At 40.6% G+C, this 71,000-nt stretch overlaps 4 protein-coding genes across 7 annotated transcripts in view; 1 reads left to right on the forward strand and 3 right to left on the reverse strand.

The window, feature by feature from the left end:
• The first annotated feature begins 1,561 nt into the window (after positions 1-1,561).
• pkn3 (protein kinase N3) lies at positions 1,562-33,769 on the forward strand. The gene is made up of 22 exons (XM_085280578.1): positions 1,562-1,860; positions 4,787-5,063; positions 6,312-6,481; positions 7,196-7,319; positions 8,379-8,530; positions 9,318-9,537; positions 9,721-9,879; positions 11,285-11,394; positions 15,927-16,070; positions 16,258-16,333; positions 20,124-20,274; positions 21,860-21,950; positions 22,478-22,539; positions 22,950-23,019; positions 23,295-23,386; positions 26,084-26,260; positions 26,342-26,404; positions 26,501-26,577; positions 26,832-26,974; positions 29,367-29,474; positions 29,692-29,772; positions 33,065-33,769. The coding sequence occupies exons 1-22, from the start codon at positions 1,840-1,842 to the stop codon at positions 33,263-33,265; spliced, it is 2,769 nt and encodes a 922-aa protein (XP_085136704.1). The 5' UTR covers positions 1,562-1,839; the 3' UTR covers positions 33,266-33,769.
• Positions 33,770-33,773: 4 nt separating this feature from the next.
• On the reverse strand, positions 33,774-46,706 carry zdhhc12b (zDHHC palmitoyltransferase 12b). 2 transcript variants are annotated; one of them, XM_085280580.1, is made up of 5 exons: positions 46,191-46,706; positions 45,951-46,090; positions 43,099-43,191; positions 36,330-36,496; positions 33,774-36,244 (listed from the first exon to the last, which is right to left on the reverse strand). In XM_085280580.1, the coding sequence occupies exons 1-5, from the start codon at positions 46,285-46,287 to the stop codon at positions 35,929-35,931; spliced, it is 813 nt and encodes a 270-aa protein (XP_085136706.1). In that variant the 5' UTR covers positions 46,288-46,706; the 3' UTR covers positions 33,774-35,928. The 2 variants fall into 2 exon arrangements, with proteins under 2 accessions (XP_085136706.1, XP_085136705.1); XM_085280579.1 differs by having other exon boundaries at positions 36,330-36,499.
• A 1,362-nt stretch (positions 46,707-48,068) lies between these two features.
• uap1l1 (UDP-N-acetylglucosamine pyrophosphorylase 1 like 1) lies at positions 48,069-54,656 on the reverse strand. The gene is made up of 9 exons (XM_085280581.1): positions 54,132-54,656; positions 51,951-52,155; positions 51,013-51,188; positions 50,768-50,940; positions 50,236-50,429; positions 49,092-49,232; positions 48,800-48,982; positions 48,545-48,611; positions 48,069-48,391 (listed from the first exon to the last, which is right to left on the reverse strand). The coding sequence occupies exons 1-9, from the start codon at positions 54,409-54,411 to the stop codon at positions 48,305-48,307; spliced, it is 1,506 nt and encodes a 501-aa protein (XP_085136707.1). The 5' UTR covers positions 54,412-54,656; the 3' UTR covers positions 48,069-48,304.
• A 1,502-nt stretch (positions 54,657-56,158) lies between these two features.
• The window catches only part of slc25a25b (solute carrier family 25 member 25b), a 26,718-nt gene continuing 11,876 nt past the window's right edge, over positions 56,159-71,000 (reverse strand). For 2 of the 3 annotated variants that reach the window (XM_085280582.1, XM_085280585.1), the window contains exons 2-11: positions 69,896-70,022; positions 69,187-69,274; positions 66,550-66,585; positions 66,110-66,221; positions 65,602-65,760; positions 65,368-65,520; positions 65,121-65,228; positions 60,980-61,147; positions 60,737-60,887; positions 56,159-60,167 (exon numbers count right to left, since the gene is read on the reverse strand). In XM_085280582.1, coding sequence (XP_085136708.1) covers positions 59,983-60,167; positions 60,737-60,887; positions 60,980-61,147; positions 65,121-65,228; positions 65,368-65,520; positions 65,602-65,760; positions 66,110-66,221; positions 66,550-66,585; positions 69,187-69,274; positions 69,896-70,022 — 1,287 coding nt within the window. In that variant the 3' untranslated portion in view covers positions 56,159-59,982. The remainder of the gene's footprint in view (positions 60,168-60,736; positions 60,888-60,979; positions 61,148-65,120; positions 65,229-65,367; positions 65,521-65,601; positions 65,761-66,109; positions 66,222-66,549; positions 66,586-69,186; positions 69,275-69,895; positions 70,023-71,000) is intronic. The other variant, XM_085280584.1, reaches the window with a different exon arrangement.

Genomic DNA, 71,000 nt, shown 5'->3' on the forward strand with positions numbered 1-71,000 from the left:
TATCAAATTTTACCTGTCTGTAGTGGAGTGGTAGTTATGTTTGGAACTCTTTTGATATCTACATTTTGTTGGATTGCTGGTGCTAGTGGCTTGATAAAATTAACAAAAAGTGAAGGAGAAAGCTGGCAGCTCTGTCTGGTGCCCCTCTGTAGGTTGAAACTATGTACCAATTAATTAAGTCTTGTTCTTTAGGTAATGATGTATTAAATATCCAGCTTCTGATTAGGGGTATGATTCTTTTCTGTGTGAGAAATAGACACCAGTGCATGATCATTGATAGTGACAGGATGAATCTGAGTGTCTGCGTTATCCCTCATAATGGAGCTTCTAACTAAAAAGTGAGATTGTGAGTGGTGTACTGATGAAAAGGTGTAGTCCCCGAGAGTGGGGTGATGTGAACGGCAAACATTGCAAAGACCAAAATCACACATGTATTGTTTGAGAATGTTTGTAGACTGCCAGTTCAAGTTATGAAAGGGTTAATCAACATTTGGCCCATATATACTAGTGATACACAGATCCATATTTTCAATATATAAATAAAGTATTATAAATATACCTTTTGGATCTGTAATAGCTTTGTGAATTTTATGTATTTTTTGTTACGTAATATGGCTACGCCTCTTTGTTTCCAGTTGTTTCTCTGCCATTTAAGTTTAGCTTGGTCTGCGAGTCCTGCTTTTGGGTCCCACCCTTGCCTGCCACACAGAGAACCCTGACAGTGTGTTTACAGATGTTTTGTTCATACAGTATGAATCTCATGTAGAAAGGGAATGTCTGCCTGTAAGTCATTTAACTAGTTAGTAATTTTAAGCCACTTTTCCCTGGAACTAAGTCCACGTACATCCCATGCGACAAACATCAGTGTGGCGATGTTTAAACTAACTGGTGGTGTGGTACATGTTTATTAAAGGTGTGTGTTTGTCGATCTATCTTGTATGGTTGTATGTTTCTGTGCTGTATATTGGTGTTTGTATGGCTGTGTGTTGCTGTGTGTGTATGGCTGTGTATTTGATTAATCTGTATGTTTATGTGGCAAATTGGAGCACTGAGGACAGAGCATACATAATTCTGAGCGCAGAAAGAGAAGGGAAAATAAAAAAAATAGTTTTATAAATTAAATATTTCTAAAAGAAATTAAATACTTTTAAAACTATCTGCAGATGAGTTATATTGCTCTTTTTTCATTCTTTCAGTTATTTGTAAATTGAAGTGTGGCACCTTAGGGTTGAGCAAACTGCAGCATTCATACACTGTAGGTAGAAAACCACCTGAATAAAGCTCAGCTATTACAGTGGTGTTAAATAAATTAAATGCATAAAATAAAATAATTTAAATACATTTGTTAATTTGCTTGAATCTACAGAGAAGTCGCTGTCTCATTGTTTTGTATAATGAAATCTAAAATTCAACAAATGTGGAGTTAATTATGCTATTTCCATTACACCTGTATACATACCTACCTGTAAACTGGGTTTTGCAAGCCTACCTCAGCTGGCGACTGAATAATTAAATGTGATTGGTTCTTGCAGTGTCACTGTCATTACTGACCGCCAACCAATCCGGCCGCCGTCCCGTGACGTCAGGTTCTCCAGGAGTCTCCGTTTAACTCGATTCAAACTTCTACTCAGATTTGTTTCTGTGATGTGCGGCACGGAGAAGTGGCAGGCCAGTCTGTGAGCATATCCAGCAGGCGCTGAAGTTCACATGCCGATGTGAAATTAATTAGAATAGACGTGTCAGTCCTACCTGAGCCATTTCATCTACTTTCTGACCCGAAGAAGAGTGTTGGCGGCCAGAAACGGACAAACGGTGTCCACGACAGACCTGACAGCCATCATGTCAGGTTTACCGCTAAAGGTAACGCTGAGTAACGCTTTTTCATTCTTCACGCTTTAGTTCAGTGATCACGGAGGCAAGAGTGCCAGAGTTAAAGGTAGTTAATACTACTTGTAGCCGACGGTAATTGCTTCAGTGCTTAACAGGTTCACTGGATTTTCCTGTTTGTCTTGTTTGCTTCTCCTCGATAAGTTAGCTAATACCTCAGGCTGGGTAGTTATCACACAAATGCTTCAACATAACCAGCAAAAAACGAGCCGGTTTCACACAGAAAAAGACCACAGCACCAGAGCTGTCTGAACTTCTTCGAGCTTGTTGTTGTGGCTACCTCATAGTTTCCCAGGCTTCAGCTTGGATTTTCTTTCTTTCTTTTTTTAAATTGCGTCCACTGACACTTATTTTAACAGCATTAAACGATTTAGCCATTTGTTAGCCTAGTTATTATAAAATCCTTTATTGAACGTTACTTTATCTTTAAAGCCCAACACCATCGCCTAGGACTTTTGAAAAGTTCTTTTAGTTTTGATTGACATAAGGTGTGGTGTGTCTGTTCACGAGCAAAAAGCCATAGAGCTGAATAGCCTGGTAGTGCCTAACACAAAGGACACATCCTCAGCTTTTTTTTTCTTTTTCTTTTTTGCGACTTGCTACAGCTGAAAGAATGAGTAATGATCAAGTAGTTATTATCGGATTATAATTACGCCGGGTGTTGTTTGGGAATTTGTTTCATATTTTAACTTTTCTGGGCTTTGTTATCACTGGCTATGATATAGCCAGAGACACTGTAAGGATTCTGAATTGAAGTCTATCTAACAAAAAAGAAACAGAACTTCCTAGAAAAACACAAGCTTTTTATTCCATTGTGACCATTTAAATTACATTTCCATTTATAAAAGTGTCCAGAACATTTTTTCAGAAGGCCATGCTGACATAGAGGGCCATTCACTGAACCCTGGAACTACATACTTGTGTAATCAACTTAAAATGCTGTGTCAGTTTTTCAGTTTAAATCTTTCCAGTTGTCCTGATCACAATTTGTTTGATCAGTAGCATCACAGAGGCTAATGATCAAACAAATTGCATTATTTTACATATCTTTACTTGTATGTCTAACTCAGACGTCCCTACCAATGCAGGACAGATGTGCATCACTCCATACAGAAAATATTGGGGTAGTGTGTACTATTTATGAACAAACACATTGTTGTATACATGGATAGCTGTAGAAAAAAATGTATAATTTGAGACAGTCTCTTTGTAGGATCATGAGAGCCTGCTGGAATATTCATACCAGAGTAATGAGTAAAGCAGCATAGTGTACAGGTGTCAGACAGACGCTGTAAAGTAGTTTATGATAGAAATAGAAATGTTTTTGTTTGTTTGTCTCTTTGTTGAATTATAAATTAAATAGCAGTACAGATTAATGACAACCCATTCCCTCCAGATTGTTTCACATAATACATACAGGCTTTCATTGGTTTACTGGGAGTGCTGTTCGGCCTGTTAGGACATTATGTGCTTGGATGGACCATGTGCTTGGTGTCAAAAACTGCAAGTTCTCTAGTGGTGAATTAAGGCTGGGTCCAAAAGGCAGCAGATTCCTGTAAACTCCATGTTAACGGTTTAATCCAAACAATGTTGGCCTCTGGACATTTCCCCCCTTAGTATGAGGGTAATTAAAAAAATGTATTATTTATTTTTATATTATTAACTCCTGTTTTTATATGTGAGGAAGTTGGTTAAAAAAATCCTTTGTACAATTGGCACAAATTCCTTAAGTCAGGAATTACATTGGAAATTTATTCAGATTCCCATTGTGGTGACCCCTTGTGAATAAGGAATAAGCGAAATGTAGCTCTCATCCACCTGGATACTGTTGAGGCTTAAAGTTGTTGTGTGCCCTCGCTAATTAGCAGGTGTGCTCACACAGTCAGTTTTGGCTGATAGCATTTACTTTGCTAGATTTCATCTCTGCTAATTCGTTACTGAACTTGACCTTGGACAGTATTTGTGCTCCTTGTGCCCTATGAACCATTTATAATATTTGGCAAATAATATGGCCTAGTGTCCAGTACAGATGATTCTGCATTAGTGTGGCTGACTGAAACTGTCATTTCACTAACATGGCACTTATTTTAGATCAAATGTTTTGCCATTGTTTGAACAAAGCAATAGAAAGGAGTTCATGTTTTCATAGAGGTATAAACGTATCCTGAAACTCATAATAGGAGATTGGAATGGAAGATTTGTCTTTAGTAAGGCTCACTAATTTTTGCCCATAAGAGGGAGCCATTGTGTCATTCGCTGTTGTTGATGCAGTGTTGGTCCAGATTGATGCTTTTGGTTAGCAGCCTTATCAGTTTTTTTCTGTTTAGCCAGGTGATGATTTTCATTTCGCTTTGGCTGCGCCAATCAGGTTATTTTAAACTAATTTTATTGATTCAGATTAAATTACATTATATAGTTTAGTGTAATTGCATTTTCTAATTGTTCGGCTTTGTACTGCTGATGATTTTCCAAGTTCTTCTCAGTAGCATTGGCCTGTGTCGCTGTGCTTTTCTTTACTGCTAAAATTAGCTAACAGTCGGTAACAATACTGTAGTATTTAAAAAAAAAAAAAAAAGTTGTATGAAGTCTTTCTAATACCAAAATCTGAAGAAGAATGCCTCTTCCCTCTAAAAACAACATGGCAGCCCAACTTCTGTTTGAGTTGCATCTGAACATTCAAACACTTCATACCTACTGTCACACCTACTGCTTCCCCAAATCACTTGGTATGTACACATATTTCTGTTTAAAGGACGTAATCAAGAAAAACAACTGATTCCTAGGAAGGGAAAACCTAAAATAGGAGACATTGGCATGTTTACATCATACATTTAGGACTGAATATCCTTAATTAGCAGTCACGCCAATAAGAGACTGAAACTGTGTTATTGTCTTACAGAATGGGAATCTGAAGAATCTGGAAGAGTGGGATATTCTTGACCCAGAGTTTCAGCAGCGTTTGGAAGCTGCTCGATCAGTGCTCCGGCAGCAGATCCAGCGGGAGCTGAAGATCAAGGAGGCAGCCGAGAGGCTGCGACGGGCAGTCACCAACCGCAAGAGTGCAGCTGATGTGGAGGGCCAACTTAAGGCCTCAACCCGCAAGCTGGAGAAGCTGCACTGGGAACTGCAGGAACTCAACGCAAGGTCTATGGCCACACAGAAAGACAGTGCCATAGGTAACAAAATCTTTTTTCCCTTCATGTAGAAGGAGGAAAACCAGTAAGAGTACAAGTCCATTTGTTTCACAGGTTCTGTTGCATTTAACAAACAGAAGACAAGACCTTAAAAAAGGGGGGCTAGAACAAGGTCAGCAGAATTCCAATACAAACCCAGATCCAGTTTCTTAACATAGGTTTGACTGTTGCTGACTCGTGTTATGGATGTTAATTAGAGAGAACAAAAAGGGAGTCAAACTCTTAACATTGTCAGTATCTCATTTCTGTCGCTAGTTTTCACCCTTTTTGAGGTTACAAGAGCTGTTTTCCATTGAAGCCAGTATAAAAACGTTGGGGTTTTATAAGACCAGAATGGATAAAAGCTACCATCATCCTTGAGTCACACTCCAACATTTTCCTATATAAACTGATTCACATAAAACTTTTTATACAAATAATTAGGACTTTGGTTGAAACCACCACACTGTAAATGACTTGTGTTGGTATATTATGAAAACTATATTTTATATGTATGCACTTTGCCCTAAACCTCCAGGTTCATTGATTAAGGTTAATCTTTAATATACTGGATAAAAATAAATAAAGCAGCAGTGCAGTCCTGTTGTCAGATATTCACATAGTGACAGAAAACATGAGGTATAAATTGTTGGAGAGACGGAGGGAAAGAAATGCACGATTTTGTAACACTTCAGACAATCTATTGTTGTAGGACCTTGACCTTACAATAGAAAGTGCCTTGAAGCAGCTGTTGATGTGATTTTTGATGCTATATAAATAAAATTGAATTCAATAAAATTGCATCAGTGATTGCAGTAAAGGGCGCTGCAGCACACACAAGCTGTTACATGTGGATGTCAGCTGGGCTGCACTGCTATCCACAGAGAGCATAATGTTTAGAAACCTTTCCATCTGCCCCTGGGAGCTCCATGGGGACTGCAGATTGAAAATTTGATTCATTACCCTTCTTTTTATGTGAGAAGAATGGTTTCTTTACATAATGTCATAAACTAAGCAAAATCCCAACATGCTTAAATCAGAAAAATTCTAAGCAGTGTATATAGGCCCCCCAGACAGGACACGTCGGGGATGCTGTGTTTTATGCTGTATTTGTCTTAACCACCACTTTTCTAAGGCCACTATACTATACAGAGATAAATCACTTGATCTGAAGTTGGTATCCATCTAATATTTATCTTATTTGTATCCTAACCCTTTATACAGCCTGTATGTTTTGTTTTTTCCATGCAGGTCACTTAGAGGAAGAAGACGACCTGTCAGGAGAGACATGTCAGTGGGAAGAGGTCACATCACCACTGGACAGTCGAGTCAGAACACTGAAGAAACAACTTACCATGGAGACCAAGGTCAAACAGGGTGCTGAGAACATGATCCAGACTTACACTAATGGCTCATTTAAGGTATTATACAACATGACCTAATTTATGCATAGCACAACACACAAAGCCTCACGAGTACCACTTTACACTCTCTCTGAGTGGCTCATGTGGTAAATTGCTGTTCCATGTAAAACTTTTACAGTAACTGAATACATTATTAAGAGGAGGATTAGACTTATAGCACTTTGCCAGATGCCTTTATGAATTAGAATTTCTCACTGTGCAGAATAGTTTGTATTTTTGTTAACAAGGTTCTGCCTTTCTTTATAACTACTCTTTATGAAGTCATTTAGAGATGTTGGTTCAAATTTAAAACTTTTATACATTTAAAGTTCGAAGTAAGGCATTCTTATGCAGACATTTTGACATATTAGAGAAGGGGAATGGACAGCCTGGGCGTAGACCAGGTTAATTATCAGTCTAATTATCAGGCTGTTGAAGGCAAAGAGGGAACTAATACTGTTAAGCACCGTGTGTAAATCCTTTTGGAATGACTTAGTTTCTTGTATAAACTGGGCAGAGAACATTATACCATCTGAGCTAAATCAAAATGACAGATCAAATCGTGTGCCTAACACATATCACAGTTCTAACCTTTCCTGAAAAAGTAAACTTCCCGTGTGTGTGTGTGTGTGTGTGTGTGTGTGTGTGTGTGTGTGTGTGTCCTTTAAGTTACTTTCTTTCTCTTGATCAGAAGTTCTGTGTTGGTTTGTAATTGTTTGTTTTATTTTCCAGGACAGAAAGATGCTCTCTGCAGCCCAGCAGATGTTGCGGGACAGTCGTACTAAAATAGAGCTGCTGCGCATGCAGATTGTTAAAGTCAGTCAAGCCAGAGATGGAGAGGAGGATGGCAAATATGGTAAATCTTATCACTCACACACGTACTGTTCTTGTATGGGCAGTGTTTTCACTGCAGATATCTTATACTGACGGTTTGTCTTCAGTATGTTTCAATAAACAAAATGAATGTGAAACATAATGGATCAAAAATGACTTGAGAAAATATCAAATTTATATTGAATGCAAATGAATTTGTATTCTGTTCTGTGTCTTATGGTCTTAAGTAGTTGGAGTGTGCTTAGATGTTATGGAAATGTCTGTGAAGGTTCTTAGTCCTCCAGGTCATCGTAGTCTAAGGAGCTTGGAAAGAAAAGCGTTTGGACTTCTTTAAGTTAGGTTAGAGTCCCAGACCCAGCCACACACTCAGACACAAACTGGTTCATCCCAAAGACAAAACTCCCAAACACAAAATTAACAACGTAGTGTATGCGGTGCAGTGTAGTGAGGAATGCTCAGACCTCTACATTGGAGAGACCAAACAGCCACTTCATAAACGCATCTCACAACATGGAAGAGCCACCTCAACAGGACAAGACTCAGCTGTTCATCTGCATCTAAAGGTCAAAGGTCATTATTTTGAGGATGCCACTGTTAAAATTTAGGACAGAGAAGACAGATGGTTTGAGATAAGTGAAAGAAGCCATCTATGTCAACTGTGAACGGCTCTCTTTGAACAGAGGGCGGTGCTTACGACATCAGCTGTCTGCCATCTATAATCCAGTTTTGAGATCCCAGTAGAGATCTCAGTAAATCACATGATAAGGTGGGGCTACATCTCACAATGGGTTCACCTGAAACCTTCGCTGATTGTGAACCACACCCATTTTCAGACCTTGGCTCAAGTGATTATGCAGAGGATCAATGGGGGGGTCCATGATCCTCTTGGGGACTCTCCATCAATTGCTCTTAGAGCTGAAGCTTCTCGGATGAGAGGTGAAATGTCCTAAAACAACTTAAAGAAGTCCAGATGCTTTTCTTTCCAAGTTCCTTAGACATGTTAATAATTGATATTTTACTAATTTTAGTACAGTGGTGATTACTGGTGGTGGTGGTGACTGTTTTGTTCATCTGCACTAAGGTCATTCTATGGAGATGATCAGTCCTGTGGAGCTGCGAGTTGCTGAATTAATTCACCACATGAAGATTGAATCAGCTGTAGCAGAAGGAGCCAAAAATGTGGTGAAGCAACTGAGCGGGCATAAAGTCCAGGACCGCCGAATACTTGCAGAAGTGGGTACCAGCTGGAATGTCTTCACTTTCACCAACCTAACAGCTACAACAAGAACACGATGGCTATAAATAGTTAGAATGAACATTTTTGAACTACAGTTGAGTTCAAGGTGACCTTCACAATATATTCCACAATATGTAGAACTGCCCTGGGATGGCTGTGGCTCGAGTGGTAGAGCAGGTGATCTACCAATCACAGTCAATCCCTGACTCCTAGATACTGAAGCCTGAATTGCCTCTGATGCATTCATAAATGTGTATGTGTGTGAATGTTTGTTAAATGCACTTTACTGTATGTGTGGTTTGAGTGCTCAAAGTGAGTTGAGAGGTGCTATAGAAAAACCATTCCATTCACTATTTGCCTTGATTTATTTGTGCAATATCTCTAAAATTAGAAGCATCCTTTGTCAGGGTGATACTGAAGCACACATATACATGTTTTTTTGTCATTTAAAACACTTATGGTCAGTTTCATGATAGATTAGATCAAAAAACTACTTTTGTTTAGTAGTTGGATTAGAAGTGAACCCAAACAATTGGGTATTACTGGTTTTTCAAATTGTGTTCATATTTACAGTCTATGTCTATGTACAGCTCATGTTTTTATGATATTTTTGCATAGTGAGCAGATTACAATACACATTTCCAAATTTCAGTGCGTAAATATAAATCTGATTACATGCATACATACAGATTGAGATATAATCTGAACTCCATATGTTTGCAATTAATTGCAACATAATTATTAATATTGTTGCATCAGAGATTGCATTTCTGTATCCTTCAGGCCCAGGCGCGAATGCAGGAGTCATCTCAAAAGGTGGATTTGTTGCGTCTCTCGTTGGAGAGACGTTTATGTGAGCTGGCTCATGATCATCCCACACATGCTACCATTAAAGAGGCTTTAATAGTAGGCACCTCACCTTCTTACGGCACTCCAAAGAAACACTCCCAGGCTCCAGCCTCTTCTTCATCTTCATCCTTCTTCAAACCAGCCAGTCTAACAGGTTGTTTAAGTCTGCTAGACTCTTTTAAAGCAAAATTTTGATAGTCATTTTATTAAATAACCGTTCATAACAACATTTAAATTTAAAATGTATTTTTTTTTTTTTTACCTGAAGCAGCTTTCCATTGAATTTTCAGTAATGTTATCCCAAGTAAGAACTAATGACTGAAACACTTTTCCTTAGGTCGTTTGGAGGTATGTTTGATGGGTTGCCAGGACCTGTTGGAGTCAGTTCCAGGCCGTAGTTGTGTGACCAGTGTCTCAACCACCTCTGGGAGCATCTCGGATATGAAGTCTCTGAAGGTACGAACCGGACGCAGTGCCAAGGCTGAAGACATTTCCTGTAAGTCAACTTTTTTTTTTTTACTTTTTTTTTTTTTTTTTTTTTTTTTTTTTTTTAGACCTTTTAATTTTCTTTGTGTCATAAAATGCAAAAATCCAGTAATGGACACTTAAACTAACAAGTAATTGGTTTCAGAAATGGTAAAACTGACAAGACGAACATTTTTGTATTTCAATACAAACCTGAAGTTGTAGTCGAGTATTAGCTACATTTCCATTAGATATTTTGTCCCAGTAACTGAAAGGTTCTTTCAGACTGTAGGTTATCTGGATCTAGATATCTGTCTCTCTGTGTTAGCCCTACGACAGGCTTGCAACCTCTCTAGGGTGTTTCCCGCCTGTCACCCCATTGTAACTGGGAGGGGCTGGATTAAGTGGAATGAATGGATGGACTGTACACAAAACAAACTACTCCTGTCCATTAGGTAGCTGTGCTGGCGGGCGTGATTAAGGATGCCATGCAGGTGCGTCAACCCTCCCTGCACGGCACCGCAGACCACGCCCGCCTAGTTAAAAACACGGGGACTCAGGGGTTGGAGTGTTGTGGTGTGACAAATATTGAATAAAATGGCTCAAACCTATGATCCCTGGACCCACCGTGTCTCATTCACACCACAGTAGCTATTATAGGAATTATTGTGACACAGTTCTGTACCAACTGTAAGTGTGTTATGCTACAGTTGGTGGTGATTTACTGCTTTTCAGAAGAAAAAAAGAGGTGAACAAAAGCAGCAACGCAGATTCAAAACACTTGAAGGATACACAAAAACAATCAGAATCAGAATACTTTATTGATCCCTAGGGGAAATTATGTTGGTTACAGTGCTCCAGTACAAACAGTAACAAAAACAGACAATACAAGTAAGAAATACAGACAGGCTCAAGGTTTTTTCCACCAAAATTGCAGGACTGAAAATAAGCAAAAGTATTTTACAAGCTCTGTAGACATGGCCAAATCTTTGCACCATTTTAATTTCAGTCAGCTTCCAGCCACTCAGAAATGTTTGGATCATGGCAGTCTTGTGGGTTCTGCTGCCTCTTTAACTCTGCAGACCCCACCCAAGAGTTACTGAAGTTTAGGAGCATTTCCGTGGGTAACATAATTCATACTAAAAGTAGTTTTAATCCTGGTCCTCATGACCATGATCTAAATTATTTACATTTCCTAGTTCCTCGTGGAGACATTCTTCGGCGGTTTGTTAATCTTTGAAGACTTGATAATATGAGTCTATTTCTTACTGAGGTAGATGTTTCTCCATATACATTTTGAAAGATTTCTAAATTGCTTGTTTTCCTGTTTTTATGACATTAGGTCTAAGAAATGTAGTAAGCCCTGAATTTATGGTAACTTACAGGTTTTCGTTTTGATTAGTTTTCTGACTGCATCTGTTTTCTTTGTTTTTCAGCGGAGATAAGTGCAGTGCTGAAGGTTGACAACAGAGTAGTGGGGCGCACACAGTGGAGACAGCTGGGCAAAGAGGCCTGGGGCCAGAGCTTCAGCATTGAACTAGAACGGGTCAGTGGCTGCCATGTACTTGCTTTAAGGATTATTTCAAATCATCACTAATATATTATGACAGCGTTAAATTAGTTAGGTTTCAGACTACACGTGCATGCAAATAGGTTATTCTCTGTCAAGAACAACGCAGCTTTGAAGAAAGTGATTTGCACCTGCACCAAAATTCAGTTGATTGTGTCTTTGCCCATTCTCTATCTCTTCACCAATTTCAGGGGATTTGGCTTGGTAGTTTTCTTTGTTTTATGAAGAAAAAAAAAAAATCTTGTTCACAGACAGCATGGGATCTCAGCTTGGTGAAGGAAAGAAGAATCTTTTATCCTCAGATTCACAGCATGGGCTTATTCTTCTCCAACTCCACAGTTCACTTCTTTTCTTCTTAGCGACTGCTGGAGTAGCCTTCCATGTGTCGCTTTTTAATATTAACGATATTTATTCTCATCAAATTTCGTTTTAGCTCCCTTTAAACCAACTTTGTTCTGATTGACAGAGACTACATTACAAACTGGAATAACATGAAAAATAGTTAAAAAAGTAGTTGTTGCCCATTCTTTCTCTATAAAGAAAGTTTGAACCGTTTGTTTCCAGTGTTTCTGTATTTATTTTATTATAAAAGGTGAGTGTATCCAGAAAAGTAGAACTGCTTATTTATTTATATAAAGCCAATTTTTGTTTAGTGAATCAAGGCAAAAAATCCTGATAATTCAACTCACTGTATTTTTCTTGCAACTGTCATTCTGTAAACAAATTTGTCCTTGTGAAGAGTCAAATTTCAGACATAAAAATCATTTTAGAAGCAGAATGTGTGATGTGTAAAAGTACCTTTTTGTATAATGTTTAGGACAAGAATTCACACAGTTTTCCTTTGCGGTCAGAGATATTGTATAACCTCTTCATACTAGTAGTCAGAAGAAACGAAAAAGATTTTCTGTTACTTGCGTAAATACTTATTCCTCCCAGAGTCGGATTGTGAGGTCTTTTTTTTTTTCCCGAGGCACTGGCACATATAAAAATCGGATCCCGAACTGACTCAGACCTGAAATCATGCTGATTTTGTGTCTAACAAAACATGAGATAGTCAGCCGTGTCAGAGTCCTCTTGTAAATAATTCCCCTCGCCCCTGTGGGCGGTCTTTTGTTCCTTCAAGCTCTGTTCCTCTACCAGAGGCCTGAGAGTTTGAGGGTCCCTTGGGGTATCTTTCCTGTTCCTAGGACTGCACTCTTGTGGACAGAGATCTTGGATTTTGTTCCTGGGATCTGTTGGAGCCACTCACCTAGTTTGGGAGTCACCGCACCTAGTGCTCCGATTATCACTGGGACCACTGTTACCTTCACCTTCCACATTTTCTCAAGCTCTTCTCTGAGCCCTTGGTACTTCTCAAGCCTCTCGTGTTCCTTTTTCCTGATGTTGCTCGTTACATCTGTCACTACAGCCATCTTCCTCTACCATGTCCAGTTGGGTAGCCATCACTATTTTGTCCGTCTGCATCTGGAAATCCCACAGGATCTTAGCTTGGTCATTCTGGACCGGGGCGTCTCCCATTTTGACCTCGGGACTTTCAGGCTATACTCTGCACAGATGGCCACTTGGTTATGGCGGTCCATTTGTGCTGGATTGTCTCAGGGGTAACTTTACACAGCCTGCACCTGGGGTCTTGCCTGGTATAGACCCCAGCCTCTATGGATCTTGTGATTAGAGCTTGTTCTTGTGCTGCCATGATTAAGATAAGATAACCTTTAATAGTCCCACGTGTGGGAAATTTGTTTTGTTACAGCAGTGCACAGTGCAAAGTTACATAGAAAAAAATAAACACTAGAATAAGATATCAATAAGATACTGCACACAATAGAATAGAATAAAATACTATATACAATTGAATAAAAATTGAATACAAATGCTATATACAATTGAGTATAATACAACGATCCCAGAAAAGAGTATTGCACTTAGTGTTATTGCGCATGTGTGGATGCGTGTGTTTGATCAGTTGAAGTCTTTGTTGTGGAGTCTGACAGCAGTGGGGAGGAAAGACCTGCGAAATCTCTCCGTCCCACATCGTGGGTGCAGCAGCCTGCCACTGAAGGAGCTGCTCAGTGCTGTCAGAGTCTCCTGCATGGGGTGGGAGATGTTGTCCAACAGGGATGACAGCTTAGCCACCTTTCTCCTGTCACTCACCACCTCCACTGGGTCCAGAGGGCATCCTAGAACAGAGCTGGGCCTCCGGATCAGCCTGTTTAGTCTCTTCCTTTCCCCAGCAGAGATGCTGCCACTCCAGCAGACCACACCGTAAAAGATGGCTGAGGCCACCACAGTCATAGAAGGTCTTCAGGAGTGGGCCCTTCACTCCAAAAGACCTGAGTCTCCACAGCAGGTACAGCCTGCTCTGCCCTTTCCTGTTAGTGCCTCTGTGCTGTCGTTCAATTTAGTGTTGTCCAGCCACTGGTACGATTTCGGGATGTCAGCCACTTCCTGTATCTTCCGGTAGTATATACCATGCAGGGGCCTGCCCTTCCATGATGGTTCTTCCTCTTGCTCCTCTTTCTTGCATTTCTGCTGCCTGAGTTAGTCAGTCGTGGCCATCTTTTTGCTGATGAACTTGTGGATGTTCGTTGTCTCATCCTGGGCTGTGGTGCTGACACTCACCAGTCCCCGGGCTCCTTCCTTTCGATTAGCATACAGTCTCAGGGTGCTGGACTTGGGGGGGAAACCCTCCATGCATGGTCAGGAGCTTCCTTGTCTTGATGTTAGTGCTTTCCGTCTCTTCCTTTGGGCAGCTTATTATCTCAGCAGGGGTACCTGATCACGGGCAGGGCGTAGGTGTTGGTAGCATGGATCTTATTCTTACTGTTCACCTGACTTCTCAGCACTTGCCTGACCCTCTGTGTTTTTGTTGCAGCTTTTCTAGCAGCCTCTTCATGGTTCGCATTTGCTTGTGGTATTACCAGGTACTTGTAGTTGTTCTCAATGTTGGCAATGTTGCCTTCTGATAGTTTGATCCCTTCAGTTCTGACTACCTTCCAGTTCTTTGTCACCATCCGACTACACTTCTCCAATCTGAACGACATGTCCTTGCTGGAGATGCTGGAGATGCTGAAGGTGTGGATCAGTGAATCGATGTCTCATTTACTCTTGGCATACAGCTTGATGTCATCGATTTAGGGTAGGTGGCTGACAATTGCTCCATTCTGTAGTTGGTACCCGTATGTAATCTTGTCAATGATCTCACTGAGGGGTCTCAGGCTTGTGCAAAACACCACTGGGGACAGAACATCTTCTTGGTAGATCCCCACACTTGATGGCGACCTGTTTTATGGGCTTCAAGTTGGCCTCTAGTGTCATACGCAACATTCCCATTGAGTTCCTGATGAAGGCTCTTGGGGTCCTGTTGATCTTGTACTGTTCAAGGCATTCGAGGTGTGGGTCATTGAGTCATAGGCCTTCTTGTAATCAATCCAGGCAGTGCACAGGTTGGTCATTCTAGTCTTTCAGTCTCAGGCGACTACTCTGTCCTCCCTTAGCTGGTCTTTTGCCCCTCTGGTATTCTTGCCAATTCCTTTCTGTGCCCCACTCGAGTATTGCGCCATGTGCCCGTTCAGCTTAGCTGTTTTGATGCCTGACAGCAGCTTCCATGTGGTACTGAGGCAGGTTATTGGCTGGTATTTGGATGGGACTGGACCCTTCTGAGGGTCCTTGGGGATCAGGACTGTCCCGCCTTCAGTAAGCCATTCTGGGTGTCTCTCATCGACTAGCAGCTGTTTCATTTGTACTGCCAGATGCTCATGCAGTGCAGTGAGCTTCTTCAGCCCTACTGGCTGAAGAAGCTCACTGCACTGCATGACATGGTTCAGGGGCTGGTGCTGTCCAGCTCTTCATACTGGAGACCCTTTCCTCGAATTTCTGCCACTGTGGTGGCCACTGGACCATGTTCAGTGAGGTTGCTGCGGTCTGCTCTTAGATCCACTAGCCACTGAGCATTGCCTGTAGGACTATGTAGCTGTGTATTCTGGAATTACCTACAAAATGTTAGGCAGAAGGGTTTTGTGTTGTGGCTGACTGGTGTAGATGACTAATAGGAAAAACCTCATAATAAAAAAATAATTTTTAAATGTAGGTATGTATAATAAATAATCACTTGACCATAGTTGTTTGAGTGAAGTTGTTTTTTTATTGTTCTATTTCATCTTGAACTCATGAAGTTCACCAATTTTCTTTCTAACTGTCGCGTCCTAAAGTAAAATATCTTATTACCTTACATTTTAACATTTCCAAATGTTAGTTGATTACCAAATCTGTCTGTCTGTTTCTCTCAAAATTCGGGGTTTTTAAGTTTAATAAATTGTAAATGGTAAAGACTAAGAATGACAGTGAGTGAAACCTGTTTGTAGCTATTTTGAAAACAGAACATCCCTCACACCAAATGTAATAATTCAGAAACAAGAATCAATGCAAATTAAATATGAAATGAGGAAAATATCTGAATTGTAATCCATGTGTGTGCACATACGTGTGCATGTTTCTGTGTGTTGGTCTAGTCCAGGGAGCTGGAAATTGCTGTGTACTGGAGAGACTGGCGAGCATTAAGTGGAGTGAAGTTCTTGCGGCTTGAAGACTTCCTTGATAACCAGCGACATGGCATGTGCCTCCAGCTGGAGCCGCAGGGCGTTCTCTTTATTGAGGTTCTCCTGTTCATATCTAGTCTTCAAACTGTTTATTTACCTCTGTGGCATGCATAGACCGTACATAAAAGATGGACATGGCCACAAGCTTAGGTTATGTCATTTCAGAGGGGTATCCCATGGTTAAACACATGTACAGTATAGATTCTGTAACTGTATCCTGATCGCTTTCTCTGTTCATTTCCAGGTGACATTTATAAATCCTGTCATTGAGCGTCCCTTCAAGCTCCAGAGGCAGAAGCGAATTTTCCCTAAAGAAAAAGGTGGCACCAATTAATATTTTTTCCATTTTTTTTTAATTTTTAATTTTTTTTAGATTTGTTGATAAATGTCGATTTATCCTTGACCATTTCAGTTGTTATCAGGCAGTTCTTGAATGGAAAATCTGATCATTTTCTGTTTATTGCATTTGATGCTAAACCTTTATCTCACCCTTTTCATACTGATAGTAATTACATAAATAATGCAAAATGAAACTTCATTATGTCCACAGTAAGGATACTTATTTTGTGACTGCTCGTTTCTCTCAGCACTGTTTTAAATCTAGAACCTCTGAAACAATTCTTGGATGCTTTCACAATCTTTCTTACTTAGAATTGCTATAGTCTACTTCATCTCCTCTTTAGCTTTGACAGATAGACATAAAATGTTGCTCCTGGTGTGTCTGTGCAAAATGTCACTACGATAAGAGCAGCTGGCAGGTGTCCAATGATGGACAGGTCAAGTGGCTTTTATAGCATGCCCTACTGGGTATGGATATACAATGGCATATCAGCTGAGCATTATGTGTGCTTTGATATCAGCTGATCTGTAGGTTTTGTAGCCACGCTGTTTTATGTGCACACAACAAATCAGAAACCCTCTGGTACCAATTGTTTTTTAAATATTACTAAGCAAATGTTTAGAGAATATGGTTACATGTACTGTATTTCAAGAAAAAAAGACTATTTGAGAAGGAACACTTTTTCTTTTTTTTTTCTCAGAGTATTGCATCTCACATAAACTTCTGACATTTTGATCTGGTCAGTTAAATGGCAGCGGTGGGTGTTAATCACTTTCATCTGGTTTGGTGGTAATGAAATTAATAACAGGTTCACTAGAGGGGCAACAGAAGACAACCCCAAAATCAGGAATGGCTTTACAGATGGAGACCCGCTGACATTTTTCCCTCTTCATTTTTTCTGCATGTTTTTTGAGTAATTTTGCTTTTGGCTAGGCTCAGTGTCACTACTGGTGTCATGAGGTGATACCTGGACCCCTGCATGGGTTGCACACGTGGTCCAACTCCTTCAGTATGGCACATCAATACATGTCATTACCAGAAGGTTTGCTGGTAACAGAACAGTCTTAAGAACATAGAGGTGAGTCCTGGATACAGGCAGTTACTCTAGGAAAGCTGGACAGGGCTGTAGAAGGCTAACCCATCAGCAGGACCAGTATCTGTGTAAGGAAGAACAAGATGAGCACTACCAGAGATACAAAATGACCTCCAGCTGGCTGCTGGTGTCAGTGTCTCTGACCGAACAATTAGAAACACCGGGCCTTATAAGGTCATGAGGGAGGGCTGACATCCTCACGTGGGGCATGTGGACTCTGTCTGCCACACTGGAGCCATTTACTATACAGGGTGGGCCATTTATATGGATGCACCGTAATAACATGGGAATGGTTGGTGATGTTAAAGTCCTGTTTGTGGAACATTAGTATATGTGAGGGGGCAAACTCCTCAAGATGGGTGGTGACCATGGTGGCCATTTAGAAGTCGGCCATCTTGGATACAACTTTTGTTTTTTCAATAGGAAGAGGGCCATGTGACACATCAAACTTATTGGTAATGTCACAAGAAAAACAATGGTGTGCTTGGTTTCAACATAACTTTATTCCTTCATGAGTTATTTACAAGTTTCTGACCACTTATAAAATGTGTTCAATGTGCTGCCCATTGTGTTGGCTTGTCAATGCAACCCTCTTCTCCCACTCTTCACACACTGATAGCAACACCGCAGGAGAAATGTCAGCACAGGCATCCAGTATCCGTAGTTTCAGGTGCTGCACATCTTGTATCTTCACACCATAGACAATTGCCTTCAGATGACCCCAAAGATAAAAGTCTAAGGGGGTCAGATCGGGAGACATGGGGGCCATTCAACTGGCCCACGACGACCAATCCACTTTCCAGGAAACTGTTCATCTAGGAATGCTTGGACCTGGCACCCATAATGTGGTGGTGCATCATCTTGCTGGAAAAACTCAGGGAACGTGCCAGCTTCAGTGCATAAAGAGGGAAACACATCATCATGTAGCAATTTCAAATATCCAGTGGCCTTGAGGTTACCATTGATGAAGACTGGACCCACTATCGTTGTACCATATATACCACACCAAACCATCACTTTTGTTGTTCCAACAGTCTTGTAGGGATCCAGCCAATGTGGGTTAGTGTCAGACCAATAGCGGTGGTTTTGTTTGTTAACTTCACCATTCACATAAAAGTTTGCCTCATCACTGAACAAAATCTTCTGCATGAACTGAGGGTCCTGTTCCAATTTTTGTTTTGCCCATTCTGCAAATTCTGTGCGCCGATCTGGGTCATCCTCGTTGAGATGCTGCAGTAGCTGGAGTTTGTAAGGGTGCCATTTGTGAGTAGCTAATATCCACCGAAGGGATGTTTGACTAATGCCACTCTCCAGTGACATGCGGCGAGTGCTACGCTGTGGGCTCTTGCTGAATGAAGCTAGGACAGCCTCTGATGTTTCTTCATTAGTGACGGTTTTCTTGCGTCCACATTTTGGCAAATCCAACACTGAACCAGTTTCACGAAACTTAGCAAGCAGTTTGCTAACTGTAGCATGGGAGATGGGTGGTCTCGTAGGGTGTCTTGCATTGAAATCTGCTGCAATGACCCGGTTACTGCGTTCACCAAATATCAACACAATTTCGATCCGTTCCTCACGTGTTAACCTCTTCGACATGTCAATGGCTGCGAACAAAGAGAAACTTGTAAATAACTCACGAAAGAATAAAGTTACGTTGAAACCAAGCACACCATTGTTTTTCTTGTGACATTACCAATAAGTTTGATGTGTCACATGGCCCTCTTCCTATGGGGGGGGGAAAAAAAACAAAAGTTGTATCCAAGATGGCCGACTTCTAAATGGCCACCATGGTCACCACCCATCTTGAGAAGTTTGCCCCCTCACATATACTAATGTGCCACAAACAGGACTTTAATATCACCAACCATTCCCATGTTATTACAGTGTATCCATATAAATGGCCCACCCTGTAGATTACCAGAACTGGTGCTTTGGGGTTTTTACAGATTCCCATGTAGGTTCCCATGTGGCAGATGTTAAAAGGATTTGGAGAAGCCATGGAGAACATTATGCTGCCTGTAACATTGGTCAACACGACTGGTTTAATGGTAGGTCAGTAATGGTCTGTAGAGGCATATCCATGGAGGGATGCATAGAACTCTACAGGCTAGGCAAGGACACCGTGATTACCTTTAGGTATCAGGTTGAAACTCTTGGACTCATTGTCACTGGTATAGTGGGTCCTGGGTTCCTCCTGGTTCATGACAATGCCCAGCCTCATGTGGGGAGAATATGCTGGAAGTTCGTGGAAAATTAAGGAATTTATTCCTTTGACTGTCCCCACACTTGCATGACTTAAATCAAACATAATACCTCTGAGCATGTGGAGGCTATACAAACTGCTGAGTGCCATTCTGAGTTACTGCAATAAAATTTCAGCCTGCGGCATCGTTGTTTTTTTTTGTTTTGTTTTTTCACTTTAATTTTTGGGGTGTTTTTAAATTCAGCCCTCTGTACTTTCATTGCCATCAAACAATGTGGTAACCTTTCATTCATAATACATTATTTATTCCACATCAGTGGAGATATCCACATGGCTTCTTTTCCCATTGAGATCTGAGGTGTTTTCAAAGTTTTTTGAGCACTGCATTTTCTCTTTACATAGTATTTGCTGCATGTAAAACCTTTTCAGTCATGTAGCTCAGATTTAATTTTCTCCCATCATTCCTGCTCACAGGGAAGCACTTCCTGCGTGCCGCCCAAATGAACATGAACTTTGCTGCTTGGGGCCGTTTGATGATGAGCATCCTGCCTCCTTGCAACTCACTGGAGCCCATGAGCCCTCCATTAGCAGCGCCCAGTACTACATCAGCTCTTTCACCAGCACAGTAAGGCTCTGTGTTGTGACCCAGAAATATCTCTTTGTGACATCTATGAAAGAGTGAAATAATAAGTTGTTTGCTTTAGGCTGTTTTTCTGCTCATATTATCAGACTAGACAGATTAACTTGACTGGAAGGCTGAATCTAATGTTATCACTGGACTGTATTTGGAGTGGTTGTGTAATGTTATTGAAGGTTATAAAAATGTGTGATTCTATATTTTCTTGCTCTCCAAAAAAACCCTGTGCAGACATACAAGAAAAATTAGTGGGGGGAAAAATACACAGCAACAAAAACTTACACTACAGAAAGAATACATACATGATTGTTGGTAGTTTGTTTTTGCAAGGGTCATTTGACCAATTGAATGAGAAAATGCTCATAGATGTTATAAAGAGAATTTAATTAAGATTTCATTAAAAAAAAATGAATATAGTGCCAAATCACAACAACAGTCGCCCCCAATAAGGACCTTACAATAATAGAGAGGAAACCCCATTAATCAGATTTAAATTTAAAATTCCATGCCCCCTTCTAGCCCGCTAATGTGTTTCTCTCTCTTCGTTGTTGAAAAAATGTAAAATTAAGTCTCCATCTCCTAATAAATAAGTGTTTCTAAAGCCTTAGGTAGTACGAGATTTGCTCCATTAGTCAGATTTCCCAAAGTCTATCCAACCACATGTGATAAGTTGGAGTGTCGGCCTTCAGCCGTCTAATTGTAATGCATGTAATTGCTGCCACCAATAATCTTCTTTAGCCAAATTTTGGTGAGCGCACAGAAAACGTTCTTCCAATATCTAACTCTGCACATGGCCAGAATATATGTATGCAAGTCCCAGTATGTGTACCACATTTTCTCCAGCATGTATTAGTGGCGTGGGCCGTTCCATTTGAATTCTCTCCAAGAGTTTGAGCTTGTTACCCTGTATGCTCCGTTGCAGATTTCCTTTTTACTTGTAATGTAGTATTTGCAGTTATAAATTTCTCACCCCCATTTTCTCTGTAACTTTTTCCCACTCCTCGTGTCACATTAAGACATTTCTTAATTTTAAATAGCAGAAGAAGTCTATTGCTGATGTTAAGCTCATCTTTTATCTGTTTAAAAGATGCTATCCTTATGAGGTTGGTATACCTTAATCAGGATTTATTCAGCTCATGAATGGAATTGTTTTGGGCAATCCAAAAGAATCATGTCGCATTTTACTCATACATTTAGATATAATTCAAATATATTTATATACTTAAAGCACTCTGCCTCACATCATGTATGCCTTTGACTGTGGGAGGAAGCCCTCACAGACACATGGGGAGCATGCAGGCTCCACACAGACGGAGATGGGTCTACTTTAGATTAAGTACCGCTTGTAATATAGACCTGTTTTCGGGTTTGATCTGATTTCTGTTGTATTAATATGAGACAAATTTAATATTTTTTTTATATTTAATATTTTTCTTTTTTCTAATGGCTCGCCCTTTTTGTTTATTGAAGTTTGTATCATTTTTAATGATTTATTTGTCAGTTTCTTAATTCAAGACAATAACTGCAGAATGGTACAGTGTAATAAACTATATTTTGTTCTGGTTTATTTAAGAGAACCTGAAGTAATGAGTCTGAATTTTGCTGAAGAACCACCAGGCAGATCTCCACATTCCATAAGAAAGAACAGTAAAAACTCCCCACTGGTAAGCTTCCCGTCTGCGTGACAAATGAATACAAACACTAGATGCATTTGTAACGTGTTTAACAAAATAACTAAACTAATCATCTATGGTCCGAGGAGGCAACTGATTAGTCCAGTTTGTTACCAGGAATATTCAAAAAGTTATGGATGATTTGAATGAAAATGGTTACAGTACTGGTGCATGGTTCAATTCAGATGTGACAACCTTTTGGAGTTAATCCAGTTCTGGATCCAGGAATTTATGGAAAAAATATTTAGTATTGTGAGAGATGAGAAAATCTGAACTTTGGCGTCATATCTTTACAAATAGATATCAAATTGAAGTAATAAAAACTGAAACGTATTATCATAATGTTTTCTAGAAAGTATCCTAAAGTAATCAGGGTTGGGATCAGTCTCTTTTGAATTCATGGATGGTGTGGAGGGAATTTACAGCTTTGGCTCGCATACTGCTCTTGTTTTTCTGTAAGGATTCACTTTCTGTCAGTTCATCTATTTTCTGTTTTGCTAAAAAAAAACAAAAAACAGTCTTCCAATGAGAACAAGAGTCCAAAGCCAAAGAGACAACCGTCTGTTCTTCCACCTACACTGTAAGTCATACTGATTTATTTTTTTTCTTAATGTTTGTGAATTTGTTAGGTTTGATTAGACAGTTTTTGGGTACTCCAGATCACCAACCCAAGATTTTATTTCCTTCTGTGAAATAGGATAAGTAAAAATAAACCACACTTAACTTCCTGTGGTTCCAGTTCTAAAGTAATATACATCTAAAGGTTCTGTGTCGATATGTGTAGATATTCTGTGTAGATGAAATATTTGAAGATGTTCGTTTGGGATCCAAACGGAAGGTTCACGTCTCAGTAACATAAATGTTTGAAGTTTGCTTCTCTAGTTTCTGGTAACAAAGACACTGATTTTTATTTATTCTTTTTTTTTTCTCTGAAATCAATGAAGGAATCTTTCAGGACATAAACATGTGCACTTTTGTATCCTCATGCAGGAAGGATAAAGGGCTTCAAATAGAAGACTTCAAGTGTATTTCAGTCCTAGGGAGAGGTCACTTTGGAAAGGTATACATTAAACTTACTTTCCTATATTTGTAAGGCAACAGTGGGACTGCAACATTTCATTAAACATGGAATACAATTTATATGCAACTATTGCAATGTAGTGATTGCAAATCTGAATTCAAATCTCAGTGACCTTGACCTCAAAGCTAAGGTCAGAGATCAAGTTTTTCTGAAAATCCTGTAAATCAAGAAGGAAGACACCTAGGATTTTCTAATTTATACCATGTGTGCATCTACTAAGCCACATTACTTCTGTTTCTTTTATTTGATGCAAGGTGCTGCTAGCAGAGTATAAGAGGTCAGGTAAAATGTATGCCATCAAAGCCCTGAAGAAAGGTGATATTGTGACACGTGATGAAGTTGACAGGTATGTAATCTCATCTCGTCTTCTCCAAAATGCTTTGACTCTAGTGGATGGTGTCTTGGACATGTTCCCAGTGCTTGATGAAATTAAACCTTTTCTTTTCCACACCTAGTCTCCCTATATGCATGTCTACGTTCTTTATGTCCCTAGCTATTCCATTTTTTCTTTGCTAACCTTGTCCTTTGAAAACTGGTTGGGGATGAAGGAAGGGAGACGGGAAAAAAGACATGCTGTGTAAAAGAGCCAGAGATAATAATAATTACTAATGATTAAATGCAGAGAGGTGTATAAACACATAGTAAGTGAAGAGGAAACGCTCAGTGCATCATGGGAATCCCCCAGCAGTCTACGCCTATTGCAACATAACTAAGTGAGGATTGAGGGTCATCTGATCCAGCCCTAACTATATGCTTTATCAAAAAGGAAAGTTAGAAGCGTGATCTTAACAGTAGAGATAGTGTCTGTCTCCTGAATCTAAACTGGGAGCTGGGTCCATAGAAGAGGGGCCTGAAAGCTGAAGGCTCTGCCTCCTGCTCTACTTTTTAATATATTAGGAGGATTTAACAGGGAGCCAGTATGGATGAAATACGCTCTCTTTCCAGTCCGTGTCAGTACTCTTGCTGCAGCATTTTGGATCAACTGAAGTCTCCCATCTCTTTCAGATTGCATCTAATCGACCTGTATGCATCTTCCTCCACTCTACATCGTCCTCTGTTCCTCCCTCTTTAAAAGTAAAAAAAAAAAAAAAAATCAGTTAAGGGCTGTTCATGAATAAAACTAGTGCCTGTGTAACCCAGGTTATATTTTGTAGTTACAGTGTACAGATGCCTTCACAAGACAGTCAAAGTTATTGTTTTGAAAAGAAGCCAGCTAAAGGCTGATTCAGTGATTGTGATTGTGCCCATTACAAACTTGGCTGGGCAGAATATAGGGTTTAGCTTTCTCATCTAAATTACACGAGTGAGTGAGTGAGTGATGGATGCCAGTTGTGGCAGGGAATGAAAGAGAAAATAATAAAGTGAGTTTTAGACTATCGGTGCAGTGAAATTCTGTTAAAAGTTATCCTTCAGAGCGCAGTTTCAGGGTTTAAAGTTACTTTACTTTAGAGTTTGAGTAAATCTCTGCAATGGTTAAATGCAGGTGTAGGAATCTTGGGAATGCATTAATGTAAATGAATGCACACACAAAGAGAGCCAAACAAACATGCTTGTGTATGTGTGTCCCTCCTCCTGCACAGAATGGAGCAGTCTCTCTAGAGAACAACTTTTAGGTAAAAGGCAAAATGTGAGAACTGCTCAACCACACAGCATCAGACTTTGCATGCACCCACCATTTGCAGATTAGGTGAACAGCTGTTGAGCTAGATGAAGAACAGACAAAAAGATTTATCAAATAGAATACAAATTATAATTTTAATGAGTGTTCCTGCATGCTGGAACGTTATCCCTTTCTCCCAGTTTGTTTTTTTCAGTGTCTCTTTGCTCGCCTCTCTTACCCTCACCCCCAGGTAGTCACAGCCGACCCTGGTTCTGTTGTAAAAGAGTAAAAGGAGATGTAAAAGTAATTAATGCTTTACAGAATGGAAAAGCTCCTTGACTGAATGGATAAGGACCTGAATTTTATAAGATAATTTAGGACTGACTAAAAGTGCCTCTCTCAAATATGTATCTCCACTCAGCAATGACAGGCTCCCTCCCAAGGTCATTGTATACAGCAAATATGTCATTGATCCTTAAAAAGGATAAAACCCCCTGACAAGTGTGGCTCTTATCGCACAATTAGCTTAATCGAGGTTGACAGCAAAACCTTCATCAAAATCCTGGTAAAAAGGCCTTTGTAGTTGGTGAGGGCTTGGAGGTCTCCACACCTGGTGGGGGTTGTTATCAATGAGGAAGCTGTCTGTCCTCCTCCTGTAGGCCTCCTTGGCCTGTTGGATACCTTCCTCAGGTTGGCTGTGGGAGCGCTGTACATGGAACTGTCCCTCAGCCTGAAGGCTGAGTTACGAGTTCTGATCCGTGCCGGTACTTTACCCATCATCCAAGGTTTTCGGTTATGAAAAACAGATGGGTTTTAGTCATTATCACATTCGCCACACAACACTTAATACAGAAAAGGACAGAGTGAGTGCAGGTTTCCAGGTCCCGCTGTTCGAAGATGGAACAGGCTGTTAGATCAAAACAGTCCTGTAGCTGGAGGCGAGTGTCATCTGGCCATGTTTTAATGACCCAAGTGCTTGGAGGACTGAGGTGGATGTAGGTAGGGATAAGGAGCAAAGAGAGCAGGTCAGATTGTACTAGGCGGGGGAGGGGTGTTGCTCTGTAGGCCCATTTAATGTTACTGTACACATGGTCTAGTGTCCCGTCCCGGCTGTAGTAAATCTCTGATTGCAGCTCCTCCCATTTTGTTTATGAGGAATCTCACGTTTGGTGAGGAAGATGGATGGAGGTGGGGGTTGTGTTGTTGTTTTTGTAGCTCAATAGCCAGCCGACACAAAAAGGTGCACAGTATTTGGGAGCGCTTCGCATCTGCATATTTCTGTCCCCATCTTTAATTACCATATATCAGTATGACGATGATTACTCTGACCTGTGACATCTAAAGATTGAACTGCAAGGGTCTGAATAGAGTTAAGACTGTTGGAAGGAGATGATGGGTATTAATATGTCACTTCTACCACTGTATCTGTGTGGTCATGTTCAGCCTCATGTGTGAAAAGAGGATCTTTGAAGTGATCAACTCCTCTCGTCATCCATTCTTGGTGAACCTGTACGGCTGTTTCCAGACTGCAGACCACGTGTGCTTTGTGATGGCCTACTCGCCCGGAGGAGACCTCATGACGCACATTCACAACAGCATCTTCAATGAGAGTCAGGCTCGGTGAGCTCATGTTTTTTCTGTAAAACCTGCCGCTACAATCCAGGATAGTGCTGTTATTTCTACCACTTCTCTGATTTTTAGGTTTTTCTCCTCGTGTGTGCTTTTGGGTCTAGAGTTTCTCCACAAAAACAAAATAGTTTACAGGTGAGTCCTTTCAAGGCAATTTATTACTATGTCCTCGTAACTATGAGCTGCATGTCAGGAGCATGAGGCATCATTTTTTCTGTTTGTGTCATTCAGAGACCTGAAGCTGGACAATCTGTTGATGGACGCAGATGGCTTTGTAAGGATAGCAGATTTTGGCTTGTGCAAAGAAGGTAAATAGATTTCAATTTTATTTTTTTGTTGAAAAATCAAACTGTGTGGTCTCTGTATCTTCAGTGCAGAAAGTCAAAGCTTTAGATTTTGTGTTTTGCCAGATTTCAGAACTCTATAGTGTTTGTGTCAAAGGCTATGAATGTACATGGATAGTTTGTAATTAATCACTCACACTTATATGCATGAACAGTACCAACTAAACAAGTATGTAATCAATCCCTGTCGTCACTCTGTGACACTTTACTGTGCATAGAAATGGGCCACGGGGATCGCACATCAACCTTTTGTGGCACACCAGAGTTCCTGGCTCCAGAGGTGCTGACAGACAGCAATTACACCCGCAGTGTGGACTGGTGGGGGCTGGGGGTCCTCGTCTATGAGATGCTGGTGGGGGAGGTCAGTGTAAACCATAGACTGTATATAAAGATGCACCGTGTCATAAGGTTGCAGGAAGAAAAAGGTTTGAATTTTTTGGGGCAATGTCCACCTTCACCTTCAGTGTCTGGTGTAGACCTTCCTACACATTTCCATTCATTATTGATCACTGCATTACTTTAAAGTAATCTTTACTCATTCCTCCATACAGAAGAGCTTAAACACTGATGTTACCTCACATTTCCTCACATGAAATGCTTTGTTAGTTCAATTAGCTTTTCCTGTTAGACTTTGCTGCCAAATTGCTAAATTCAATGCTCTATTAATGTTGAAAAATCATCCCAGCTCAGACAAACCAAAATTCCTATATTAAAACCATGTTTCAGAGATAGGATAAAGTCATGTTTAGACTTTATCCTAAAGCCAAAGTCTAAATATGACTTTGGCTTTAGGTCTGGAGGTAAACCAGGTCATCTACTAATTGGAAGGTTGGTGGGATGATCCCAGCTGGGAACATGAGTGTGTGTTGATAGAAAGCATTTTGGCGAAGAGAAAGTTCTTATATAAATGGATGAATGAGGACATTAAAGTAGGGAAAAAGGTGCTATATAAGAACCAGTCTATTTAGACCAAACATGAATTATTATTGTAGGGTCTTGATCTTACAATATAAAGCGCCTTGAGGCAACTCTTGTGATTTGGTGCTAAGTAAAAGAAAAAAAAATCTGAAAAGAAGTGAATGCTGGACTGTTTATGGACAACTAACAACCATTTGTATATACAAATGTTTATATAATTACAGTTAGGTCTGTACTTTGTTGGACAAGGGTACTATTGATAGTCTTGCCTCTCTACACCATCATATTGGATATTCGCATGAAAAAAAAAATCAACGTGAATTCAAAGTGTTACGAAGGCTTAACCAAATCCCAACAATCAGGTGACCCCCCAATGAGCAGCCACTTTGGTGACAGTGGGAAGGAAAAAGTCCCTTTAACAGAAAGAAACCCTCTGCAGAACCAGGCTTAGGGAGGGCCAGCAATGTGCTGCAACTGGTTGGGTTAAGGGGAGGAAGACAGGACAAAAGACATGCCATGGAGAAGAGTCAGAGATAAATAATACCCAACTATTAGATGCAGTGTGGTGTATAAATACACGGTAAGTGAAAAGGGATGAAAAAAGGAGCATTACTAAGGGTGGATTCAGGGTCACCTGATCCAGCCCTAACTGTAACCTTTGTCAAAAAGGAAAGTCTTAAGCCTAATCTTAAAAGTAGAGAGGTTGTCTGTCACCTGAACGCTGAAGGCTCTACCTCCCATACTACTTTTAAGTATCCTAGGAACTACAAGTAAGCCAGCAGTCTGAGGTCGAAGTGCCCTGTTGGGGTCATTAAGATAAGATGGGGCCTGATTATACAAGACCTTGTATGTGAGGGGAAGGATTTTGAATTAGATTCTGAATTTAACAGGAAGCCAATGAAGAGAAGCCAATGTAGCAGAAATATGCTCTCTTTCTAGTCCCTGTCAGTACTCTTGCTGCAGCATTTTGGATTAACTGAAGGACCTCCTGATGATAGTGAATTACAGTAGTCCAGCCTACAAATAATAAATGCATGAACTGGTTTTTCAGTGTCAGTCTGAGACAGGATATTTCTAATTTTAGAGATTTTGTGCAAATGGAATAAAGCAGTCCTACATATTTGTTTAATATGTGCATTGAAGGACATGTCCTGGTCAAAAAACGACTCCAAGATTTCTCACAGTGTTACTATCAAAGAACCCCATGGAACTCCATGAATAACCTCAGTGTGGAAAGAGGACTCTCCATTTACATGAACAAACTGGAATCTATTAGATATGATGCAAACCACTGCAGCGCAGTATCTGTAATACAGCATGCTCTAATCGCTCTAATAGGATATTATGGTCAACAGTATCGAACGCTGCACTGAGGTCTAGCAGGACAAGCACAGAGATGAGTCCACTGTCAGAGGCCATAAGAAGATCATTTGTAACCTTCACTAAAGCTCTTTCTGTGCTGTGATGGGCTCTGAAACTCTTCAAAAAAACCTTTCCTTTGCAGATGATAAGTTAGCTGTTTACCACCACTCCTTCAGGAATTTTTGAGATAAAAGGAAAGACACTCAGGTCAAGTGATGGCTCTTTAAGTAATGGTTTTACTACTGCCAGTCCGAATGCCTAATCAGCATTCACACGAATTAATAGTTAAGGTTAAAGGAATGCTTGGCTCAGAGGAGTCAAGAGGCGTACCCAGTGAAGATGTAAAAACACTTCTGTGTGAGTAGAGTTCAGGTAGCTGTTTGGCACAAGGCATTGGAGCATATGCCTGAATTATATCCTTAAATAATGTCAAGAACAATATGAAGTTACTACAGCTCTGTTCTTTCTTTCAGTCTCCTTTCCCCGGCGACGATGAGGAAGAAGTGTTTGATAGCATTGTCAATGATGATGTGCGCTACCCCCGCCTCCTTTCTCCTAACTCTGCATCCCTCATTCAGAAGGTTGGCTCCCAGACTAAGGAAACTGAATTCTCCAGATGAGGAACATTTTATGACCTCTTCAGTTTTATTCACACTTTTAATAATGAAGTAGTGCTCAAAATCTAAACTGTCTGTTGAGCTTATCAGCACATTTGAATTCTATTTATATGATCTGAATATTCTAAATGCTGTTGACCTAGGCTACTACATCACCTTCTTTCTCCCGCCTGTGTTTCAGCTGCTGCAGAAAAATCCTGAGTTGAGACTGGGAGCAGGAGAAGAGGATGCCTTGGAGATCAAAAGGCACAAATTTTATGAGGTCAGTGTCCAGTTATTGTAGCTGCTTCAACTGAAGTCACTGAAGTACCCGGTACGAGTATGAGATGAAATAGTGGAAGGGCAGGTGCTGAGTAAAAACATCTGAAAAGTAAGGAATCACAAAGAGCTGCACAAGTAAACGGAACAAAAAATATGAGAAAATTAAATACCGCAGTTCCAATACAAAATCAGGTTAAGACCGTAGTCTCAACAAAGACTTGTCAGGTTAAAGAAAAAGGTTTTAACTGCTTTTTAAGCAGAAGTCCAGAGTCAGCTAACCACATTAGTGGAAATTATTTCAAAGACTCTGTGTCCCCTAGTCTTTAAATTTCTATAAGGAACATCTAACAGATTCTGAGTCTGTGGCTGAAGACTGTGAGCAGCAGTGTGTTTAAGCAGCTGGGATAAATGGCCTACGGCCTGGCTGTTTACTGTTCTGTCGTATAAGAAACTGAAAAATAATCCTAGAATCTAGTGAGAGTCTGTATAAAGAATATAAAAGAGGAGAAATGTGAGTTTGTTTGGAGTCATGGAAGAGAGTATCTAGGCATTTTAGTAATCATGCAATCGCACAAATGAATGATTTTGTCGAGTTCAGCCAAGGTGACCGTACGTCACAATTTAGAAATGCTTCTTAAATGAAAGAAACAGAAATGTAAAATAGATTTTACATGTTCTCCAGAGATCACCTTTCTGGAATTTGCATTTGAACAGAAAGAAGCAAAAGCCTGACTGATTTTAGGACATACTTCAGGAGGAGCTATAACCACAGTGTCGCTCTTGTTGCCGTTTAGAACAAGGTAACAGATAGTGAGTCGGTTCCTAATCTGGATTAAACAGTGGACTAGGGAGGACCACCTATCCAGCTTTGAGCCTTAAAAGGCATATATAGCTGAATGCCATCATCAGAGACATGAACAAAATGTCGACTAAAAGACGACTCATTGTGGAAACCCCACAATGTTATGTTCAAGGATAGCTTCTTCGTCCTAACAGAGAAAGTCCTTGTAGATAAGTAGAAGGGAAACCAATCGAATGTAGAGCTAGAGATGCCAGCCAGAACCTTAAATTTATTAAGTAAAACTTTATGGTCAACAGTATCAAAGGTTGCACTGAGGTCAAATAGGAAGAGTGTAAAACAAGTCCCTGTATCAGAAGCCATCAAAAGATCATAACAGAGCTTCAAAAACGGAGTCCTACTTTTGAGTTTAAAAATCTGCCATTTGGAGGAAATGCTAAAAGATCTGAATTGATGTTCTTCAAGTGTTTCTTCATAATTTGGTAACAGCTACCAATGGATTAAGTTTCTTCAGTAAAGCAGTTATTTCAGGCTGTTTTGTATAGGAGGGAACACTGCCTTGCCTCAGTGAACTGAAAACAAAGATGTGCTAATGGTGGTGGACGTCTCAAATAGGATGTAAAGAAGGTAATCATTGAGTCATTAAGTGTAATTAGAGAAAAAGACATAAATGATTCAGGGCACTGAGAATCATCCTCATTAGAACAGGGTGGAGGAGAAACAGTGCTATTAACAGTATCAAATAATAACCTGGGATAATTGTTATTACAATTTTTCAGATTATTTAAATTTGATTTTTCAAAATATTCACAGTGCACAACCAAACCCACTGTCATCCACAATCATTATTAATTTAAATATTATTAGTTTCGACAGGAATGATGAAGAGCACAAGTTTGATTATTTAACCAGTGAGCAAGAAACAACAGTGTTGGCTTTGTAGAGAGTGACCTGAGCATTGTTGTGTGGTCTTGACCTTGTAATACAAAGCTCCTTGAAGCAATGCTTGTTGTGATTTGGTGCTATATATATAAATACAGTTGATTTGAATTGAGGCAAAGGAGTTCAACATTCAATTCAATTCAGTTTTATTTATATGACAAATCCCAGCAAAATTCACCGTAAGGTGCTTTATATTGTAAGGTAAAGACTCTGTTGGCATTTTCCTCTGGATTATTTCAATCACGTGATCCCCTTTGAGCAAGCGTTTGGTGACAGTGGGAAGGAAAAAGTCCCTTTTTAACAGGAAGAAACCTTGGCAGAACCAGGGTCAGGCAGGTATGGCCATCTACTGGAACCAGTTTCAGGTTGTGATTATCATGAGAAGTTGAGAAATTAGTCTGTGTCTGTGTGGGTTCTCTTTCATCCAGGTCAAGGTAGTTAAAAAAAAAAAAAAAAGGTGGATTCCAAATTAAAATACCATACAAGGGTTACGTTTGTGTACTTTTAATCGCAGCCATCTCAAAGTACATGTAACAGCTTGAGGAGATCATGTGACATAAAAATCCCTTTTTAAAAATATCAGCAGTTGTGCCTTGTTGGCCAGAAATCCTAGGTGCACGTAAAAATAAACACTCTATATGAGATAAACAAGGCAGAAAAAGTAAAGAAATTTGTTTGGTTGATTATTTCTTTTTTGTAACAATTCTTCTTCCATTGGAAAGTCTATTTATGTGTAAGGAAATGTATTTATATTTGTGAAGGTTCTCAGTCATCCAAGTCATGGTAATCTAAGGAACTTGGGAAGAAAAGCGACCGGACTTCTTTAACTTTTGTCTTTAAGAAGCTGAAAGAAGTCCGGTTGCTTTTCTTTCCAAGCTCCTTAGATCATTTGTGGCTTGAGCAGTAGAGTTCAGTACAGTATGTGGGTTGCACCCATGGAAAACCTACCAAATCTTCTCTGCCAATGCCAAACAGCTTATTCTGCTATTGACCCTTTGGTGTCGTTTGTTGGATTGGATGATTGAAGTCTGAAGAAACAGGAAATATTTGGCAATTTAACAATTTATTGATTTAGTTTGATTCTTTCATTTGATTTGATTTTTTTCACGAGTGCAACCCACACACAATTTAAAGGGATATAAACCGGCATTCCAACGGTTTAACATTTTTACAACAAAGAAATCATCGACCAAACATAAATGTCAGAATATTTTGGGCATTAATTGCCATCACTTTAGTGGAGATACAGAAGGGTCTGATGTTGTGTCCCAAAGTAATTGTCTGCCAAAAAGTGATTGGTGATGTTTCTGTATGGTTTATAAATGCCTAATATATTTGCTTATACTGGTAAATGGCCTGTAGACAACAAATTTTCCAAAGGAATTATATGTTAAATAGAGTATCTTTATGACGCCCGGTTATTATACCTACTATCTTCTACATTATACTCGATGCAGGCCTTTATAGAACTGTAATTTCCTGCAATTTCTGCTGCTGTCGTGGCCGCATCTTTCTTGAAAAAGACAATTTAACTCCTATTTTATGTTACCAGGAAATGGACTGGGATGCTCTTCTGGCCAAGAAGGTGAAGCCTCCCTTCCTGCCAGCCATTAGAGCTCCACAGGATGTCAGTAACTTTGATGAAGAATTCACTCGTCTCAAACCGGTCCTTACACTCCCGCGGACACCCTGCATCCTCACTGCTGAGCAACAGGAAATCTTTGCAGACTTTGATTTCTCTTTCATTAGCTGACCACGGCGATTCAAGCTCTGTCTTATTCAACACTGCTCTTCTGGCTCAACAGAAGAGCAGAAGATGGAAAAACTATAGATATCCTTCAGATATTTCTTCCCTGGCAAGATCTGCTTAGCTGGGTCTGATTTCATTGTGCAGGAGTTACTTTTAACACTTTGCCAAAATCATTTTTGTACTTTTTTGTCATTTTTCGTTAGGCTATTTACAGAATATTTACACTGCAATGTTTCTGAAGAGTAACACTGTCTAACCTGTAAATATGTGAAGTCTCACTGAAGGTAAAACGCACTGAATGTACTTTTCTATTGATTGTTTTGTTATTCTCTCTTTGTTAAATGCTTAAAATGGCCAAAATTCTCACTTCTGCTGATATTGACCTGTTAATGTCTAGAAATTTTAAATAACAAATGTGCCCATTTAGACAAAACCAGCCTATATGTAAAGTGTAAATTATGTGAAGGTAAACATGAATAAATGTATAAATGCTGGACTTTAACCAGAAAGCTCCTCATGAAACATTTATTGAGTTTTATAGTACTTCCAGTATTTACAGTATTTAAAAAAAACACTGCATGACAATATTGTATATAATTGAAAACTACACCACAAACTGTAAATGTTAATTTGTAAAAAAAAAAAAAAAAAAGCAGAGATCTTACTGTCCAAGCAGAAGGACTCAGCATTTTGCACTGGATCAAACACAAACATTTATTGCTGTCTTACAAGGTTACTATTGCACAAGGAAAACCTTAAATGGAAACATATTGCACTCAAACCTTTTAGCTAATAACCAGTGTTCCACTGTATCATTCAAGTCCCTGTTAAAATAGTTTTACAAAAATCTAAAGACATTTTCTGCTCCAAAATAGTTTAAAAAATATGTACAATTTTAAACAACTTGAGACACTGTAACAGGTCTAAATATCGTGTACATGTATGGAATAATTGCCAGGAACAATACAGTTCATATTTCAAACACACTCACTTGGACTAACCTACTTTAGTGACAAAAGCTGCTGGAGAAGGTGAATCCTGTAAAACAGGCACAGCATTCATCATACGAGACAACAAGAGAATGGAACCCACTACACTAAAGTAATTGTTACTCAAATTTTGAATGTAATGATTGATGTGAATTGAGGGTGAACAGTCAGGTTATTGTCAACAAGCATCACTTGTTACTTAAATGATTTTGTGGAAGAGGCAGGACTGAGGGTATTTGGGTGAGTAAAGTCCTAGCTTAACCGGATTCACTCAGGTGTGTAAAATGCCTGAAGACAATGTAGAGAGTTGCTTGTTTTGAAGGAAATTATGAACTTGATGTGTAAACAATAAGGAGGAAGGCCGCAGTGCTGGTTACCAGTTATTAAGAGGAGCAGCCTCATTCTGGAAACACACACTATGTTCAAATTGTCCTAAAAATGACTCCTATTTCCTGTTCCCGACCTGGTGATGTTCTCCATCGAGGTCAAAATGTTTAAGTTGGGAAAAGAAGCCTGTGTGCTGAGATTCTAACCAACTCGATGTCTACTGTGTTGAAATTACAGCATCGAGACAATGGACGGCAAAATGCCCACCTTATTAGCGTGTTCTTACTGTGATGTTTCATGAAGGTCATAAAAAAATAGCAATAGTCCTGTCCCTGAGTGTTCTGCTCAATAATACTGAAACTTGGCTGAACTGTCCTTCCTCTGGAGTCTGCACAGACCAACAATGAGCAATGCTCATAAGCATGTAGGCATAGTAGCTGTATTTTCACGAACGTGTGCGAGGCTCAAGATCTGATGCTTTTGTTTACCTTCTACACATCTTACAGGTCATACAGCTGTTTGAAAAATGCTGGCTAAATCCTGAGCTCCAGCTGTGTCTCAGACCTTTGAACCTCACATTCTCCATTTTCTATTTCTAAGACCTGCGTTGGTTCGCACAATCCTCGTTGGGTTTCTCACCGGTTCTGCTGTTTTTGAGCTGCTCATTTGTTCTGCTCTTGGCAGCATATTGATTATTATTGAAATGAATCGGCTGCATCTTTAAATTTCATTAAATTAGTGCACTATTATTAGATCATGATCATTAGGGCATCATGCTAATTTGCCCTGCCCCATAGCCCGTAAGACACATGAGCAGGAAAATGATTTATTTCATTTAAGTCCTTGATTTCCATGACTGAAGTAAAATTTCCTCCATCCATCATGTATTCTAGCTGACCTTAAGTAAAAATTAATTCCATGATAAACAACAAACATTCCAAAGGTGAAGTGTGCATTATACTTAATTAAGTCAATTATTATAGCTCTTATTTCTCTTGCTGTAGACCTTAACATAAGGTCTTTAGACCAGAATTTGAAATGCTTTTATTATAGCTGTCATGCACCTGTATCACTTTACTCATTAGAAAACTTCCTAACCAAAACTGACTATTTGAAAGCTCCCACATATTTCACTACGACTGCATTGAGGTAAAAAAAAAAAAAACAGGAAATGCAGGCAATCAATTGCAATAAAGAACGACTGAGAGGATGAGAAGGAGGGAAACGCTCCACAGTTATGGCACAACAACACAAATGCCTATATAAAGGGAACCGGTCACAAGCACAGTTTATCCTCCTATTTGGTGTGTAATCCCAGATCCAGAGAGGCTGTTCATCACTGAAATGTACCTAAACCTGATCGCTGCCCTCCTTGAAGTACACATGCTCCCACACCACTGTGCCCCAGATGCAGAAGAAACCCCAAAGGTTTTGGAATGTCCCGCGGTCAAAGGGGTTCTCATCTGCACCGCAGTGTTTGAGGTAGGAGATGCGGTGGCGCGACATGAACTCCCACGTGGTTGTGTTGAGAGAAACCAGGTATAGATGGGAGCCGAGCAGCAACAGTACGATGAGCGAGAGCAGCGCTAGCAGCATGGTCACGGCCGTCAGGACTCCATTTGTACGCAGCCACTGGTGCCAGATGGGTACGTAGGTGAAACCCGTCCTGAAGAGGAGAGAGCAATAGGATGTGACAGCTTTGCAACAGCAGCAACAGTAACATGGAGGTAGAGATGGGTGGTGTTGCTCACCAGGCAATGCGCAGGCCCCATAGAAGCACTAGCAGCTGGAAGGCCAGGTAAAACACAAACCAGCGGTGGTTCCTCTCACCAACGCAGTTCTCAATCCAGGGACAGTGATGGTCATAACGCCGGACGCAGTGCTGACACGTCTGGCAGTGCTTTGATCTCATTGGCTGCTGCTTGAAACACAGAACAATTTTTTTTTTTTTGAATGAAACAAGTGTCCAAATCATTAATCATCTCCATGATTTCTGCTTCATTAACCTCTTGCACGCAAAATAAATCTGATGATTCCACAGTTATTATGTTACAACTGAAGAATTGAAATTCTGAGTTAATTCCACTACTAACTGTATACAGTGTTATTAAATTCACGTGCCATAGAACCCTCATCTTTAATAATTGTACCATTTATATTCAATTCCTTTTCTTTCTTTCAGTTTTATTTATATAGAGGCAAATCACATCAACAGTTGCCTCAAAGAGCAAGCGATTAATAATAACTAATAATTAATGATTAAATGCAGAGTTGTGTATAAACCACTCGGTGCATCATGGGAAGTCCCCAGCAGCCTAGGCCTACTGCATTATAACTGAGGGAGGATTCAGGGTCACCTGGTCCAGCCCTAACTATATGCTTTAGCAAAAAGGAAAGTTTTAAGCTTACTCTTAAATGTACAGATGGTGTCTGTCTCCTGAATCCAAACTGGAAACTGGTTCCATAGAAGAGGGGCCTGAAAGCTGAAGCCTCTGCATCCTATTCTACTTTTAAATATCCTACAAACCCCAAGTAAACCAGCAGTCTGAGACCAAAGTGTTCTAATGGGGTGTCATGGTACTATGAGGTGTTTAAGATTACTCAAGACCTTGTATATATGGGGCGACCGTGGCTCAGGGGGTTGTGAAGCGTATCTGTAACCGGAAGGTCGCCGGTTCGATCCCCGGGCTCTCTGTCCTGGTCATTGTGTCCTTGGGCAAGACACTTTACCCTACTGGTGTTGGCCAGAGGGGCCAATGGCGCGATATGGCAGCCTCGCTTCTGTCAGTCTGCCCCAGGGCAGCTGTGGCTACAACCGTAGCTTGCCTCCACCAGTGTGTGAGAGTGAATGAATAATGGCATTGTAAAGCGCTTTGGGTGCCTTGAAAAGCGCTATATAAATCCATTATTATTATTATTATTATATAAAGAGGAATTACCATAGGTGGATCTAACAGATGATCAGTGCAAACAGGATCCATAAATGCTATGAATATGTGCATTCATAGCATAGTGGGGTTTTTTTTTTAGTTTTTCAATACATGTGCAAGATTTTCAAGCAAGCTTTTTCACTTTGTCATTATGGGGTATTGCAAGTAGAATTTTGAAGTGAAAAGAATTGAATTCATTTTTTGAAGAAGGCTATAATGTGACAAAATGTGGAACAGGTAAAGCGGTGTGAATACTTTCCAAATGCACTGTATTTGGTAAGATTACAACAGCACAGGGCACAAAGTGTCGTTAGTTCAGCCATTTAGTCATTTAATTTAGAGCAATTTAGCATCACCGTTCAGTTCATAGGCCACTCGGAGGCAGGGAGAGCAGCAGGAAGACCACTGAGCAGAGTGGGCAACCATGTCAGCAGATATGAAACTGAAAATGAAATATGGGGATGACAGGGAAGTGGGTTGTAAAGTGCCTTAGAAATGGATAGGCTAAAGCAGCTGAAACAGAGTGTAGTTGGATGTGTAAAAGTATATCAGGTGACTGATATACAATGAATACAGGCAGACTGTCTGTAACTCAGAGCTCAACTCAGTAGTCCAGTATTATCAATGGACCGTGGTACCTCCTTAGAGAAAGTGTCAGTGCGTCATGAATTTTGCCCAATTTTTGTTAGTTCCTGTTTGTGTGAGTATGTGGGGCTTTTCTTATCTGGTGATGAAACATTTTACTCGGAGTCCCGGCATACTGCATCTGAAGTATTATCTGATACTTTTAAGGTCGTCTGGGTATGTAACACAGCCCTGTGTTTCCTGATATCCTATACCACTGCTGGATCCTGCCAGATATCAAGTGTCTCATTTCAGCCTGAGAGCCACACACTGACACACAAACACATGCAGAGAACAAAGAGGTGACATTGTACAGTTTGCCCATCCTGTATGGGAATACAGATGCTACGTCTGTCCACCCCAGCTTTTCCTCTATTGTCACAAGCAGACATATGCTTATTCAAACTTCTGCTTCAACATCCAGAACGACCTTCAGACTCCTTTTAAAAGTAAGACTTCAAGGAGGGGGAAAAAACAGCAGAAAATGACCTCTGGAGAGTTGTGGATCCATCACAAGCAGCATCCGTTCGTTGTTTTAGAAGCAACACAATTTTAACTGTCCTTTTATTTCTGGCCATTTGATTCGGTGGTAGAGTAAGTTGTCTACTAATCAAAAATTCAATGGATCGATCCCCCGCTTCTCCAGTTTATCTTGGGCAAGATACTGTACCCCAATGCATCCACATCAATTGCCTCAGTCAAGATCAGGGTTCCGATGCAACAAAATGAACTCTTGCTATCAAAAATGTTTGATTACAGTTCTTGCTTCAAAGGGTGTCACGACCACTTATTAGGTTTAGGGGGTGTGGACCTGGTGAACCAACAATCTAATACAGGAGATCTGGATTGGCTCTCTGTTTAAAAAGTCCTAACCTCTGATAAATGAGCTTAGATGGAGCCTGATGGGTGAGGGTTAGGGGCAGTAACAGCATTAGCTGCCTCTGGTATCCAGGTATATTGATTCCTCTAGAGTCTCTGCTGGAATCTTTAACATCTTATATTCGATCTTCTGAACTGCTCATCTTGCAGAGGACAAAGGGAAGATCCGTGTATCTCTTTTTCACCTAACTTTTATACCTGGTCAAGCTTTCTCCTCCCTCTCTTTCTGGACGTCACATCTTCTGAGATGACATCTGGCCCGACCCTTTGTGACATCCAGTCACGTTGTTAACGCCTGATCACCAGATGACCAGCGACAACTATCATCCTCTCTCTATCTATCTGACTTGTGCACATACATCATTTACTTGAATGTCTCGCTGAATCCCACCTTTCTCGACAGGTATAATCACTTTTTCCACACAGTGCCAGGTAGATTTTTTCCCCCTTAATATATTCAATTATCATTTAAAAGTTGCATTTTGTGTTTACTCAGGTTATGTCTAAAACATTTAAGCGTGACAAGTATCCAATTTACCATTTGGTAAATGGACTGGTACCATTTTACTGGTTCTTATATATAGCACTTTTCTACTCTGAGCATTCAAAGCGCTTTATACAACTTGCCTCTATACAAGTGCTTTCTATCTAACATTCACACTCATTTATACTCCAATGGATGAAGATGGGAGAGCAACTTGGGATTAATATCTTGCCCAAGGAGTTTTAGGCCGCAGACTCAAGCAGATGGGGATCGAACAACCAACCTTTTGATTAGTAGGTGACCTGCTTAGCCTCCAAACGGCTCTGGTGGCTTTGGCTCTCTGATTTTGTTCTGGCCAGATGTACCACCCTCACCTCTCCACAACTGAGATTAGCTTCCTCACAGAAAAGTGAATCAGTGCAGTACAAATGTAGTGACAAAGATATCTCACACATTCACTGCCTTTTCCTTCAGAGACCTAGTCACTTGGGTTGTGGTTGTACACGTACAAATCTCAACTGTACTTAAGTATTTATTTTTCCCTTTTAGTCCCTACATTTTTACACAAATATCTCCATTTTCTACTCGGGGTTGTTACTCTAAGTTTAAGACATGTGAGGACATTTGAGTTATTATTTCAGGTTACTGTGCGTCTTGAAATATCAAACAAAGTTGAACCTAAATGGAGGGAACAATAATTGCTTGTGCTTATTGCACATGAACAAATAAACAGGGCAAAAACATTTAGTCGGTGCATCATTTACAGCACTGTTTTCAAGGCTTAAAGTGGGCCGGAACAATCCAGAACAGTGTGTTTTGGTCCAGATATCTGGAAGCTGGTCATAATAAGCTTTTTTTCCACAACACTGGTGGTTCTGCATCTAGTGCTACGGAAGAGAAGCATAAAACTTTTTAAAGTCGTGGATAATTTAAATTCAATGTTATTTGTACAGCTCCAATTCACAACAAGAGTCACCTCAAGGAATTTCCAGTGCAATTTTTCAAATATACTCATAAGAGCAGACACACAAACGGTTTGTGTGCCATTTGTCACACAGCACGCCTGCTGCGCTTGCAAAGGACAGAAAAGAAAGTGAGATAACTTCACTCAGAGATGGAGAGACAACAGGAGATTTTATCTTCTAGGATAAAGATTGCTCAGTGGCATTAGATAGCTGACGTGTAATCTCCTTATTTAATTTAGAGCTGTTTTTAAAAAAGATATCAGATCAATAGATGATCTGTTGTTTGGTGTGATCTGTTTTCCATCCATCTTCTTTTTCCACTTACCTGGGGCCGGGTCGCAGGGGCAGCAGCCTAAGCAGAGAAGCCCAGACCATGCCTGGCCCCGACCACCTCCTCCAGCTTGTCTGGGGGAACACCAAGGCGTTCCCAGGCCAGTTGAGAGATATAATCTCTCCAGCGAGTCATGGGTCTGCCCTGGGGTCTCCTCCCGGTGGGACATGCCCGAACCACGTCAACTGGCTCCTTTCGTTGTGGAGGAGCAGCGGCTCTACTCTGAGCCCCTCCCAGATGGCTGAAGTCCTAAACCTATCTCTTTTTTTTAACTTGTATTGTGTCTTTTACCTGTATTGCTATGTATCGCTTTTTTTTTTTTTTAATCTTTTTAGTTTTAAATAGTTGTACAGCACTTTGTTTGAAAGCGCTTTATAAATAAAGTTATTATTATTATTATTATTCTGGAAAGAAGCTTATTTCCGCTGTTTGTATCCGTGATCTTGTTCTTTCGGTCACTGCCCAGAGCTCGTGACCTCGTGATAGGTGACGGTAGGGACGTAGACTGATCAGCAAGTAGATAGCTTTGCTTTTACACTCAGCTCTCTCTTCAGCATGGCGGACTGGTACAGCGTCCATATCACTGCAGCTGCAGCACCAATCCATCTGTCGATCTCCTGCTCCCTTGTCCCGTTACTTGTGAGTAAGACCATGAAATACTTAAACTCCTCAAATCGGGGCAGGAAATCGTCCCTGACCCAGAGTGGACACTCCACCCTTTTCCGGCTGAGGACCATGGCCTCAGATTTGGTGGTGCAGATTCTTATTCCCACTGCTTCACACTCGGCTGCGAACCGTTCCAGTGCGAGCTGGAGGTCATCATCTGATGAAACCAACAAAATCACATCATCTGCGAAAAGCGGAGATGAGATTCTGAGACCACCCAAATGAAAGCCTTCTGCCACTTGAGTACAGATAGAAATTCTGTCCATAAAAATAACAAACCGAATCGATGACAAAGGGCAGCCCTGGCGGAGTCCATCACCCACAGTGAACGAGTTCAACTTATTGCCAGATATGTGGACCAAGCTCTTGCAACAGTTGTCTATGGATCGAATGGCCCGTAGAAATGGGCCAGGCGCCCTTATACTCCTGAAGCACCTCCCACAGGACACCCCAAGGGACACGGTTGAATGCCTTCTCCATGTCTTCTCTGGTTGGGCAAACTCTCATGCACCCTCAAGAATCCTTGAGAGGATAAGGAGCTGGCCCAGTGTTCAACAACCAGGACGAAAACCACATTGTTCCTCCTGTATCCGAGGTTCGACTAACAGACCGTTCCCCCTTTCTTAAAGATGGGAACCACTACCCCGGTCTGCAAATCCAGAGGTACCACCCCTGATCTCCACACAACATTGCAGAGCCATGTCAATCATCCACCCAAGGTGAAGTGTTCCCTTGATCTTGCACTCATAGGGGTCTTCTGAATCACTCTTTGTCTGGTCCCTCGCCCAGGACCAATTTGCCATTGGAGACCCTATCAGGAGGCAAAAGCACCTGGACAACATAGCCCCTGGGAACCCTGAGACACACAAAACCCTCCACCACGATAAGGTAGCAATTCGCGGTTTTCATATTATGAAACGTGCAAAATTCAACACAGTTCTATTCCATTTAATTGTATAGCACTAAATTACAAGAACAATCAACTCCAGGCGCTCAAGATTGTAGAGACCTGACGATAATAAACTGGCATACTGCCTTTTTGTTATTCACATGTTCCATGACAGTTGTAGGCAGCTGAGTGCAGACTACACTGCTTATCTCACAACACAGTGACGTTTACAGCCATGCCCTATGATGGAGCGGTGGTCAGTGTCAGGTTACACCAAGGGCAGCAGGCAGCAAATTAGGTGATGATGTTTATTAGATTCACTCAATGAATTCCACCTTTAAATTAGCTTTGTACTGCTTTGGGTTGAAAATCAGCCGTAGTACCTCATGTAAGATGCTCATATCCTGCTGATTTGGCCAGAAAGAGCAGCAGGAAAGCTCCATCTGATCTCCACATATCTACAATGAAGGCAACAGAGCTAGTTTCTTTTAATTCCCTTTGTTTTTCTCTGCTTGTGTTCTACATTATGGATGTGCAAACTGTTTACATTCATTATTAATTAGAACTGAAGTAACAAGGAGTTACTTTTTACTTTTATACTTTTCAAAGCCTGTACTTTTTTTACTTTTACTGGAGTAAAAAAGTTGAATAAGTACTTTAACTTTTACCAGGGTATTTTTTATTGGAAGTGTCTCTACTTCTATTTAAGTGACATGTGTATACCACCTCTGCCGACGAGCTGAGCAGCATACCTGAAGCAGACAGTGGCCACAACGGCGCTGTCTCAGGGATTTGGTGGCAGGAGGAATCATGTCCTGCTGCTCCTCAGTCACTCCCAGCATGAACTAATACAACAAAGAAGACAAATTGGTCAGAAAGGAGTAACTGTCCAGCTAACAAATTATGTTAAAGTGGACACTGTCACTGTTTCCCACTTTTTCTATATGGTAGGGACATCAGATGGACTGAGGTGTCCTCACTTTTAATCTTATCCTTCCTGGTCACTCCAAGTGAAAATCTTAACATGTTCACCTCAGCCCCCTGTCTGTTAGTCAAAGCCACTGTCTCCAAGCCATACATCATAACATGTCTTACTACCATCTTGTAAAGCATCCCTTTCACACTCCTGACTTTTATCTCCACCCACTCCATTCTGCCTGCACTCTCTTTCACCTCTCTTGGGCAGTGTCTGTTGCTTTAGATGGTCTGGACCCCAACCAAGTTATACAACAGCTGAACCTTTAATTGCATCTTTGCTAGTAACTTCTGACTTGCATGAAATCCTTTTACTTCATCTAAGAGCAGAGTACCACTCTCAGTGCTGGCACATCGACAGTAACTCACTATCTCTGGTCCTTGCATGTTCACCCTTTCCACCTATCTCATTCACACACACATATTCTGTTCTTGCTACTTTCATTCCTCTTCTCCATAGCATACCTCTACCTCTCCCTACTCTCGCTATAGATCACAATGTCAACTGCAAACATCATAGTCCACAGACTCCTGCCTGACCTCATCTGTTAGCCTGTCCATTACAACAAGGGCTGGATATCATCACTGATTTCTATAATCGATTTGATTCCGATTCACGAGGTCCCAATTCAATTCTATCCCTGATTCAATTTGATTAAATTCAATTTTGACTTAGTCAGGTATAGTATAATTCTGATCGTTTATCAGTACATATCCATATTTTATATCTAGGTATAAAAACTGACTTCATCAGAGGTGTAAGCATCACAGCACATGCCTTTGTGTCAAAGTAACTGTGGATAAAACACAGAAAAACATGAAGGAGATTTTCCTGGCCTGAATTTTTATAGCACCACCTTAAAAATTCTCTGCAGTAGATCAAAAACAGAAGAAAACCATGAATTAACATATGAACATTACCTGATGCTGCTGAAGCGAAACAGAGCAAAGTTACAGAGGTTTTATTAGAGACACAGCTAAGCCTTTTGCAGTTTGGCATAATTTTAAAAAGTTTACATTTCTTTGTCATTGAACAGCAGAAATTAGGCATTTTTGAAAAACAACAAACAAACCAAAAAAAAACCAAAACAGCGGGCGACAGCAATGCACACAACGGTAGACTGGTGCGTAATAAGCAAGCGAATAATGCAGAAAACTGAGATTTGAGTTTGAGAGAAACTGTTCTTGAATTACACAGAGAAAGAGAGCGAGCGAGAGCTGTGCAGGAAGTGTGATTTTATTGTGGTGGAAGCAAAAGAGCAAAAGTAGGAGGGAATTAAATATGATGTTTATTAAATGTGAACTGTAGTTTTGATCTTCTTTTGCTGCTGGTTCAGTGAATTTTGATCGGATAATGACAAAACCTGCAGAATCAGAATTCAGCCCAGACAGCGTGTCTGTGTACATGCCATCGGGTGAACGATCTGCTCTTTGTGTTTACATCTTTGTGCGGATTCTGTTTACCTGCTCTCATTTGCTGTTTTAGCTGTTTGGTGGTTGTTGAAATTCTTTTGTGAGCCTTAACCTGAGATTCTGGTGTTTCTGGCAAAATAAATTTATATTTAAAAATCGATTCAGGATTTAATGAATCGATATTGTGTTATTCTAGCTAACATCGATTTGAATCGGAAAATAGATTTTTTAAAGCCACCCCTAATTTCAACTGGAAACAAGAAAGGCTTTAGAGAAGATCCTTCACCACTGTCCTCATACATGTGCTGCACCACCCTCACATACTTTTCTTTCTCGCTATTAGAGTAGGGCAGTGGTTTCAAACTCGCAGCCCATGGCCACTTGTGGCTCACGTCACCCCTACTTGCAGCCCGTATATTGAAGTTACCTTTTTGTTGGGAGGATTTGTTTGTTGTTGAGTGCAATGTTAAAATAAGTTCTTTAAAAAGCAAAAAACGATTTAATATGAAGGCATCATGAGGAGAGAGTACAAACATGTTGAGGGACTGGCTGTGTTAGTTCAGTGAGAGTTATTTGTGAAAAAAACAATTTTCACCAGCAGTCAAAAACTAACGTGTACACTTGTCTGCTTTTTTATTTTGTTAAATACGAACAAAATTATAACAGAAGTGATGCCATGTGTCTGGCCAGAAAGAGAGTAGCAATTTCCTTCTCTGGTAGTTTAATGAAAGGCTTCGGTTAGTTAAGCATGAGGGGGGGGGGGGGGGGGAAATGTGTTAACACTGGCAGTTTTGTCTTGTTATAGAATATTTGAAATTTAAAACAAACAAACAAAACACTAAATTTTTGGAAATACTTGCTTGATTGGTTTGTTTTTGCACTACTTACACTAAAGTGGCCACTAAAGAGATGACAGTGCCAGCAGTGGCCTACAGCTCATTTAAGTTACAATATTAAGCAACTTTAGGCAACTATTGCTGTGATCTTATATAAATAAAACTGAACTGAATTAAAGGCAGAGTGTTAGTTTGCCTTAAATAAATTATTGTTATCATTATTGTTTTGGCACTGCAAGCACACGATTATCTTTTAAGATATATTTTTTAAATCAGGTTTTTTAACCAGCAACGTAAACATTCAAGCTGCTTCAAACCATCACAACACAAAGGTAAAAAGTGGGAGTGATAACAGTAATGTACAGTAGGCTCGTGCTCACCTGCAAGTCCGTGTCATCAGACAGGATGAAACCCGGGTCCATCAGAGAGACCGCGAAGTACAGCAGCACAGACAGCAGCACCAGCAGGACGAAGAGCACGGGCTGGACAAGCTGGCCCGTCTCCTCCTGCTTCCTCAGCTCTGTGAACACATCACTCACACACTTAACACCACCACAGCTCCCAGGGGTGTGCGAGCGATTATAGAGGCACAGCCTATGAATGTAAAGTGATAGATTCACCTGTATCATGTAGGAAGAGGATTAACGTTATGACCCATGTCAGAATCACATGTGATGTTCTCACCAGAAACCCTGAGCCGAAAACATTTTTGAACATGTTCTTAGCATAATAGATCAGCCATCCAACATGCAAATGGAGCTGATAAACGACAACACCACTCTCTTCCCTGGGCAAGCGTCATACAAGCCGTAATGTCGTCAGAGTATTAAACGATGTGTTGCGACCGAATCAAATCGTTGAATATTTCTTCTACCCAGGACATATTACATATGTCGAGTTTCGGCAGCTGGGAAGTAAACATCCCGCTCGCTTCCTTCCAGTGGATTTGTTTTTATCCTTCCAACGACTCACAGTAGCAGCGATTAGTATGGCAAACAATCTAGGCCAAAATTCTCTAATTTTCTAACCCGTTTGTTTAAGAAATGACGTAAAAATCGCCGTTTGATAAGTCAGAACGCCGTAAAAAAAACGGCGTTGACCGGAACAGAACACAGTATTTTACGCCAGAGACTGGCGCCTTGAACGCCCCTTCTGAGTGGAGGAAAAAACGCCGTTTTTCCCGGTCTTCCAACGCCGCTTTTTACGTCATACGCAGCTGCGCAATGAGCGCTGTTTTTGCGAGTGTTGGGAAAAGCGGCGTTCATAGACCGGGAAAAAAGCGTTCTTTCCGCCACTCAGAAGGGGCGGTTCAAGGCACCACTCTCTGGCGTTCTGACTTATTAAACGGTGGGTTTTTTTACATCATTTCTTAAACATACGGGTTAGAAGTCAGGGCAGAAAACGTACACTGGTCAGATGTGACAATTAGGGCTATTTTTCTTCCATAAATGTACCTAATCAATATTAACCCTGATTCTTTTGTCCCCATGATATAACAGAGAAAACACTATTGTTAAAAAACATTTTTTATTCAATCATCTTCCGGAAGAGAGAGACCCCTGCACAGCTCAAACGCCAGTTGCAAGAGCTCTAACATTTTTAGCTCAACATGTGTCTTATATGGTGTTATTTCTGTACTTCAGACGTCACACACGTCACACACAATTTCAAACATTGCTTATATGGCAAAGTTTCTCTTTTCTGAGTCTTATCTTTTAATATGCCTATGCACTAAAACTTCCTGTTTTTTTAGTCTGGCTGAGCACTTAGTTTGTGAGTCAAAAGTGGCCTTGCTCTACAAGCCTTCATTATTAAAGTACATAAAACAATATAATAGGAAAATAAGGATACTAAGGATATTGATTTCATGACACTTATCAAACTGTGATTTTTACATCATTTCTTAAACATACAGGTTAGAAGTCAGGGCAGGAAACATACACTGGTCAGACGTGACAATTAGGGCTATTTTGCTTCCATAAATGTTTCTAATCATAAAAGACCTTACCAAGATGGCTCCCAAGTAGCTACAGTTATGAGGTGATGATACCTCATCTACATATGTTCACATATATATGTGAAAAGTTGGGGGGGGGGGGGGGGGGGGGGAGTCATCTTAATGTAACTGTGGGAGGGTTATGTATTATTAATTTTAATCTGTAAGTAGTGGTATCGATTAAAGTCTGGTTTTGCCTCTCTCTCAGCATTTGCAGAAGAAGGGGTGACTTCGTGACCTAACAGCCAGATGTGCTCAGTAAGTAGACTGTTTCATTAATATGTTGTGTTTCTTAGACATTCAAGTTAAAATACTTTATTATCTAAGTGACTGTATCAGTCAGTAAAACACCCTCCCTCATGGGTCTCTATGGGGGGGGTGGGGGTGGTGGGGTTAAGCCAAGGTAGTAAGTAACCCAACAGGCATTCACTCATCCACACGTCTCCCCATCATTCACACACATGTTTTCTGGATTATCAAAAGACAAAATAGATGAAAGTGGTTTATTTTTGATATTCTTTTATTTTTTGTGGATCAATTTCTTTTTTCTTTTAGAAATTCTCCCCCCAGGAAACAACATCACATTGTAGGTTATCAAAGTGACATTTGGATATGATCATAATTACATACAATTCAAAATTAAAAAACAAAACTTTGCCGCAGTCCTGGCACACACCTCTAAGCTGCAATCCACTGTTTTGGAATGTCAAAAAACTCTCTAAATGACAAAAAAAAAAGCTATTGAGCTTGCAACTTTTTGGCCTGCTTTTCATCCAGAACAAAGGGAGTATGAATTGTCCTCCCTTTCAGCAGCTGCTCCAGACCCTGACAGAGGAGATGAGGCAGGAGTTAAGTCATGAGCAAAACTAAAAAATTATTTAGTGAGTACTTTTTGTCCGCAGTGTATCTATAATACAAGAAAGAATCGCTGTCTCTAAGTGCTCTGCAGGGTTCCACAATTTAACACACTGTTCTCACCTCTCCAAAGTACGAGACAAGCGGTGAAATCTCACATTGAGCCGGAGGACTGTCATCAGCTGACACGCTGCAGGATGATAATGCACAACTTGAGATTTAAATAATAGGTTTCAATTTTTTTTTCTATCAGCCTGAAAACAACACTAACATACATTTTAAAAAGAGCTACATGCCACAAAGTATATATTATTATTACAATAGTAGTAACAACAAATCAGCTCCTCAGGGTGTGGAGTACATAGGAGCATCTCTGACCTGGGAAGAGGAAGGGGATTCCCATATTTATCCAACAGTGTGGCTCCAGCAGATGTGACCCAACGGCAGTGTTGAGCCAGCAGAGAGTTCCTGGCTGTGGTCGGGTTGTCTGTGGCTGAGCCATCTGCATTTTTCAGGGGGGAAAACTCATCCTCCCTGACAACCTCAAACGCAACAAAGTTCCTTCCAAATACAAGGGAGTAAATTTCTAATTAATTGCAAATCACCTATACAGTAAAAACAACATGTGTAAACACATACAAACTGAAAGATAATGTAGAGCAATTAATACCTTGAGAATTCGAAGACGTCAAAAACAAACTTCTCCATCTTTATGCCATTGGATTTGGATGGTTTGACTTGAATGCCGTGTGCGTCAACAAAGGGCACTTTCTTTAAGGCAACATGTTGCTTCAGCTGGTCTTTATATTTCCTAAAAGATGAAATATGTTAGCAGCACCAAACAAAATGGAATACCATAAAAATGGAAGGTTTTATACTCAAGGAGCAATGAAGTTCAATAGCTGTATAATTAAAATCTGGTTAATTTGGCAGTGAAAAACATGTTAAGACTTCTTCTGTGCCAAGTTGTCAGTTATCAGTAAACAAAGCACTGACTCATCCCTTCAGTTAAATAGCCTTTTATGCTCGAATGAATCATTGACCAGTGCTAACGCCGGTCTTAACAAACAAAGAAAAGAAAAAAAAAAGAGAGAGATCAGGTTCAAGGACTGGACTGAAAGTGAGTGACAAAGCAGCCAATGTCCACTGAAAAACTTAGAAAGCGTGGAGAACTACTGCTCATGACCAATTTAAAATATTACAACAAAGGCGAGCTCCTTTGAAGCAAAATATAAAGAAACTCAAGTAGTGTTTTAAGACTTTTGCATAGAACTGCACCACACACCTCAGCGTTGCTGCAGATCCCTAGAAAGAAATGGTAAATGGCCTGTATTTGTATAGCGCTTTACTAGTCCCTAAGGACCCCAAAGCGCTTTACACATCCAGTCATCCACCCATTCACACACACACATTCATACACTGGTGATGGCAAGCTACATTGTAGCCACAGCCACCCTGTGGCGCACTGACAGACACTGGCGCCACCGGGCCCTCTGAACTCCCCAACAATGATTATGAAGTGAGAATCACTGAACTATAGCAACTACTACCTTCTAGAGGTTTATGTGTGCTCACTAAAAACTAATTGAAGCTAAGATACCCCAACAGGCTGGGACAGTACACATTTATGCACCAATATATTGTTTTGGTCTATTTGTGGACTCTTTAACAAACATCTAGCATACACTGAAACAGCCAGATCTAACTTGCAGAATAAAAAGAGCTCAAATTTGTTCTTTCTTAATTTTTTTTGGTCATTTGTGTACTACTAAAAGCTGCCATTCAATTGTTTATAACGTTGTGCTGCCCCTTACTCTGCCACATCCTGCAGGAAGCTCCTGGTAAAGAAGTGATTGCAGATGTTTCCAGCACTGTAAACCAACTCTCCTCCAGGTCCTCGCAGTTCAGCCGTCTGTGGCTGGACCTCACTGTACTCGACCACCTGGGATACCCCTCGTACTCTGCAAACCACGCCGACCGGCTCTGTAGGGTACGCCTTCTCCACCACCTAAAGCAAGACAGAGGTGGACGAACAAGGAAGAATTAGGAGAAACCATTAGCATACTCATGTACAGCCAATCACTTGGCTATATGCAGTCTGCTCTAATGACTACACAGATACTCGTACTGGACACAGTTCTGCACGATTTATTGTAGCTGAAGGATTGGACTGCTATTCAAGTAACTTTGTTTAACGTGAGAGTCCAAAGAAAATATTCATAAGAAACAAAAATGAAATTCACTTTCCACAAAATATAATCCTTCTATTGATTATATTCAATTACAATGTAAAAGACATCTTAATGTATTCTTTCATGTATACTGTGTGATGCTGTATTACTCCACCTTGGCCCCACAGTCAGCGCCCTTGCTCACACAGAAGCCAATAAACACAGGATCGGCCATCTTGACCAGAATGTTGTCCACGCAGTACACATGCAGGTACTTTACTCCCCTTTTCTTCATGTCCTCCAGCACCTTATTGTCCACCAGTGCCTGGTACAGACCTCCATTACCATCTGAAACCAAAGTTTAGATAACTCCACTCATATTTGTTTCTGACTCTTCTGTGTAACTTCATATGCACCCACCTGGTGCCATGGCTATCTTCCCTTTATCCTTCAAGATGACTTTTCCATCAAATGTCACAGCTGGAATCATTCTTTGCTCAAACATAACGATGTTTGTTGGTTCCAGTCCAAAATAGTTGTTCTCCTTAAAAAAAGTCTCAGTTGGAGCCAGAGTGAATTCACTGGTCATTATGTACCTGAAGAGCACAGAGGGTAGAGATTATACACCGTTACACACAGTCTGCAGCAGTGGAGGACTATTGTGGAACTCCTGTTTCGGGGGTTAAACTGAATGCAGCATTAGCAAAATCTATTTAGAAAAATGTTTTGAAAAATTAAAACTATTATCCATGTAAAAGCTAAAAGGAAGTGATGCCGAGTGGTATAGAGCCATTCTACTTAGTTGAGCACTGAAAATACTTTCTACTACAATCACGCACACTCTGATATGGTGCTTTTATTAATGCCTAAATGCTTTCTAACATTCTCACACTCCGATGGATGCAGGGACAACCTGAGAATCAGTGTCTTGGCCAAGGACACTTTGGCAAGCAGACCTTTTGATTAGTAGATGACATTCTCAACCACATGAACCACAGCCACGTTTTCAAACCAATGTTAACTTAAAGAATTACCCGATTTTTTTTTTTTTTACCTGATTTTTGTTTCTAAGAAAATTTCAGCCACATATGAGGATATTCGTTTAAACTTTCGATAGAACAGTAGCAGTAAGTGGATATCAGGCCCTTGTAGAGCAAGATTTAGTATTTTGGTCTAAATAACCCAAAATGTGATGTCCACATATGTGGACGCCAGGTCCTAGGAGGTTAATGTTGACTTTATTGAAAAAGTTAACATTACAAAAACTTATAGAAAGAGAAAATGCATCAGGATTTTTACTTTGACTTTGAGTATATACTCTTACACTTTATCAGATTATCAGAGCAAGAGGAACCTACCATGGAACAGTGCATTTAGAGCCATGTTTGCTGTCTGCAAGCTCTTGGATTTTGCGAATGCGTTCTGCCTGGATCTGATACAAAGTTTTGCCACTCGGCAGCCCAACATTGTACATTCCTTTAGGGTACTGAACACCAAGACGGGTCCCCTGACCACCAGCCAAGAGCAGGACTCCAACACAGTTCTCCGAGATTTCCAGCAGCCCTGTTATTGGGAAGAAAAAGAAAAAGCTAAAATGAGCAGAAGCACACACAAGGGAATTGTTTACTTCTATAACTGATACTTTCTATAATAACGTATTTTAATTTATAATTATATAACTATAACGAACTTATTACTCTATTCATAATTTTATAGAAGCGTTCTTCAGAGATAAATTTTGTGGAGCTTAGAAATTACTCAGTTTTACTTGCTGTCATAACCCAGCAGTGCTTACTCATGACAATCACAGAGGACAGCAGTGAAGCAATGACAGCCCAGTGTCAGATCATTTCATGTCATAGCTTTTAAAGTACTGCCAGGGCAAATGGCTCTGACTTGATTTGGATTTTTTTTTTAAAGCAAAAATCAGAATAAATTTATATGTAAATTATATGTTTTTACATTATATGTATATTAAACATTTCTCTATAGAGTCCATTTAAGAGAGGATTTAAAAATCTCTCTAAATACGCAACCTCTCTTTTAAGGCCTAAAGTTATGTGTGCATCTGTCTGCATCTACAGGCAGCTGTAGCAGACTGCCATCTACTTGGCCACAGTGAAAAGGACTTAACTGTGTTTGTGCTCAAATACTGGAAGATTAAGGAATTAACAAATAATATGTCCTGTGATGTGTTAGCGCCACTGAAGGAGTTTGTGCTTCCTAACCAAGGTTGCTATTGTTAGCCCTTACCATTTCACCATCTCATCAAAATATAGTCAACAAAATGATTTAAATCTAAGCCTGAAAAAAACAAAACTCACAGTAGCTCCCTATTCTGTAAAACCTCCCTTTCACTCTTGCTGCTCTCTTTCTGTCACAAATCGCCCCTGACACTCGTCTCCACTCTGCCTGCACTTTTTTCTTTACCTCTCTTGTGCAACCAAAGTCTGTAGCTTCATTTGAACTGATCTGTCACTGCTCATGCACAGCTCACCACTGTCTCACTGTCTTCATTGGATGCCCTGCACCACTCTCACGTGTCTGCCACTCTCGACTTCCTCATGCAGTATCACAGTTCCTCTCTTGGCACCCTGTCCTATGCTTTCTCTTCATCCACAAAGACACAGCGAAGCTCCTTCCAACCTTCTGTGTACTTGTCCATCAGCACCCTCAAAGCAAACATCACATTTGTTCTGTTCTCCGATTGTCACCTCTCTTCTTAGCCTAGCTACTAAAACTCTTTCCTATATCTTCATTTGATGGCTCATTAGCTTTATTATAGATGCAGACATCAATTTGAATTTAAGATGATGTTGCTCATCAGATTAACTCACTGAATTTCAGGATTATAATGTAGACGAGTTGGAAATCCGCCATGTCCTCTCATGTAATATGTGCTTATATTTGGATTAACTGAGTTGTGGAAAGACAGTTAACCTCGGAGCAGCAGCAGCAAGTCTAAACTGATCATTGCCTATAGCCTACTCGGAAAATCTCCTGGAACTCACAAGAGAAATTGTTACAACTTGTTATTCTTTTCACCACAACTGATTTTAGCATTCTCACACCTTGTGAAATCCAATTTTAACTCCTAATCTAGTCCAGATAATCGGATAAGCCTTCTGTGCGCATGCTCAGGTTTCCATCTATAGTTGGTGGTCCAATCACAAAATGCAAAAAAAGTATAATCCATTAACCTTTCCATCATAAGAAAATGATATAACTTTACCATGCCCCCTCTCCTCTGCTAAGGCTGGTTATCACTCCTAACGCCAGGTAGCTGGTGGCTAAAGTGTTTCCAAAGTAATTTAAAACAATTATTTTTCAACCAATTTAATATGAAAACACTACAATTAACTTTAAAGTGTTCGCCATTTTGAACTGTTCTGTGTACATATTTGCACACGTTCATATATGATGATGATTACTAGAGTATTTACCACTCAGTATCTGTACTTATGTAACGACTATCTGCACGTTTGCCCCCCCCCCCCCGTGTCTGAACGCGTTACTCGTGCACCAAATGTGTATTTTACCTCGTCTTTCCCACTCTTCTAGAGAGTCTCTCCCACTTTTCTTCACGCTACCGATGAACTCAGGGGGGATCGGCTCTATGTGCTGATCCAAACTGTCAGGCGGGGAGGCTGCAGCCTTCGCGGCCCCTTCACAGTGATCCTTCAGCCCTTTCAGGTCCAGCTGAGCCAGCTCCTCGAGGAAAACATCCCGCTCCTCCTCACACAGCTCCGGCCAAAACTGCAGGACGTGCGCCTGCCCTGCGCTCTCCAAACCATGCTTTACTTGCTCAAAACAAGGCATTTTGCGTTTTAGTCCGAAGCAATTTTAGATCAATACATGTCCAACTTTCTCCTCCGATCAGGCAGCAGAAACACGCTGCTCCGGAGGACGTGGCTGAATGTCTGGAAAAACTCGTGACTGCAGCTCTCAGGAATCCTGTCATACAGGATACACTGTAGAAGGCAAGTCAAAAGCGTCTTTATGCACTTCCATGTTTACAGAAGTCAAAACGTGTTTACTGCTTCCTGTCAGTCAGACCACGCCACGAGACCAAAGGCCACGACAGCAAATTTACGACAAAGCTGTTAAGTCAGCGTCTGATCACCTGACTGCACACTGTGGTTAAAGGACGATCTGATTTCCTCGTGTCAGCATTGTTCCCACATCATCATAATTAATGTTGTTCCAGGTTCAACATGGCAAGTGACCACTAAAAAAAACAACAGAAAAACCCGATCAGACTAAAGTTGTTTTGTAGTGTAACTGGGCATTACGGTAAAGGGAGGAACTAATTTGGTTCAGTTCATAGATAGTTAAATATAACATCCAAAGGTTTGGACACACTTTCTCATTTAACGGTTTTTCTTTCTTTATTTGTTTTTACTACTTTCTACATTGTAGATACAAAGTCAAACATATGAAGCAAGATATATGGAATTATGCATAAAAGAAACAACTGATAAATAAATACGTTTTATATTTAAATTCCTCAAAGTAGCCGCCCTTTGTTTTGTTGCCAGCGCTGCAAACCCTCGGTCTTCTCTCACTGAGCTTCATGATGGAGTCACCTGAAATGGTTTTCACTTCACAGGTGTGCCTGTCAGGTTTAATTTGTGGAATTTCTTGTCTTCTTAGTGGGGCTGGGACCATCAGTTGTGCTGGGCAGAAATCAGGTTGGTACACAGCTGACAGACCTATTTGACAACTGTTAAAATTTATATTATGGCAAGAACCAATCAGCTAAGTAAAGGGAAACAAAGGCCATCATCACTTTAAGAACTGAAAGTCAGTGAGATGGAAAATTGCTAACACTTTGAATGTGTCCCCAAGTGCAGTGGTAAAAACCCATCAAGTGCTATGACGAAACTGGCTCACATGACCAAGAGTCACCACTGCTGCTGAGGATAAATTCATCTAAGTCACCAGACCAGAAATCCCAAGTTGAAAGCACCTCAGATTAGTTTTTTAATGTCTGAGTGAAAGTGAAATTGTTTTGCGGCAGGTGCTTCTTATTTTGAAAGTCTTCTCTTACTGTCACTAGGCATTAAGCTTCCTTTGAGTCAAACACAGCGAGTGAGGATATGTTAACCTGGGTCCCTACCTCAGAGTCGGAGTGAAAAGTCACATATTTATCTTAAAAACCCAGAAGTCATGGCTTTGATGAAAATTTGGTGAAGGACATGGAAATGGGGACGACGGTTACATATTATGTACTAGTTATAATATAAGTGATCAAAATGTGTGCTAATACATGCTTGTCCAATTACATCCCAATGTTTGGACACTCATTACATCAAACGGTGCACTGCATCCTGATGTTTTGATCAAGTCCCTCATGGAAAACACAAAGGCCAGTTTTCTTTGTGGATTGACTGACACTTTTGTATTTGTTCAACAATAACATTCGTCTTCACAATTACAAATTGCCAAACAATTATGCACGGACGTCTTCCACTGCTGGAGCTTGATGTGACAAATTCATTTTGCAGTTTCATATTTACAGGAGCTTAGGATGTCTATGTTTTAAGTTTCCAAAAAAAGACAAACAGTCAGTCATGAACTAGTTTATTTAACAGCTGAACTCATTAAAGCATAAATATTTGTCTCAACTCAACACTCTTTGAGTGGCAGGGGCTTCAAACAGAAAACTACTATACATGTACTCACATACTCATTCACTTACAGCTAGCATAATAAAATAAAATACAAATATATATAAAGTGTATATATTTTGTAAACTAGGCCACCATTTATGAATAGCGTAGCCTTTAGTTTGTATAGGTAGCACTTCCACTGGGTCTGCCTAATTGGCTGTTGGTCAGTACAGCATACAGCCAACACATGGTTACTTTTAAGACACTGCAGCATTACCTTTCACTGTAGAAATACAGAAAACATTTACACACAGCCACACAATGACATTCTGTGTCACCGCCTTATGCATGATATGCAATAACTGAGCAAGGAGTGCGAAACACACCAGTCGTGCCAATAATAAAGGCATGAAACGGTCACTGACATTAAGAATAAAGTAAATGTCATCCGTTCACTTTTTTGCTGTTATAAGCAAGTGTAGGCCCATAATCTGCTAGAAAGTGATGACTTAAGCAGACATGTTGCTGGAGTAAATCAGCTCCCGAGAGCAGCCCACATTCTGAAGATCACAACCAGACAGTCCAGTGTGTGGGACTGCAGCTCTACCAGAGAAACACACAAATTGTTTAGCACATTGCTTTATACATCAGGGCAACTGGCTTCTTCATGTTTATTCTAGTACTATGCACACACACTTGAATCAGTACGATGAACACCTGTCCACACTGCATCTCTCTCGCTTCCAAGCTGAAGTCATGTGTTTGTAGGGTTAGTAGTGTTTTATCATCCTAACAATGATACACACAGATATGAATTCTATGTTGTCAGGCCCAACATATTCAACATTACATACATTTTAAGACTTATAACAAACAGGTTTAAAAACTAAATTGTTAAACATGTTAAAACGTTTTTATTTAGCATTCTTCCCTGTTTGTTTCAAACATTTTATATAATAGTGGAATTTGTACGTTCTTTGACTTTTTTTTTTGCTCCTTGCCCTTTTGCCTATCCATTAGTTAGCAAGTGCAATTAGTGCCCTTTAGCACGTCTATGTAGATGCTGCTATAAATAAATATAGACTCAGTATCATCTTCATACTTATTTAGCTACATAGCCAGGGATGCAACCCTCTAAATTAACAGTATAGCCTATAGTTAGGTAGGTGCTTGTGTTATTTTACAACCTATCATCTGTACAGAGATTTGAACTTGTTCTCTTTCAAACCTCACGCAATATCTTTAACACTTACATTAAGAACCAGTACAGCAGGAGCTAATCTCAGTGGGTTAATTCAGTCACTTCCACGGCTTTACTCATTATTGCCAAGGAGAGAGAAATGTTTTCATTGCTGTTTTTCTGTATGTTGACAGGATTGATGTCACTGACTTAACTGACAAAATAAAAGAATAATACGAAGCAAAAATTGCATGTACTTAAATAAAAATCTAATAGAAAACTGAATATACAGAATTATAACATATATATTTTAAACAATTGAGCATTTATCCAATTTGATTCACTGTTTACATTTGAAACATTTTGGGCTTCTGTATAACTGAAGGTATGTTAAAGCCAAAAATAAAAATTCTGCCACCATTATCATGAGTACTGTGAAAACAGCAAAAGCACTAAATAACATTTTCACACCGTTTCAGTCAATCATCTTGACTTCTCTGTAAAAATAAATAAATGAATACAGTAGTAAATACATTTAAAGTAAAAAAGGAATGCTATCCTATAGTGTTCAGGTGGATTTATGCGTGTAACACAAGGCACTCTTGAGATGATCATATAATACAGACATCAGTCAGGTGGAGAGTGCCGCCTGGGCGCCGTACCACTTATTTTATGGAGTGTTTATATAAAAATGGAAACATGGCTTTCATTTATAATTATCAATTTCCATTACAGTTTTGAGAGGTGAAGCTTTTGAGAAACCAAACAGCGCTCTGGGACATGTTAGCAAAATAAGATCAGTGTGATAACACAACATTCAGTTTCAACTTCAGCTGAGAGGAAGTCAATAAAGGTTTTGCTTTAAGCATTTTTCAATTTGAAAAACTAATGCAGAGGTGTCTGTTGTTTTGGATTTGCATTATGAGTGCAAACCTTTTCACTGCATGGGCATTACTACTTTGTGGCTCAACAATGCTAATTTCTTGGGTCAGTGACTCTCCCTGTAGCAGTGTTTTGTTTGCTGTGGTGACCTTCTTTCTCTCAGAACAGAATTCTGCACAATACGTCTGTTATGGTCAGATCATGTTGTATCTGCCGAAATTAAAACAAAACTGAATACAAAAAACAAACGATTCCATCTCACTGTTTATGACCATAGACTGAATGTAACAGAGCTCTTTATCCAGCGTGTCGAAAAGTCCCTAGATGATCGTTCTGTTATTGTTTCATTGCCTTTTTTTCCTATTTTTCTGTGAAATTCCTCTGCAAACTTATATGAGAGTCCTTATTAGGGCCATTCTACATTTAAAAAACAAAAAGCAGACGTAAATGACAGTGGATAATGATTTTAAATGGAAAAAACCTGGACTGACAAGTATGCAAGAAAAAAAAAACTTGGATATTCTCAATGATTGTAGTGGTAAAGAAAGAAAGAAAAAAATTGACACACATCAAAAATAATCAGACCAAATTATGGTCTGTTTTTTCCCTCTTTGTTGTCAAGAAACCACATCAATCATACAAAAGATACTGTGGGGGTGACATATGGACACAGCTTCTTGGTCTGAAAAGTGAAGTCAGTGCTAAAGTGCCTTAAACCTGCTTTCTTTTTAATGCCTTTTCCTTCATTCTTCTGGCTGCAAAGACTTGTGGTTATTTACAGGTCTTTGGGAAAACGGCCTTCAGCACCCTTTTTATGTGACCCCAGTGAACACTTTCCTTTATGGGCTTCAGGTCATATTGAACGCAACATGAAGTTTACCTTACCTTGTAAATAACGATTGTTCTAAGTTTCAAAACACCAATGGAAAAAAAATACTCTCAGCTCAGGGATCAGAATGAGACTTCACTAACCAATGGCACAAGTCGCAGTTTCACTGTCTGAGTTGGTTTCCTCGATTTGCAGCAATAACTTTTCATAGGACATCGATAATAACTATTTTAAGCCTATTTTAATACTTATTACTTTAATCTCAGGGATAGTGAACACTTCCCTTGGTTCTGTAATTAGTATTTGCTAGAATGGCCCTAATCACTTTGGATCACGTTAATCCTTTATTTCATTATATACTGATTTTAGCTTAAAGTAAACCAGTTTCTCTTGTTTGTATCATCTCCGTTTTAATGCAGCCAAATCGACCATTTATCTACCGTTTTAAATCCAGTTACAGCTTCACAGACAAAGCTGATAGTGTATGATATCATATGCTGACAGCAATATGATGATATAGTGTCATGACTGAGCAAAGCCCACCAGGATCAAGATTCTTCCTTTCCAGAGACGCAGGACTGTTCCTTTCACAGTACTCAGCAGCAGGCACATGTTCCAGTTCTAGCAGTAATTCAGAGTCATGTAACCACTTGTTAAACTGAGACTCACAGGTGCTGAAACACCACCGAGCTGCTAAAAGAAAGCTTAAGAGAACAACTAACAGACATGACTTCAGTCAAGTTTTTTCTCTCTTCAAATCACACATCTCAGCTTTGTCCTTCATTTTCTGCACTAAAATATGTTGAACTGTAGCTGGTCATTTCAGACCACAAACAAACAAACAAAAAAACCTTTGGCCACTTATTTTCTTCTGTCTGCCTCCCTGGTCACTTTGACTGGACTCCCAGCGTGATCTTCAGGTACTCGTAGACCACGTAGCTGATGCTGACAGATGGGATGACCTTCATGAAGTTGGGTGCCAGGCCTCGGTAGAGTCCTATTGCTCCCTCAGTCCTAATAATGTGTCTGAACAGTCCTGTCATGTTCATCTGAGGACCTCCTCCCAGAGAAGCTGTAGGAACAAAGGGAAGATGATGCCATCAAACAACACATCAAACACATCTTTTTACTTTTGTCCTTTACACCTCAAACCAGTATTTGTATCAATAAATCCTGAATATGTGCCTACAGCACTTTTACAAATTCTTTATTCTACATTTAGTGGTAACTGCTCCAAAATTCTGCTATGGATAAAAATTTTGGTGACTGTTAAGTTGTCTACGTTGAATAAATACAAATGGAGAACAAAACATTGCATTCAGAGGGGATGATGAATACAAAAATTAAAAGATTTGGGGTAATATTTTTAATAATACGCTATGAGAAGAAAACTTTAATCATTCACAAATCATCGTTAATCGCAGAAACCCAACAGTTCTTGTAGCAGCCTTAGGCCTTAACCTTAGGCTGTCAATCCCCATAGACTCTCACTTTAAAACCTCCAACTTTACAGCATTAAACCTGGTATAATAACCATGTGGACCCTCTTCAAAACAGCTGTACAAAGTTGTGTGTGCATGTGTGTGTGTGTATATATCTTTGTTGTCTTATGCAGTGCTGTTGAGCTCTCCAGTGACTGACCTTGTGCCTGCATTCGAGTCCTGACCAGAGCGAGTGGGTAGCTGGCCAACTGTCCACATGTGCTGGAAGTAGTGCCACAAGCGAGTAGCACAAACACTCCTGGATCAGCACTATCTGTAGCGTAGTTCTGCAACCACGAATTCTTCAGAGTCTGTCATAGGAGAGGTGAACATAGAGGTTAGACTTAACTAATAAACCCCCCCCAAAAAAACAAAAAACTATCACCCAGCAATAGTAGCAAACCTCATACACAGCCAGGTCGATGCCAGCATAGGGAATGATGCCCAGCATGTTTGGGATGTAGCCCTTGTAGAAAGCTGCCACGCCTTCCCTCTGGAAGATATGTTTAGCACAATCTTGGAGGCCCGAGTATTGACCCGTCTTCCTCAGGGCTAACCGTGTCTTCAGGACCTGAATGCACAGGAAGTAATGCCACACCTTGTAAAAAACAGAAAATCTGCACTTCTCACCCAGGAATCAGTTGTACTTACAATAACATAACAAGCCAGAGGAAAAATAAAATTAACATTTTTCAAATTCATGTTATGAACCTCATTCCCATATACCACATATTCACACTGAAGGTCATCAGTCACAAGACAAGGAGGTTCTGAGACACGCTATATGGATGAAACTATTGGGCCACACATCGTAATCTTTAATTTCAGGTGTTTTGAGCCCCATTGCAGATGCATAAAGCCAAGGAACTGACTGTGCAATTTGCCTTTACAAAGAATTTGTGAAAGATAAAGAGTTGACTGAAATAACAGGATGCCAGTGTTGGAACGAGTTAGTTGAAATTTCTTCCCTTCTAGATCAAGAGTAAGTGGTATTGTTGAAACCTGGAAGTGTTTAGGAACTACAACAAATAAGTCAGACCATGTAAAGTTCCAGAATGTGGCTGCAGAGTGTCACCAACACTCTGAATGAAGAACCACATTTCCAAACCTCTTCTGGAAGAACAAAAACAGCACCAGGAGCTTCCATGGTGAGAACAAAATGGCGCCGGTGAGGTCGGCTGCCGTGCTGGATGCTCTGCCCTAACTTCTCCACTTTTTCGTCACTTTTTGCTATATCTGCGATAATCTTGCATGGGCATCATGCAAAACACACAAATCCGCTACAGTAGAGACACTTTGGTTTCTATTGGTCTGCAATACACGAACATTTCACCATGTTTAACTCTGGACCCAACCTGGCCAAAGGAGATCCTGAGAGAGAACAAAGGGCGCGACCCTAAGCGACGGCCTCGAGGTAAAAGAGCCGGCATCAGGAACAGGCTACGGGCTCGCGCACACCGCGCACCCATGCCCAGTATCCTGCTAGCCAATGTTCAATCCATCGAGAACAAGCTTGATGACCTCAGAGCCAGAATCAAGTTCCAGAGAGACATTCGGGACTGCAACCTCCTCTGCTTCACCGAGACTTGGCTGAACCCAGCGATACCAGACCACGCCGTGCAGCCGACGGGGTTCTTTTCGGTTTACCGCATGGACAGGACAATGGAGTCGGGGAAGAAAAGAGGTGGTGGAGTGTGTTTGATGGTGAACAACAGATGGTGCGACAAACATCTCCCCACTCACACGCTCTTGCTCGCCCAATCTGGAGCTTTTGATCGTTAAGTGTCGCCCTTTCTATCTCCCTCGGGAATTCACTGCGGTCATTGCCTGCACTGTTTACATTCCGCCTCACGCGGACTCGGACACTGCCTTATGTGAGCTACATGAGGCTCTCACACATCAACAAACACTTCACCGAGATGCCGCACTCATTGTTATGGGAGATTTTAACAGAGTGAATCTCAAACGGACATTTCACAACCTTCACCAGCACATCAACTGCCCCACCCGGGGCACGAGGACATTAGACCACTGCTACACCCCGTTCAAGAACTGTTACAAGGCTCAACCCCTGCCGGCATTTGGAAAATCGGACCATTCCGCCATCTTCCTCATACCTGCTTACAAACAAAGGCTAAAGCAGCAACCACCAATCAGGAGGGAGGTCGCTCGCTGGACGGACCAATCGGTGGCCGCTCTGCAGGACGCACTGGATGACGCAGACTGGGACATGTTTCGGCGCAGCTCTGATGACATCAACATGTTTACGGAAGCGGTTGTGGGATTTATCGGGAAACTAGCGGACGACACAGCAGAAAGAACTATCATCCGAACGTTTCCCAACCAGAAGCCGTGGGTGGATAAAAACATCCGCGACGCTCTGAGATCACGCACCGCTGCCTACAATGAAGGGCTTGTCTCCGGTAATATGGACCTATACAAGGCTGCGTCCTACAACGTGCGCAGCGCGGTCCGAAAGGCAAAGCGGAGCTACGGGGAAAAACTAGAGTCACAGCTACGACAGTGCGACTCTAGGAGCCTGTGGAAAGGACTGCGGACTATAACGGACTATAAACGACCAGCTTCTTCAATGATGAATGCCGATGCTTCACTGGCTGATGAGCTGAACACGTTTTATGCTCGCTTCGACGCTGCAGCAATTAAAACAACAAACGGCTGCGCGCGCTCGGAGTGCACCAGTGAAGAAAATGCATTCGTCATCACAGAGCATGCCGTGAGGAACACCTTCAGGAGGGTGAACACCAGGAAGGCATCAGGACCAGATGCAATCCCTGGCCGGGTCCTTAGAGCCTGCGCTGATCAACTAGCACCGGTGTTCACGGACATCTTCAACCTCTCCCTGGCCCAAGCTGTGGTTCCCACGTGCTTCAAACAGTCCATTATTGTCCCTGTTCCAAAGAAACAACAGCCCACTTGCCACAATGACTACCGTCCAGTAGCACTGACTTCAATTGTGATGAAGTGTTTTGAAAGACTGATGAGAGATCACATCACTTCTTCACTTCCTCCCACCATCGACTCACTTCAGTTTGCTTACCGGACTAATCGTTCCACAGACGATGCCATATCTCACCTGCTCCACACATCCCTGAGTCACCTGGACACTGGCAGAGGGAATTATGTTAGGATGCTGTTCGTGGACTACAGTTCAGCATTCAACACAATAATTCCCTCTAAGCTTTTCACCAAGTTGACGGATCTAGGACTCAGCTCATCACTGTGTCAGTGGATCCTCAACTTCCTCACAGACAGACCCCAATCAGTGAGGGTGGGAAAACAAGTCTCCCCCTCCATCTCACTCAGCACTGGAGTGCCTCAGGGCTGTGTTTTAAGCCCCCTGCTGTACTCACTGTACACTTATGACTGTGTTGCCACATCCGACACCACCTCCATTGTCAAGTTTGCTGACGACACTGCTGTTGTGGGCCTGATCTCTGACAACATCGAGACGGCCTACCTGGAGGAGATTAGGAACCTGGAGACCTGGTGCCAGGAGAATAACCTCCTCCTAAACATCAGCAAGACTAAGGAGCTGATCGTGGACTTCACTACAAAGCAGGCGAGGAATTACAAACCCCTCATCATCAGTGGCACGCCAGTGGAGAGAGTGGACAGTTTCCGATACCTGGGTGTCCACATCACTCAGGACCTGTCATGGTCCTGTCACATCAACACCCAGGTTAAGAAAGCCCGTCAGCGTCTCTTCTTCCTCAGAAGACTTAGAGACTTCCATCTGCCACTGAAGATGCTCAAGAACTTCTACTCCTGCACCATCGAGAGCGTCCTGACGTCAAACATCTGCACCTGGTTTGGGAACAGCACCAAGCAGGACAGACGAGATCTGCAAAGGGTGGTGCGCTCGGCAGAACGCATCATTCAATCAGAGCTCCCTGACCTGCTGTCCATCTACACCAAGCGGTGCAAGTCCAAAGCTAGGAAGATTATGATGGACCTCTCCCATCCCAACAATGGACTCTTCTCACTGTTGAGGTCTGGGAAGCGCTTCCGCTCCCTTAAGGCCAAAACAGAGAGAATGAAGAGGAGCTTCTTCCCCCAGGCTATTCGGGGCCTGAACCAGGTGTAGGACTGGACTCTCCCAAACACGTCACTATAAGACTGGACTCTCACACACGTCACCACACGCACCACCACACATTTCCTATAATCCTATAATTCCTATAATTTATAATCCTTATCTTTATAATCTCTTCTGCTATTTGCACATTCTTTACTGTAAATTCCTAAGTTAATTTGTAAATTTTTGTAGTAAATTGTAAATATTGTAAAACTTTTCTTCTGTCATTTAATGGTCGGGCATTGTACAGCTACAAGCATTTCACCCCCATGTCATACTGTGTATGGTTGTGTGTGTGTGACAAATAAAATTTGAATTTGAATTTGAATTTGAAATGGCAGAGCAGTCCAGTGTATTTCAGCATACAGTAAGTTATAAGTTGCTGCCTAGCTACAGCTATTGTTAAACTGATGTCTTGCTTTATTTTTTGTGTTCATTGTTCTCTCACCTCCATGGGGTATATGCTGCTCTGAGCGATCGCTCCAGCCAGAGAGCCGGCCAACAGTCTCTCTGTGATGCCCAACGTCTCCTGGTTACTTCCCATCAGTCGCTTAATCTGATGGACAGATGTCAGTGTTGTTTAGCAGCAACATAAAAGTCAGACCAAACAAATTCACTCTGCTATGAGCTATGCAAAAAAATACAAATTACATATTTTTATCTTTCATATTCCATTAACGCTTGGTTTTGTGTACCTGTTCATAAGCCACAAACTTTATTGCAGACTCAGGGGCAATTTTGAGGACGTTGATCCCGTTGCCTCGCCACAGAGACCTTACACCACCCTCTCGGATCATCTGAGAAAAGCCACCAGCGATGCGCATACTGTTGCTCTTGGAGGAGTGAACCTGGGCGAGTGCGATGAAATGCTTATTAGCCGTCTTCTCCTTTAACTGAGAAAAATGAAAACTGCAATAGTTGTGTTTTACCTGCATGAGAACTTTCAGACGGTCCAGTGGTGCTGTGCAAGTTCGAGACACTGCACCAGCCCCTCCTCCAGCCACTAGGTGTCGCCATAGCATACCCATTTTCTTCTCCTCTGCTGTGAACTCATCAGGAACCATCAGACTCTCCCCTACATCAAAGATCTGTGGAGGAAGCAGCCGTTTTTAGCCTGGACACATAAGTTACAGCATTGACAGGGAAACACCATGAGAAAATACCAGTCAAGCAAAAGAGAAAAACCCTTATTCAAGTGGGATTAGTGTCTCTATTACTTAAATTTTCCTCATATCCTATATATAAACTATCCTATTATTAAACTGGCAATTTTTTTCATTTGAACATTCCTTTGTTATTTTTTCAATAATTTAAAATTAATCAAAACGTCAACATGCCCATCACATACAATATGTACACAATTAAAAACAAGTGGAAATCACGTGATTTGCTTTGTGATTGTTGTGTTGCTACAGGATGGAGAGGAGGAGTGTGTACCGAGGAGTGTTTCCAATAAAGAATAATCTCAGGGATGTTATCAGCTGGATGCAGGAGGTGGTAGTCCCGCCACTCATTCCAGTCAATGGTCATTGTTCCATTTTTATCCATACTGCACATGCAAGAGAGAACACAGCGGACAGAGTATAAGAGATGTGATGCTTTTAGGAGGAAACACAAGCAGTTTGCTCACATGCACTGTTTATTCTCAGTAATTTAGACATTTGCCTCCATGGATTCAGATGCAGTTTGTTGTAGCAGGATGCTTTTCTTTAGCGATTTGTGCTAAACCTGTATCATTACAATTAAATGTTGCATTTTTACGTCACTGGAATACACTGAAGCTGAAAACTGATAGTCAGCACTCAGACATGCTGACTATGCATTGGTGATTTGTGCAGCGTTGGCTGAGCAAGCAGACTATAGAAGCTACTACTTACTACATAATAGGGGCCCAGATATGACCCCTCCTTATTCTGAGATCAGCCAGAGAAAAGGAGACAAAGACAGACACAGAGGAGGTTAGAGGAAACAGACATGATCACACTGAACCTTGACATAAAGCAGAAATTAGAAACATGAGTGGAGACGGGAGTGACAAACAGAACAATCACAGGACAATCTGACAGCAACACCACAACACTTTTCCTTTTCAAGACTTGATTAAAATTGGAATTAAAAATGACAAAGTTATGTTTGTGCTCACAATACCACCTACCTGGCTAAAGTGATACCTGTTTTTATTTTTAGCCATTGTGGAGGGCAAAAGTTGTACAGTCCATAAACCTCATGTGTGTTCTCCCTAGTAGTACTAAATGCATAAAATTAGGCTGTTATGAAAACACTGAATAAAACGTTGTACATTTACAGTTCAGTATTCAATATTGCATAAAATAAACTATTTACAAAGTTTCTTTGAATGACAGAGATGCAGAAATATCTGCATGTGTCTAAATGAGTCTCAGAGGTCCGAATGTGCCCTTGAAGCCATTTATAATTCTTAACTTGTTTGATCTGCTGCTCACCACATAACCGCATAAGCAGAAATTTTGGACTTTACTGTATTTTCATAAGTTTTGCAGCTTTTCCTAGTGATTAAAAACCCCTTATGGCCATTCACACTACAGAAAGTAAGAGGCAATAAATAATTAATTTGTTGAAGCCCAACGCCACCGGTACTGGAGGTGAGAGGGAGAACATCTGCTTTATCGGGGTGTACCACCAGATCTGTTATTTAAATATAGACATGTGTGGTATCCACAGAAAAGTCAGAATCTCAGTTAAAAGCTCACAAAGCCATTTCAACAACCACCAAACAGCTAAAACAGCAAACAATTAAAGAGCAGGTAAACAAATTCCGCAAAAAGATGTAAACACAAAGCGTGGATCTTTCCGTTCACCCCATGGCACATACATGGACATGCCATCGGTTGCTGAAAGCATCTCACAGAATTTCAAACTGCAGGTTTCATCACTCCGACCAAAATATACTGAACCAGCAGCAAAAGACCAAAACTACACTTCACGGGTGAAAAACATTGTAAATTGAAAAAGAAAAAACTAAATTTTTCATTGTGGCATGAAAAAGGGATGAAAATCAGAACATCTTTCCATCAATCCAGATCAAAACTTCTGGACACAAATATGCTTAAACACCTTCAAAATGACTAAAAGCCTCAACTTACAACTTATACAAAATTGTCTACAGAACACAACACAGAATAAAGGTTGTTCCAAATGGCTGGTACACACTCAAGTATATGCACCCATTGCAAAGACAACTCTGTTGAAAACTATATTCATGCTATATAGTATAACATGCCTGTCCAGAGGTCCTATTCACATGGTTTAGTTGCTGTATCCCAAACCTCACACAAGCGGTGAATCTTTAGTGACATAAGTTAACAAGATATGGAAGCAAATACACAACACATCAGTCTGGAGAGAATGTTTGCCCCCTCCCACCCTTTGACCGTGGGCACCCCACATGGGGTTTTACTCCATCTCATGCTAGGATGGGAACGCAGATATCGCAGAGATTTGTGGCCTTAGGTCTTCAGTACTTTTGGGGACTGTGGATGGCCCAGTTGTCCTTGATTCATCTCTATCTGCCTCTGGCTCCTGGGGGGCATTTTTGTGGGTTCATTTTTAAGTACATTTTGTGAAAAAGTCAAGAAGATTGTTGATTTATGTTCCTGTGCACTTCAGAATTTTTGTGTTTAAGTATCTCGGGGTCTTGTTCACAGGGAGAGGGAGATCGACAGGTGATCATACCATCAATCGACAAGCTGCAGTGTTGTACTGGTCCATTGTGGTAAAGACAGCTGAGGGTAAAAGCAAAGCTTGAAATGAAATTTCCCAGAAGGGTGGCTGGCCTCTCCCTTAGAGATAGAGTCCTCCATATTAAAAGGAGCCAGTCGAGGTGGTTCAGGCATCTGATAAGGATGCTTCCTGGATGCCTCATGGGTGATGTGTTCCAATAAGGTCTACAAAAGCAGTGTGTATTAGAGGTCTGCTTGCTGGTTTGTAGGTGACTGGTCTCTTGTTAATTTTTATTGTATTATGAGAGAGCGGTTTGGGAAAGTTATATAGTGATATATTAGCAACTGTAAACTGTGAGTAGTTCAAAGGACAGGAATGCATGAGTAGATAATACCAGAAGTACTGAAGGAAAAAAGTTTTGTTCAAAGTCCAATTGGATGTATGCCATTGTATCTGAATAACTGACTGCGTTCCCAGAAGAGATTGAAATTATCAGTAAAGGAGAGGCTGATGTCCCAGGTGTGCACTGACAGTAACCTCCTGAAATACCCAACACAGCAGGAATTGGACTGGACACAAAAATGTGCAGATCTCTGTCTGTACTTTTCTTGACAGAAATGGGATGCTTCAGATGTGATGATGAAAAGTTAAATTTCCATTTACTGACCCAGTTAATCCAAGACGTGCACGTGTCAAAGAGGCTAAAGAAAACAGTGCCGCTAACTTTATTACCACAAATGTGACACCCCAAAAAAAATGATGCTGCCTAACCATTTTGATAGATATGTGTTCAGTGGATGACAGCATTATCTAACCTTCTAAGAATCTTCTCTGCCTGTTCCTCAGAGATGTTCACTCCCAGGTCACGCAGAGACTGCATGATTTCTTGTGAGTCAATTCGACCTGCAACACAAGAAGTTATTAGCCATGGCTACTGCAACGATTTCTCACAGACATTAAAATCAATTCAAATTCATTCACAATCCTATGTCTTCTGCATTTCTTTAGGATTAAGATCAAGTCTAAAAGAAACCATCTGTTCCTATCAGTTATTCAAAAACAAGCATGGGCTCAGCACTCTGGTTTAAGAATCCAATACTTACGAACTATGACCACAGAAGGAACTGTTGGCACTGCTCAGAAAATGCTTCAAACTCTGCTTTAACTTTTAACTCAAGAATAGTTTCTTCCCAAAAGCCATAACCACCCTGAACTCACACATGTACTGACAACACAGTTCCACCCCCCAATCTAAGAACTTCCCTCTATACACAGACTACACAACTACCATTACAATTACATGCAATAACCCACACTGTAAACAGACAACACAATTAAATTCCCCCCGATTTGTATATTTGATATTTTTTGAATACTGTTCATATGTATATGGCACTGCAGAACTGTGCACCTCGTCCCCTTTCGTTTCCCACATGTCTGCACTAAGTAGGAGATGCTCTGTATCTCATTGTACATGTGTATAGTGACAATAAAAGGCATTCTATTTCTAACAAACTGCCTTACCATCATTCTTCCTGTCCAAACTCTTGAAGACCAGTCGGAGTTTCTTCTCATGGTCTCTGAGATAATGGACAAATTCCTCAAAGTCTAACTGTCCATCCAGGTCTTTGTCTCCGGCTTTCACTATTTTCTGTGAACAAAGAGAAATCATTTAGATGCCAGCTCATTTAAGTAATGACACACTCTAATAGTATAGCATTATCTGTGTGGAAAGAGTGATTTGACAAACAGCAGTCGAGGTTAGGGTGTACAATCCCCTACCTCGTACCATCTGTGCTTTGTTGACTTGATTTGGAGTGTAGTGTATTTTACAACCACCACACATCTCAGGTTACTATATATTTAAGACTATCCAGGGTGCTTAGTGCTACCAAAGCTTGTCAGGTCAACTGAAAAGGTTGCAAGGAAACAGTTTTAACCGAAACACAATTAAATGCCATCTACTGTCAGGTAATGGGTACAAGAATGGATGACACCTCCTATTAGGAAAGGGGGGTCAACCATCACACAAAAAGATATACTGAAACTGTCTACTTGAACCATCATGAAGTTTTAATATGCTAAGAATGAAGTGAAGTGAAACAACGAAATGAAGTTAGATTTTTTTTTTTTAAATCAGCAAAAACATCTTGTTGAGATCATGCTATGACACAGAAGAGCAATTTGACCAGGGTATCTCCTTTTACTGAAAATTACATTATCATCAGAGGTTTCGACATACTGAAATGAAACTTTATAGAGGACTATAAAAAAGAACTTATTATACCCTGACCTACAGAAAAAGGAAAAGAGACAAATTTTTTTATTTAAAGTGATATCCATATACTTATGGTGACAATTACAGTAGGCTAAATCATCAAGGTACTTCATATTGGAAAAATAAAGGAAAAACTCCCTTTTAACAGGAACGAAAACCTCAGGGAGGGGAAGTCATCTGCTGTAACCGGTTGGAGGCAAGGGGAAGAAGAGGAGTCTAAAACCTGAAGGCTCTGCCTCCCATTCTACTTTTAAATATCCAAGGAACTACAAGTAAGCCAGCAGTCTGAGAACAAAGTGCTCTACTGGGGTGATATGGTAGTATGAGGTCTTTTAAGACAAGAAGTGGGAA

Source organism: Mchenga conophoros, linkage group LG7 (assembly GCF_057382185.1).
Source record: "Mchenga conophoros isolate Kocher_MC1m ecotype Shallow Benthic linkage group LG7, M_conophoros_male_GT1.1, whole genome shotgun sequence".
Taxonomy (NCBI): domain Eukaryota; kingdom Metazoa; phylum Chordata; class Actinopteri; order Cichliformes; family Cichlidae; genus Mchenga; species Mchenga conophoros.

What these genes read in the sequence shown, in the direction of transcription:
- pkn3 (XM_085280578.1), top strand. Translation starts at nt 1,840, where the DNA reads ATGTCAGGTTTACCGCTAAAG. An exon ending in ACCGCCGAATACTTGCAGAA is followed by an intron (nt 8,531 to 9,317) that starts GTGGGTACCAGC and finishes TGTATCCTTCAG; the next exon opens with GCCCAGGCGCGAATGCAGGA. An exon ending in AGGGCGTTCTCTTTATTGAG is followed by an intron (nt 16,071 to 16,257) that starts GTTCTCCTGTTC and finishes GTTCATTTCCAG; the next exon opens with GTGACATTTATAAATCCTGT.
- zdhhc12b (XM_085280579.1), bottom strand. Translation starts at nt 46,287, where the DNA reads ATGTTCAAAAATGTTTTCGGCTCAGGGTTTCTGGTGAGAACATCACAT. An exon ending in GTGGCCACTGTCTGCTTCAG is followed by an intron (nt 36,500 to 43,098) that starts GTATGCTGCTCA and finishes CTGTGTTTCAAG; the next exon opens with CAGCAGCCAATGAGATCAAA. An exon ending in TGGGGCCTGCGCATTGCCTG is followed by an intron (nt 36,245 to 36,329) that starts GTGAGCAACACC and finishes TCTCCTCTTCAG; the next exon opens with GACGGGTTTCACCTACGTAC.
- uap1l1 (XM_085280581.1), bottom strand. Translation starts at nt 54,411, where the DNA reads ATGCCTTGTTTTGAGCAAGTAAAGCATGGTTTGGAGAGCGCAGGGCAG. An exon ending in GACGTCTTCGAATTCTCAAG is followed by an intron (nt 48,983 to 49,091) that starts GTATTAATTGCT and finishes TGTATTTGGAAG; the next exon opens with GAACTTTGTTGCGTTTGAGG. An exon ending in AATCCCCTTCCTCTTCCCAG is followed by an intron (nt 48,612 to 48,799) that starts GTCAGAGATGCT and finishes ATCATCCTGCAG; the next exon opens with CGTGTCAGCTGATGACAGTC.